This window comes from Ambystoma mexicanum, chromosome 6q (assembly GCF_040938575.1).
Source record: "Ambystoma mexicanum isolate Mex_15411 chromosome 6q, UKY_AmexF1_1, whole genome shotgun sequence".
NCBI lineage: Eukaryota > Metazoa > Chordata > Amphibia > Caudata > Ambystomatidae > Ambystoma > Ambystoma mexicanum.
Genome location: NC_090937.1, coordinates 1,533,473,056 through 1,533,545,144, shown reverse-complemented (window position 1 = coordinate 1,533,545,144; position 72,089 = coordinate 1,533,473,056). Strand labels below are relative to the sequence as shown.

The 72,089-nt window shown below is 45.0% G+C and overlaps 1 protein-coding gene across 1 annotated transcript; it reads left to right on the top strand.

Moving 5' to 3' along the window:
- The first annotated feature begins 58,127 nt into the window (after positions 1-58,127).
- LOC138515362 (olfactory receptor class A-like protein 1) lies at positions 58,128-59,087 on the top strand. Its single transcript, XM_069630234.1, has one exon. The coding sequence runs from the start codon at positions 58,128-58,130 to the stop codon at positions 59,085-59,087; it is 960 nt and encodes a 319-aa protein (XP_069486335.1).
- The last annotated feature ends 13,002 nt before the right edge of the window (positions 59,088-72,089 follow it).

Below are 72,089 nucleotides of genomic sequence, written 5' to 3'. Positions count from 1 at the left end.
CTTCTAATTGCCTGCATTTTGCTTGCTGTGGAATCTGCTGATGTCAATTAAAGAATTGTTCTGCACGATGTTGTAATTTTCACATCTACTCCTGCTCAGTCTTTGAAACCAATCTATAGACCAGCTGCAGATACTGTTCAGGTTAGCACAGCCAAAGCTAGCATTTATTTGCAATCATTTTAATTGGACAGCAGGCCAGTGAGGGAAAGACAGTTGCACTTGTCTTCAGGCTAGGAGGTTTAGTTGTGGCATTTAAAAATAGGAAATGATGTCAAAGCAAAGTTACCATAAGGAATGTATATTTAATGGTCTCTTTTTGCATGAATGTGTTATTTATCCCATGATACGAACTGTGCTCCACCACAAAAATATTGATCAGATGAGATTATATTTGTTTTCCAGCTAATGTTTTTGCTTTATTTTTCTTTGCTCATAACTATCAAATAAGGATAGCTAACAAATGTGTTGCACCAATTTCTAAGTGCTTCATCAGCACCCAACATTCGTTAAGCTGGTGTTCTGTAACAAACATGTCTCTGTTAGGGCATGTGTATCGAGGTGGCCACCACAGTGCCTCCTTGTAGTCCCACTGCTTCATGTCCATCTGTCCCATCACTGTGGTCACTGTACATTGCACCATATAACCCACTTCCCCTTCCTGCTCCTCTAACATAACCAACGCCGCTACACTAGAACTTGGTCAGGCCACACTACACATAAACACACCAAGAATCAATTCAATGTTCACGCCCCGTGGAGGCGGCATAGCCCTTATTGTCAAATCTAACTTATCTACCAGACTAGCTCCATCTAACAATACTAAATCCTGCAAAAGCCTTACAGCTAAATTAGTTATTAACAACTCTCAAACCCTCACCATCCACCTGATCAATAGACCTCCAGGCCCTATTGGTACCTTCGAGGAGGACATTTCCACCACTCTATCTCATAACGTAAAAAAATCATCACAGGTTATCCTTTTAGGGGACGTTAACCTGGGTTTCAACGACCAAAACGACCCACATGCAAGTAGAGTGGCTAACCTACTTTCTGAACTAGGCTTTTCACAAAGAGTACTTCACCCCACCCACAACAAAGGTAGAATACTCGATTGGGAGGCAGACCACAATTGCAACGCTTCCATCCTATCGATCTCCCACCAAATTTAGACAGACCACCACCTTATAACATTTGCTCTAGAAACTAACAGACCTATTCCTACCTTAGCCCAGCTAGCACCGTCCATCCCGACAAGGAATAAGAAAAACATCACCCCAGATAATCTACTCCCGCTCATCCTCCCTACACTTAATTCACTACCAGACAACTTGGACCCTAAACTCTAGTGAATGAGTATAACAAAATGATGTCCTCTGCACTGGACTCAATCGCACCACTGAAAATGAGACAAAGCAAACCCAAAGCCCACCTCAATTCCTGGTACACCCCCACCTGAAAACACTTTGCACCAAAAAAAGACAATGTGAGGTTGCATGGAACCTACAACCCTCTGAAGAAAATAAAAGCACTCTGAGGGATATATCTACCCTCTACAAAAAGGAAATACTGTTGGCTAAAAGGGAAACCTACAACGCTAGAATAGCCCAAGCCAACTTTAGCATGAAGGAACTCTTCATCATCCTAAAGGAAATAGAATCTCCCATCCCAGTGCGAGACAACTGTGTCAAAGGTAAACTATGGTGCACCAATATTCAGCATGCCCTAGCTAAGAAAGTGACAACTCTCCAATCCAAAATTGCCAAGAAAAAATCCTCACTTAGTCTGGATACTAATCCCAAAATAACTATCACCCCTCCTAAAAATAACACTGAAACTCCTTGCTTCAAGTTCTCCAAAGTATCTATTATTGAGACTGAACAAATCATACTGTCACTCAAACCATCAAATTGCTAGTGGGACCAATGTCCTGCCCAACTGATAAAGGACAGAGCCAGAGACTTGGCACCCTTTATCTCAAAACTCATTAACGCCCCATTCGCAACAGGGTCTATACCAAGTAACCTAAAAGAATCCTGGGTACTCCCACTGCTTAAAAAACAGATGCTAGAACCAGCCATACCCACGAATTACCGTCCAATAACTACCGTGCCATTCCTCCTAAAAATAATAGATAAAGTGGTGTATTCACAAATACCGAAACACCTAGAAACCAACAATTTGCTAGGAGTACGGCAGTCTGGCTTCCGTCCTCAGCACGGGACCGAAACAGGTGCAAATCGATGAGCTTAGGGATCAAGGAAAAACAGCCCTACTCCTCCTTCTGGACTGGCTGCATTCGACCTTGTTGACCACAAGGTCCTTTGTAGGCATTTGGATATGGCCGCGCACTTCTCTGAAGAAGCAACAGATTGGATCCAATCTTTCCTCAATAACAGGACCATGAGAGTCTTCTCCACCACTGCTGCAGCAGACTCCATCCCCATCACATGCGGTGTGCCCCAGGGATCTTGTGTTTCTCCTACACTCTACAACATCTTCAGGAAGCCCCTTTTCGATGATCTGGACCTTCTTGGTATCACCTACACTAATTATGCAGATGATACTCAGATTCTCCTACCACTTACTGGTGATTACGACAAGGATTTGACCTTGGTTAACAGGGTGTATCTCATCATCCAGGCATGTATGGCCACTCACGTACTATGCCTGAATGATGACAAAACCGAAATCATTATCCTTGGCACACCCTCCACCCTCAAAAAATTGGGCCCTAACTACTCCTCTTTTAACATTGATAATAACCAAATCACAACCGCTCATGTGGTAAAAACTCTGGGTTTCTACCTGGACTCTACCCTCTCTTTCAACAAGCAGGTCAACGCGATGGCTTCTGCCACCGCCTACACCTGTAAATTGATAAGAGCAGGCAAACCCTTCCTATCCAACAACAGTTGCATCACACTTGCGAGAGCGCTCCTGTTATCGAAGTTGGACTATTGCAACTCGCTCTACATTGGGGCCAATAAGGAAGTTATCAAAAGAATTCAAATCTTGCAGAACAATGCGCTTAGAGCAGCACTAGGTATTCCCAGGAGAGCCCACATCACCGAATTTAGAAGAGCCAATAACTGGCTTTCAACTCAGGAGAAAATCCAGTTAAAAGTAGCCTCACTTGTTTACAAATGTCTAAACAATGCCGCACCATGTTACCTTTCTACGAGATTCATGAGAATAAAACCAACAAGACTCACCAGATCCACTAACTCTAACAACATTTCTACACCCAGATTTAAACTGTCCAAAGTCGGTGGCTGTAGCTTTCAGGTCATTGCAGCTCAACTTTGGAACTCCCTACCATCCACCCTGCGGACAGTTTAACCATACCCCACTTTCCGACATAACCTCACAAGGTGGATCAAAGACGTAGACAAATAACAGGCCACCAATTGCCTGGACCTATCCCGCAATGTCCCTCCACCTTTTTATTTTTGCACACACCTACTTCCTAGCAGTTACTGCCTGCCTGAGTAGGATTGTAAATATGTGTACCATTATTCTTGCCTTCTGTGTATATTCTGTGTATATTTCTTGTTCCTTTATTTGCCATGTGTTTCAGTAACTAAGCTGTAAGTTGTCATATGAAATGCGCCGGTTACCCCTGGGTCTGGTGCGCAATACAAGTAATAAAAAAACAAAAAAAAACAAACCCCACCATCTCTCTGAGACCCTGGATTCACACCTAGAATGGACCACCCGCCACATAGCCCATAAAACATTCAACAACACACGACACAAGTACACACCAAGATAGTCAGACAGCAATAGCCACCGGAACTCTGGGTCCCTTATCTTTACTTTAATCGATTTATCGCCACAATCTAACCCGTGCAGACAACCACAACGCACCCAACATCACATGACACATTAACACCAGCAAAAACACTAGCACACACCCGAGGCACTGAGTCTTACCAATATGGTTACAATGCGTGGGCCTCCCATACCAATGCCCACATGCAAAACAACACTGGCAGACACCAGTTCCTCCTGGTTCTGAACCTATCCTCTCATTCTATCATCACTAACCCCACCCACCCCCTCTCTTGCAGAGCCACGCAAGCACCTGGATACTGCACGTGGGTGCTAGCAGTGCGCAGTATAAATCAACATAACATAACATAACATAAGATATTGCAACCTTGTGTAACATGCAGCACAGTACAACAGCAGGACACATCTTGTCTGGCTTGTGCTACCCATAGATAGTAGGTGCGGCTCTGTCACATTTCGGAACTCAGCAGTAGCATAGGGTTTGTGTCCAGTACATTTACAAGACAGGGTGAACTGTCAAGACCAGGCTCAATTTCTTTGAATTACAGGACTGGGTGATTCCACGAGGATGTGTCACAGTGCACTAAAATGAGCCAGTTGCACAGACATGCAAAGTCATCCTGAATGTCCTCGAGGAATGATTGCATGGTTGACATGTCCAGCCAGTAGGTATAGAGCGCTTACCAGTCACTCAAGTCATGGGGTGAAAGAATGGACGGTACATCTGCCCCTGCTACTGTGCATCCTGTTCTGCTGCTTGCTCGAGTGGGTGCTGGTCTGAGTACTGGGTTGGATACAGAGCTGTGTGCTGGCTGCAGGCTGCACTGCCTGCTAGGTTAACTGTTATGCTGCCTGTCTGTCCACTTACTGCTTCCGATATGCAGCTCACCAACATATTGTCACATTGTTCCCTTCCTGGCACTTATGGAGGAGATGGACGCTCTGTCATTAGAGTTACGTATGTTATCTCGGACTGTGACTTGTCCGTCTAGTTTGTTTTCAAGATGGCCACTGCCTGTCAGATCAAAACCATTCCGTCCCATGGATGTTGCGCAGTGCAACCTATTAACTTCCCTCCAGGGTAAGACGCTAGTCTTGGTACTCTCCCACTTGTTAGCCGCTCTCTCTCTCTCTTTCCTCCTGTCTTGTTCCTTCGGGGGGGCACAGAGCGCTGTAGCTTTTTCCTGGACTTTTCTCCTGCTCTTTCTCTGCCTGGCTGACACTCGCAGGTTGGTCACTTACTTAGGGCCTCATTACACGGATGGCGGTGAACCATGGCGCTATTAGTGCCATGGTTCATGCCGGTAAAATACCGGCACCCCCTTGATGGAAAGGGGAATTACCGCCCTATTCCAAGGTTGGCGGGGCGGTAATTCCCCCTTCCACCATTGCCCTTCCCCATTCCCATTTTTGCCCCATAGGGCTCTATGGGAATGGGGAAGGCGCTAATTACGGTACCGCAAATTGCGGTACCGTAATTAGCTCCCTGGTCCCTTTGCGGGTTGGATTTTTAACGCCTGCAAAAAGCAGGCGTTAAATTCCCCAACCCGCAAAGGGACCTCGTAGTAAGACAGTAAGGATTTACCGGTACCGGCAAAATACCGGTACCGGTAAACCCTTACCGCTATCCGTGTAATGAGGCCCTTAGTATCTCTCCTGTCGCTCTGGCGCGCCTCCAGCTAGAAGAACTTCCTGTTACTTCATATGCCCTGCGCCTTTGCTGCCTCCCTCCTCTGTTGAACTGGTGTTAAGCATCTTGTCCACGCAGACTTGCTGGAGTCCTCATTTCATGATAATTTCTAACAACTTCCATTTCAGCAAGCATGGTCTCTGGCCACATACTGGTCTTTCCTGAGAACCAGATCAAAACCCATAAACCATCTGTTCAATCTGCCCTTAAACAACCCGTGCACCAGGTTTATTACCCAGCCCCAAACTGACACTACCAGGTGGTCGGACTTTACTGCTGACTGGTTAATGACTCCCATGTACTTAAAAAGATGACATCTCCGCTACACAATAGAATCAAGTCATAAAACCTGGTTATGGCATGTTATCGCAGATGTCTGGATGCAATTGGCTGCCTTCCCCCAGCTTTCAAACCTCGATCAACCAGCTTCCCCGGTCACACAGAGTTTATCGCGACATCCCAGGTTTCTGCGTCCGACACAATCCCCCAGCTATGAGGGGATAAGTGGAATACAGATTTGAGTATTCGCTGTGTAGCTCCTTGTTCCCCAACTTGTCCCAAACACATCTCCCTCAAGACCCCCATGTATTTATGTCTGTGCATGTATGTTAAAGACTACTGCGTGCCATCACAGTGGCTTCTCTATCAACAAATCTCCTTTCTCACATGCGCATGTGAAACTCCTCATCTTTAGGAGCTGTGTGGCATGTCACTAACTCATTTTACTATTGCATCAGCAGATTTGACATTATGTTGCTACACCTGTGCAAATTAAAATGTATCAACTAAAGACAAAGTAACACTAATAGTAACACTCGTCCAATTCTCATTAACTGCACTATATACATGCTAAATCGCAACATCGCACCAAAATTGCTGTCACTCCAGTCAACAATATGGTGTGCGGAACGTGAACCCCTCTTTCCCACTGAGTCTTTTATTGACCACCCCAACATACAAAAGACTGGTGATGCTCCTTGCAATGTCCTTTTCGTTGATGTCACTTCTGTTGGTGAAATTCATATGCAAATCTGGAGGATTGCATGCATTTTTCCCCACAGAGCCTAGACAGAGCTCTAATAGATGTGTTTCCTGCATCTGTAATGGTCCTGCAGTTTTATTATTTTCTTATGTGTACGTATTAAAATGCCATCTGCCGGTAATGTTACCAATAAAGTTGATTGGGGTGGTGGCGCGCGCTAATGAGACCGTATGAAATTGCGCGCACTGCATTTAGGAGGAAGGTAGCAGGACTTTTTAGTGGCACTCTTGCAATGCTGGTTACTCCCCTGACCACTCTGATTGTTGCACTGATACATGCAGAATGTATGAAAGCATGCATAGAAAACAGGCATAGATTTTCGGCTAAAGCTAAGAGCATCAGCGAACAAAATAACGAAGAGGTATGGGTTTTTCTGAGTAAACACCAATTCCTAATTCTAAGATGCTTCGGTCTTCTTTTCTAGACCGTGCCTCTTTCTGAGTGGAGATTTGAGATGTCATGCTAGAAAAAGGTACACTTACTAGGCCAGAGAAATTTGGCAAATTTATCATTTTTATTTGTGTTATTTTTTCTTTTATTGTTTAAAGTGCAGACCTAGCTCGAGAGCAGCGGAGCGTTGTACAGAGTGTGTGTAGCTAGCATTTGGGCTGGCATCTTTAGTTTAGAAGGGGGGCAACGTGATAAACCATAGGACTCAGACCACAATAGGTCTTCCTCCTGCATGAATTTTCGCTTTACCAGATGCTTGTACCAGGCCCCCAATTGCTGCTTGGGGGCTTTAAGAGTATTCTTCCTCTGTGAGCAGCCAGCCCAGGGCATTCCACCGGGGCATCAACGCAAGGGCAATTTGTGTGTGACTTCTGTTTTGCCCCTGAACACCGTCAAAGGGCTCAGAGGCCCACTGTTAATAAGATTCCTGGGAGGACCGCCTCATCACCCAGTTGTGCTTCTTCATCCCCATCATGCTATGTTATGTTAAAGGTTCTTATACTGCGCACTGTCGCCACCTGTGTGGTTTCTAGGTGCTCTGGCGGATCTGTAAAGAAAAAGAGGGGGTTAGTTAGTAGGATTGAGTGGTAGGAAGGAGCTGTGATGTGCTGTTGGCAGCTTCAGTTCGGTTGACAGCGTTCGCTGAGCGTAGGTGTGTTTTTCCGTTGATAACCGCCATATGCTGTTGGCCGAGGCTATGTGTGGCTTGTTTTGCTGTTGTGGTGCAGTGAAGTGCTTGCGTTTTGTTGTGCTGTATAGTTCAGGGCTTGAGAGGTATGTGTAGAAAGGTGAGATATTTAGTATAATTTGTAAGTAGCCATACCCTATCATACACCCTCTTTTTTTCATTAACTATGGTCCATATACCTCTGCGTTGCACATTCCGGTGTGTTACAATTACCACTCCTATGTCATATACTATCACTCATTCACTGAACCTCATATTCCACATAATTCTTCTATCCAATACAACACATAGATCTACTATTACATAATATGCTCTTTTTCGTGCTCATCAATGCACGCTCAATATTCAGACATGGAGTCAACCTACTGCCTGCATCTGCGACACAGCGGTACCCATTTCAGCAACATCCATCCCCATATTCCACTCACTCATCCCAGATATCTGCTCTATATTACCTCAAACAGACACAAGCAAAACATTTGCTCGCCTTCATCCACAGGGCCGAAGCTTTCTTTTCCTCACTCAGTACCTCTTTTGAAAGGTTCTCAACCACACAGCAAATTGCCTCCCACTTACTCTGCAAGGCACCTGTGTGAAGCAAACATTTCTCAGGACCATAACGATGATAAGGGAAGATTTCAAGGGGCTCCCTACCACCGATAACTCACTTTACAGAAGAAAGAAAACACTCCCTACAAAGGCAAAATATAGAAATTGGTCATCTCAACCTTTTCCACTCTCATCTAAATAATATAAAAGGCCAGATGTATGTTTGTCCAATGCCATCATGCGCAATAGAGACTGCCCAAATGCACAGAATTCTCAGCTAGGGGGAGCTGCTCCTTTAGGATATACAGTGGGCCAATTTGAATAGCTACACCTGTTGTCACCGCTCAAGGGAATTGTAGGCTTAGGATCTATAGGGGTCTTTTGTGTTAATGAAAACCTGCACTTTGGCCCATGTACAGAGGCCCGTATGCTAGTGTTTCTATATTCCACACCGCTGATCTGGTCAAACCTCCATGCTATCTGCTTCAATATCAGAAACAAAAAAATACCAAAACCAGAGGCAATCAAAAACATAAAACTCAAGAACCTTCAAACGCATCCCAATTAGCCAGTCACTGCTAACACAAGACACAGTCACTTTCTTGGAGATGATAAACCCTCGGCTATGCAACATATTCCCAGTTCTCCCATATCAACATCACGCTTAGACCATATGCAGCATAAAATGAAGATGACTACAAAATGCATGAACAGCTAAATAAATGAAAGCTGTACCTATTTTCAAACTTTGTCTGTATTATCAATTGATGGGTTGAGTACTACTACACACTAAAGAAATTTAAATATGTGTTATATGACAGAACAAACTTTGGGTTTACAGCAATTAGAAAGTAGACCACGAAAATACAGTGGTCAGGACAATCCCCTTGTGTTTCACGCATAAAATGAAGAGACATTTTCAGACAGGAACAATGTAGGTGCAAAACCAAGAACGACAGACCTCCAGATGGCCACAAAGCAGTAAAAAAAACACACAAACACAAAATCGCCCGACTTCTACGTGAACACCATCACATAGGAAAACAACGGGAGAAAAGCCTTTTTCAAAATAACCTCATCTTCACTCCCACCTTCCATCACCCTACATTCAACACAGTTGCCAAATGATATTGAAATAACAAATAACCCCTTAAAGCAAATCAACTGCCAATGCCTCTATTTCCTCTGAGTTATACACAAAGAGCATCAATGAACTCACTGACCTTAAGTGCCCTCAACCTGCATCATCAACTTGTTCAACGCCGCCACTCATAACAAAATCTGTGCCCAGTCCTCTTCCATCAAGAGCATCTCTTCCACACCCTCCAGCACCATCCTACAAGCTGCTGATTCATCACTCAAAAAAGAGGCACTCTTAAAACCCACGTTCAAGTTGACAGATTCATTCAAGTTGACAGATTCTCCCCCGTCTGAAGAAACCTCAACTGGTCACACAGGTATTATTTCTGCTTAACTGGCAACAAAACCCCCTGGTGCAGGTGGCACGAGCACCTCCAGGAGTCAGACAACAGCATTTTCTTGCTGTGCACTATTTCACTAGAGCACTGTGCCATTTACAACTAGGATAGCCCCAGCACATTTGTAGTTCAGGAATTACCTCAAGATCCTACTCCTCAGGGAGTCCATAGGTAACCATAGGACTCAGAGCTCCTCCTCCCAGGGGAAACCTCACTGTGGGGCAGGACACCCCAGATCCACAACCATAACGTGTACCCTCTAGGCTCGATATATGTTTTTGTCGGGGTTGTGCTGGTCTACAGTGACCTCTGGTGGTTACCTTGGTTTTCTGTGTGTATTACTCTAACTCCTGGGCGCCCTACCCCTCATTTCATCTCCCCTCATTCCACACATTTATAAGTAAAGAATCTAATGATAATAAAAGGGCAGATGTAGGTTCGTCCAATGCAGTCATGTGCAGTAGAGACTGCCCACTTAGCCTGTTGTCACCGCTGGGGGGAGCTGTTGCCTTAGGAATTAATAGTCCCATGTACACAGGCTTTACCACTAGTTTCTTATAAAGCTCTCACTATTATTCCTCATATGCCCGTTTTTTATTATGTTTAACTATGTTGTAATCCATGTATAGTGGTAAATGTGCTTTATCATTCCCTATTTGGATCCATGTATTCTACATTTTCTTGTGAGAGAACCCCAAAACACTACTTGGAGGGGTTGGATTCCCTTGCACGGTGCAATATGAGGAATCTTTTATGTGTGTTTCCGGCGCCGCTATTATTATTATTCCAGGGTCACTGTTGGTTCTCAGTCCTCATCTGCCTTTGGTTGTAGCCCACAACCAATGTTGTAAACTGCTCCATTGCTCCTAGCTAGGGTTGAGCCTTAAAAACATGTATACAAATACACATAGGTTAAAATACTGGAAATAGAGATGGATGTGCTGCTTATGCATACGGCATCGCTCTTTGGTGTTTACCTTCTATTTATTGGCCAGCAATTGTCTAAGGAAGAAACAGGCTTCCAGATTTAGTCTCACAGACTGATGTGCACTTACAGGCAGTCTGTTATGTTACTTGGATCAGCATTGTTGCCACTTCTTCTTTAAGGCCGGGTAACCTCTCGGCCTCTCTTTCTTGAACCATTGGAGTGCCATGTACCTCACAAATTCCTCACCCCAGTGATTTGGATCAGTTCAAGGCTACCTTTCCCTAAAGCTGCATTGGCCCAGACATTCCTTCTACTGGGGACCACCATGTGACTCTGCTGCAATGGCGTATTGTTAAACGGGTAATGTTCCCCCAACAGGACAGCACTGGAGCACGTGGCTCCCTTCTTCCTGTTGGACCCTTTAAAGCTGTGTTCCCATGGTCCCCCATAGTCTAACCCTCCTGCGTTCCTTCTTTCCTGAGCATTTACCCAAGGCTGGGAGTTGATCGGAGTAAATATACATTCCTTCCTGTTTCCCTTCTTTTGCTGGGTCTTGCCATTAAGCTACTGTTGCCCTCCACCAGCCACTTCTGGGTCAGGGGAACATTCTCATGGATCAGCATATAACAGTCAAGCACCAAATCAGCAACCATTCAGGTCATCATCACCAGTGCACCCTAACTCACTGACAAGGAACCCTCATGCCTGCCTGTTCCCCTTGAACTGTCCGAGATATTTGCTATTGTCGATCCTCAGGTCCTCCTCGCTACACCATTGTCTCTTCAAACGAGGGAGTTAGTCATGCCAGCTAATTGAGATTTTTAGGTCTTCCCTCCTTCCCCTCCATCACATGAGGTAGAAATGCAACACACTTTAAAACATGTCACCTGAATAAACTACCCAAGACCCAGGGGGAAGCATATTCTGACATCATAAGAAGTAACTTTGTAATTCGCCCCGGCTATTAAACTGTGCAATGTATTGTGTTCGTGCTATGTTCGGTACTGGCAAAGGTATCACTACATAACATCCCCAAGAAAAATATGGCCGTACATATGGCCGTTTCGTTCTCCATAGGCGATATTTTTGTTGGGTATATTATGTGGGAGCGGGGATTGCGGGGGTGTCCCCCCGCACATAAAAAAATGATGCGGGGGTTGCGGGTGTGTCCCCCGCAGGGTCCATGTGTGAATTTCACTGCAAAAATATGGCAATATTTTTGCATCGCAATATTTTTGCAGCGGAATGAACACATGGAACCCTGGAAAACTATGTCCATGTGACTGGTTCAGTAGTAAGTACAATGCCACTTTAAAGATAGGATTGTGGTTATTAAAAAACAATTTAAATGGAAACATGCAATCACATTGTAATGGCATTGACCAAACAGAATGCTTGGAATGAGGGCTTTAACTGGCAATAGGGGCCTGCTGTTTACTCATTTGAGGAACGCGGTGTGAAAATGCACCACAAGTCAATCACAAACCTACAAACAAACATTTTCCATTTAGTACACTAGGTCAGGCAGTTTAATGTATCTTATTCGAAACTGAAGACAGCAGTTGGAGCTTTGTTCTCCCGTTGAGCGTGTTCTAATAAGTTCTTCCGTTGAGCGTTTTCTAATAGCATTAATGATCATTCCGCAATTATCCCATAATAGTGCCCAGTAGCATGCTGATTAATGTCATTTGAAGACAGGACGGAAGGTCGAAGCTGACTGTTCTCCAGTACCCAGCCAAACTGTGTCCATCACTTCTCTTAAACTGGCTGCAATCTGTAAACCGGCTTAACAAATTTGCTGGCTTAACAAATTGCTCTTTCCTGACCACTGTCCTATGACTTTCCGACAGCTGATTGCCATTCCATACCACTGGACCCTTCAGCGAAATATTCAAGGATTTAACCAACTATACTGCATGTGTGTCGCATTGGCACAACTTCATCCCCACTATCATCCTTGGTGTGTGCCTTCCATTCCATTTATTCCACTCCTCGTGACTTTGCCTGCGTGCCTAATACATACAGATGTATACAAACTGTAACCCATGCACTGAGTACTTACCATTGGTATCGTACAATCTAGTCGCTTAGGAGTGAACCTTTACCTATCAGCTTCTATGTTTCTCTCACAACTGTCAATCGGCTCTATATACACTGACCTAAACTGCAAAAACCCTTTTTTTGTCCCCATTTATCGAGGCATGTCCATGAAACTTATTTCATGAAAGCCCTTTCAGGAATGATTGACTTGTCTCTAACACACCTATCTGTAAACGTTTAATATCTCAAAGTGGTAAGGCACTGTGTTTCCCATTTACTGCGCACTCTGCCTTCATCCTCGCACACACTAGTCCCCAGTATGTCCTATACTTTCGCACCTATGTACTTATACCCAATAGCTGCCCCTTCACACGTTCTCTCGTCTCGGATGACATTGGTATGCTAAGTTCCCCTGCCGTGTACATCAACCTCTTTGTCGTTACTCTAACTTCCCTGCTTATACTTAGCATGTACCTGTTGCTGGTCCACATTTAACATATACCTACTTCCTAATTTTGTTTTAATATGTAACTGATGTAGTTCCTTATAATAGGCGAACGTCCCTTTTAATATGTAACTGATGTAGTTCCTTGTAATAGGCGAACGTCCCTTTTAATATGAAACTGATGTAGTTCCTTGTAATAGGCGAACGTCCCTTTTAATATGAAACTGATGTAGTTCCTTGTAATAGGCGAGTGTCCCTTGTTGCACACACCTGCTACCTGATCATGACTTAACATGTAATTGATGTAGTTCCTTGTAATAGGCGAGTGTCCCTTGTTGCACACACCTGCTACCTGATCATGACTTAACATGTAATTGATGTAGTTCCTTGTAATAGGCGAGTGTCCCTTGTTGCACACACCTGCTACCTGATCATGACTTAACATGTAATTGATGTAGTTCCTTGTAATAGGCGAGTGTCCCTTGTTGCACACACCTGCTACCTGATCATGACTTAACATGTAATTGATGTAGTTCCTTGGAATAGGCGAGTGTCCCTTGTTGCACACACCTGCTACCTGATCATGACTTAACATGTAATTGATGTAGTTCCTTGTAATAGGCGAGTGTCCCTTGTTGCACACACCTGCTACCTGATCATGACTTAACATGTAATTGATGTAGTTCCTTGTAATAGGCGAGTGTCCCTTGTTGCACACACCTGCTACCTGATCATGACTTAACATGTAATTGATGTAGTTCCTTGTAATAGGCGAGTGTCCCTTGTTGCACACACCTGCTTCCTGATCATGACTTAACATGTAATTGATATTGTTCCTTATAAGAGGGGAACTACCCATCTTGCAAACATCTGCTTCCTGATTTGACTTAAACATGTAATTGTTGTAGTTTCCTATAAGAGGCGAACGCCTATATTGCATATACCGACCACCTGAGTTTGACTTATCATGTAATTGATGCTGTTCCCTACAAGAGGCTAATGCCCTTATAAGCGTTCTATCTTACATTTTCCTATTATATGTTTCATTTGCACTTAATACATGTTCACCTACTGTTATTACTCCTTAATGTCTCCTTCACTGTTCGCCGCGTTATGTAACCAATTACGGCACTTTCTGTATCATGTCTCTAAATGAAGCACTGAGATGCCCCAGGGCTGTGTGTGCTATATAAATAATAAACCAAACCAAACAAAACCACGCCCGACCTCCCAAGGCTGTCTCACTTTCAGTCCTTTTCCACTGCTTGCCCCATGACACTAGAATGCTTTCTCCCCAGCCACCAAAGTCATCTCTTCTGTGTACCTCTGCAAAACAAGCCTCAAAAGAACCTGCTAGGGATTGAAGAAGCCTCGCTAACCACCCCATTTGCGTTTCCAAACGCAAGAGGATAACTCAGGGGCAACGTTCTCACCCTGGAAGCAAGACGACGCAGAGCGACACAGGTTCGATTCCCTGGTCCGCGCTTAGAAACCTTTGGGTATCAAGCGTGTTATAAATAACCTATCATATCATATCAAACTACCACCGAAACAGCCTCTCCTGCATTGATTGATTGACTGATTGATTTGTTATTTATTATGTGCCTATACACAAGTGTTTCAAGGTGCAACCTGGCAGGGAGGGGCAACAAATTCAAGGGGTTCGAGGCGCAACCAGACAAAGGAGGGGCAACAAAGGGAAGACAAGACAAATGATCTTACTAGGGACAGTGTCATTTAGATTGTGCAAGTGTGCAACACGAAGTGCAGTGTAGGCCTGGCTCCAGCAGGAGGGACAGGGGGGCCCGGCCTCTCAAAGCTACTCCCTGCCACCCCCTTGAAAGGAGGCCTTGAATGTGGGACCCAAGAGAGTGGGGGAGTTGGGGCGTGGGGGGTGCAGCATTTCACTCTAAACGTGCAGCAGGATCCTGAGAGATTGGCATTCTAAGAGGCTGCATTGCAGGAAACCTAAAATAAAAAAAAAAGTTGGTTTCTGTAATCTAAAGTATGCTTATTTTTTGTGAGACTATAGCGTTTTTTCACATCATGCTTAATAAAATGCTTAACTATATCAAACAATAAATGACACATGATGTTGCTTGCACAGAGATGACTGCAGGAGGTGCATCAATCCACTGGGGCACTTACAAATTGCAATTGGAAATATAATTATGCTACATTAACAACTTGTAAAAGTGAAAAAATAAGGTTGGTAGTAACATAAATGTAATTCTGGAGGGGAGAGGAGTAAAATCAAAAAGTGATAGATAGAAGGATTTCAATTAAACATTACCACTATCATTGCTCTGCGCAACATTCCATGCCATCGTTCTTTAGTATGTCTGTGCAAATGACTCTTGGTTCTGCCACCAAAGCTGCTGTTTAGTCTTAATTGCTTGGCCATGTACCCTATGCACTGGAACACAAGAAACCACAGGCATTTTAGGCATTGTGTTCTAGCAGTCTAACAATTTGGAGAGGGCTGCTCACATTTGTGTCAGAGCGAAGGCTGATTTGCAGACAATGGTATGAAAGGCTGGTATGGAAGGCTGACCAGAGCCATGCTGGTGGTTATGATTGATTCAGAGACTAACATCCATCCTTTTTTAGTTGTCCCTACTAAGTATAAGCAGTGGAACACAGATGGATGGATACAGGATGTGAGGAGAAACGCACATCCTATGGGCGCGTTTGGTCATTTACCCACCCAATGACTAGCCATGGCTATGTGAATGCCTATGGCATTACTCTCAACTACCTGCCCTGCACCGCCAAAACCTACCCTTTGGGAACTCTTTCAGCAAGCTCTATCACAAAGTAACACCAATCGTTGTGTTGTATAGGACCTGACAGTTTTATATCTAAGCATTCTTTTGAGTGTTTAATTACTTAATTGCGTCTGTTAATGAGCTCCTGGTGTGATGAAAAAAAAGTTGATTTTATTAGCAATATCTGTGTCAAAGCCTCTGTTCCTTGGACTGGAGTGCTGTCTAGAACAAACAATTGCAAAGCCAGCAGTGTTGACTTACCTATTGGTATTAGACAGATTTTTTCCAGGCAATGACATCATGTGCCCAGGTACACAGACAATTTCCCAGCTGTTCCCATCTAATGGCCTGGTGGTACCTTTATGGCAGTGCCTGGCAAATGCCTATCCATGCCTAATCTTTTTCTTAAAATTATCTAATGTGTAACTGTTGGGTAATCGGAAATTAAGGGGATGCAGAGCAAGTTGTGTGAAACAATGACCCGGTCATGCATTTCATTTCACATGTGTCTTATCAGATTTCTTGTAAATTATCATTGATTTCTATTCTGGAGCTTGTAAGCTTCCATTCAGGATGGGGCAAATAAAGCTACAATCATAGGGGGTCATACTGCATATCAAGCAGAGTGGAAAAAATGGCGCTAAAAGCATTTATCACCACTTTGTATGCACTGCAGGATTTTGTCTGATGTGGCATGCGAAGTTGGAGAGCAGATCAGACTGAACATGTTTGCCTGTTCTTACATGATCCCCTGCCGAATCCTATTGGATTCCACCAGCATGTATTTTTATGTTGGTGCAAAACCAATGGATTCCTATGGAATCCGCCTGATTTTTACACACTGGTAAAAGCAGGCAGATTCCAAAAGAAACCATTGTGGATGGCTCCCATAATCGTTAATTGTGGGAGGGATTTACACTTTTATAGACACGTAATGGAACAGTGAAGATCAAAGGCGATATTTACGACTGTTTTATGCTTCACTTTACCACTACTTGGTGGTAACAATTACAATTACATGGAGGCCTTTCACAAAAAACTGCAAACAGGAGTGGTGCAATTTAGGATTCAAAACAAAATGACTCCCTTACTCGTTTTCATCAACACGTTTGTTCAATGATGACATTGTCAGTGTGACTTTGTAAAGTAATTGTATAAAATGTGATATTAATTTTGGTATTCAAAACTAAACGTCAACACATATTTTATCAACTTGAGCTTGGAGGATGTGTGGTCAAGTATCTAAATTCCAAGCCTGTCTCAAATTCTGGTTTTACTGCTTAACTAAGGTGTGTGATTCTGGGCAAATCATTCAATCACACCGTCCCTTACCTGTCAATATTATGTGTCTCTACAAATGATTCAGATCACAGTATAAGCTATTTAAAAAAGCCTCACTAGTGGTTTAATAGATGGGCAGCGAATGTGTCAGGACCTGCTAGGAACACACACACTTTTCTTTAAAAATATCAGGCCACATTTATTGAACAAAATTGTGAAATTCAATAGCAAATCAAAGTAAACACATCAAATAAAAAACCATCATGGACAATTACATATTTTATAACCAGTATGTAAACAGTATGTACCAGGCAATGATGTGCAGGGAAATGGCAGGGGAGCAATGGCCTCTCCTCCCTGCCAAGCCCCACCAGGATCTATACCTGGAAGCTGGAAACCCCTCACCTGCACTGTCTGCCTCCAGATCCAAATCCCCCTCAAACCTGGCTCTCTCTCCTGCATACTAGCACTCCCTCATGCACTCAACTCAATTAAAGATTTCTTAAAAAATGCAATTAAAAAAAAAAATTGTACTTGGAAATGTCATTTTGTGAGAAACAAGATGCCCTATTCCTTGCTTCAGTATTCTGGAAGGGGGGGCTGTCTTTTACAAGATGGCGGGACGACAAGCACCTCCATTGGGGCCTGCTGGGAGTAGCCACAGTGTTCAGGGTGGCATTGTTGAGTGCCCACCGTCTGAGATGGAACATAGACTGGGGGCCTCGCTGCTCAGGCCTCGCAGAGGAGGATGAAGCATCACCCTTGATTCTCTCCAGCCAGGCCAAGAAAGACATTGTGGGTGTTTTTGGGGTAGGTCGGAGTGGAGGTAAATGGGAATGGTGTTCAGAGGGAGCTGATGGAAGGTGAATGGGGGTGAAAGGTGAAGGAGGAGTGAAGAAGTGGATATAATAGAAAGGAGAGAGCAGATGGCAAGGGAAGATAGGTAGATTGATGTTGCAACACTATTTTCTTGTTTCTCTTTTGCTGTGCAAATGCATTTTTGTCTGGATCTGGGAAGGCATTTTTTCTGGATCACGGATCTGGGAGATCTGGATTAATGCCAGCAACTTTGTTTAGAGTACTCATACACCCACACACAATGGAAATTGGGCCCCCCTGATCACTAGTCTGGCACACACAGATGTAAATTCCTGGAGCCGGGCCTGGTGCAGGGGAGAGCATACAGGGAGAAGTGCACCCAGATCAGCAGGGCTCTGAGTTAAGTGCAAGGAAGACAGGCACTACAGGGAGAAGCCCAGTGAGGTAGTGCAAGGTAAGCCAAGCGGCAGTGCAAGGTGGGCCAGACGGCAAGTGCAAGGGGGGGGCTAGTCACCCTGTAAGACTCAGGGCACCAAGCAGCCAGTCAGCAGACATAGGAAGGATCAAGGGTATGTTATCACGGGAGAGGGAGTGAGAGAGAGGAGGAGAAAAGGAAGGTCTTGAGGAGCTTCTGGAACTTAAGGAAAACCGGCTCAAAATGGAGAGAGAAAGGGATGCCATTCCAGAGAGAGGCACCTACAGAGGAGAGAGATCTACCTCCCACTCTAACTTCAGGGCTACTCCATGTAATTTATCAATATGTAAATACTTGCCTTAGCCTCTGAATGTCAAACATATTGTTATATTTCCCAGTCCATGTCCCCGATATGCGCTCCTACTCCTACCTCTTCACGACCCAGTATATGTCATTCAATCCAACAATGCTCTTAGGAAAAGGTACCTGTCTCTGTCTTTGCATACTTTAGAAGTAGTTTCTGTTCGAAAGACATGCTGTTCATCATGAAATACAAATATAGCCATCGCTGGGTTGATGAAGAATTAAATGTCTATTTTTAGAAACACAGCAGGCAGTATTTCAGAAAATTTGCATTTCACGTGTTCAAATGAAAAATAAGCAGTTCCATGAGTGTTTTGGGGATGGAAATAGGCTAGGTCCAGTTGCAGATCACACCACTACTGTACCATGCAAGAGAATGGTCAGCGGTAACCCTCCTGTGCATCATGTCTGAAAAAGGGGGAAGAAGGCGACTATCTGGGATGTCCATATTTGGACTTGCTCGGGGAGTCCGTCGTGCATACCTATTACCCTCAGATGAAGGGTTGCCCTGGTGCATCCATTCACGTAAGTGACAACATGCTTTCATCATGCAGGGGAGTTTTAACATGTTTACATCCACCTGTTGGATGGAAGTAAAGGTTGGCAGAAATCCCTGGTAGATGTATAACTCATAGTCATGCTGTATTAGTAACCGGGGTGAAGGCGCCAGCCAATAAGTGTTGAGGAACGCAAGCTGAATCTCACGATCCAAGCTGCGTTCAATCCTTTGGCCGGCACATCCCTTAGTTGCCCTACCATTTCACGATGCCCCAGTGGCCTCCCTTACCACCTGCCTCCTCCTAAATCATCCCATCCCCGCCTCTTGCACTTACCTTTTACAATAACCTCCGCTCCACTGTTTCTTTGGCTTCCACCTCCAGCCAGTCATAGAATTGGAATCTGTCATTTTCTACAACTGGCTTCACTGAAATCCACACTCAAGTCAAGGGACACATTTATTTTAAAGAAATGACTTGCTATGAGGCCTCAGGGTTCAGCCTTAGGGTGCCAATAGCATTCAAACCTGTGGACGCGGGCAGGATCATCTGCTCATGGTACAGCAGAACAGCCCTGTTGCTGGTATTATTATATTATTGCATGTAGTATTCTCCTGAACAGCACATGAGGTCAATACCTCATGAGCTATAATAATAGGGCAGGTGGTAAAAACAGACATTATTTGAATCTGGCATGTTTTAACATTAGTGCCTGACTCATAATGCATATCTTACTTGGAAATCATTTCTAAATGGTCCCAGTAACTCTCCCCGACCCTAATTCTACAATGTTCCCTTTGACAGGTAGCTAAGTTTGTGAAAGCTTGGGAATTTACTTTAGTGTATTTGTTTATGGCGCAACCAAAAAGGCCCGGAGGCATACGGGCGCCAAGGACAGGAGTCCTAAACACAGATGACAGTCAAAGGACTAAGGTCCAAACAGTTTTCACACCAAGAGACCCAGGGTACCTATCCAAAGAGATATGTTTTAAGTTTCTTCTTAAACATGTCACTGGATTCACAGCTTCTGAGTTCCAGAGTCAATGCATTCCATTTTCTGGGTACTGCTGCCCAAAACGCACATTTATTGACGAAGACAGAATTGTTGGCAGGCACTTCTAATAATTTGAGAGAATTGGATCTGAAATCTGTAGTGTAGAGGAGGTACCAAGCATGATTCACACTCCTACTGCTCATTTTGACGTGCCAGGAACATTCACGCCAAAATATTTGACATATGATGAACAAATAATCCAGCAGAGAGCCGCAGTGGGGCTCTGTCCTGTACCTATCAGAATAACAGCACCTGTTGAAGTACCGACACCTAGGAAAACCTGGACAGTAAGGTACCGATTGAGAAAACCATATCGACAAATGAGACAGAATGACGATTGTCAGAATGCAATACCTGAAGAAGCTAAAAAGATACTAAAGGAAGACGAATGGTGACGTCATAAGAACCCAAACTGACTCACATATAGAAGATATGCCGGCCTGTGAATGATGAAAAGAGACGAAACACCATGGATAAGTGACATCCTGAGCCTAAAGTGAAATAATTGATGTCAAGATGTCAGAAATGATGCCATATGCGTGATGAAGATATTCAGTTAGTTTAAACATGTAAATATGCACAGTAACCGCAAGAAGCACAGAAATCGTGAGGCTTGCTTATGCTTAGTAGTAAGATAGATTGCGGCAAGCGCCACCTATACATATCTACCTCAAAAGTAGCACTTTATATAAGTATACTTCCACTATGCACAAGAGCAGAATCAACCAAAGGTTACTAAAGGTCTCAAGAGGAGAGCTTTGCAGCAAACAAATTGAGAATTAAAGACGGAAATAAACTCAGACGAGGATAACCATGCCAAGAAGCCAAGGTCGTATCGGCTGAAATAGGCCAACAGTGGATACAATTAATGAGAAGAACATAGTATCCTGTTCAGAAAGGTCAAGATAAGCCACAGATGGCAGACGACAGGCAGAACTAAATCAAATACACGAAATTGCATGAAGAATAAGACGATTTCACTGTGTCAGAATAACGTGACTGAGCAAGCAGAAGGGATGAAACTTTCACACCTACGCATGGACCTTTGCGATGCCTAGATGCCTTTACTTTCCCAGACCGAGAAGCAGACTTGAGGCCTACACAAAGAAATAATTGACACATGACCACTGAGATGATGATTGATTGTAGCATTAATTGGAGGGAAGCTGGGGGTGCAGACGAACTCCCTGCACCTTGCCAGCTATTCTGCACGCTGCTAAGCAAGTGGAAAAGTAAGAGTGGGGTCGATGCCAACCCCATCATTGTGGACCGTGTAATCTAGGGTCCTATAGTTAGTAGAACCAATGAGACGTCATACTTTTGTTGATGTCTACAGTACCCATTTTGAAGGAAGGGCTTAGATGCCCCACCTGACATTGTTTATCCAATCCCCACTCCCTGTTACCATATACAGATATAATACTTAGATTAAAGTTACCTTCCTATAACCAATCAAGTTGCATGCTAAGTTTTAAGAGTTACACGTCAGTGATGACGAGTTTTCGGTATAAATACTATGTTTTTTCTGAAATGAATTGGAGTTGAAGCGAGAAGGAAGAACGAGCGATTGCTGATATTCATGAACGTTTTTTGTACTTGTCATTAAACAGACTCCCTTTGCCAAACTATTGAGTTGTCATTATTGATTTGATGCGAGAGTACAAATCTGCATCCCCATCCATCTCACGGGTGCTGCTACTCATCTTAAAGTGCTGTTTGGGGAAACCCCCAGTCCTATGGGCTGCTGGGGTTCCTACTGTACAGCAGTGACTCTCTTATCATGCAGATTATCTGCCACATAAGCCGGGAATTGATTGGATAGGCATTTGAAGGTAATCATGAGCAGGTAAAATTCAATTATTGCCTCGATGGGCATCCAGTGCAGACTTTTACTGGCCTCAGAGACATGATCACATTTCTTCATCCCCAGGATGGTCCTAACTCTGGTGTTCTCAATCATTTGCAGTATCACTATTTCTTTCTTCCCTATGCCTACCAGGAGACTGCCACAGTAGTCCATCTTGGAGCCAATGATGGCCCTTGCTACTGTTTCGCAGGATTTTTGGGAAAGATATGGTCTGATTTGGCACATATATAGTATGAAGAAGCAGATACAAGGCTACTAACTTGGCCATTCATTGTAAGACATTGGTCAAACATAACTCCCAACGTCTTTTATTTTATCTTTTGACTTAATTACACAGTCTCTTATCAGGAATTGTGCATAGTCCATGCTCAGCTTTTTCAATCTTCGACTGGGAACTATAATCATAAGTTCTGTCTTGTCGCAGTTGAGAGTCAAATCATTCTGACACATGCAACTATGAATCTGATCAAAGATCTCATTGATCTATTTATTTATTTTTTTATTTGTATGTAGTTTCAAAGAATCCTTTACAAATTAATACAAAAGATTAAAAGAAACAATTCACAAAAATAGCAGTTCAGTACATTTCATCACATTTGCTTTAAAACAGAAAGAAGAAAAGCAGGTTACGTTTACCATATGTTTTAAAACGATTCTGCATTTACCTCCTCATTATACCAATTTACATTCCAGTTTTAGGATACGAACAACCGCCAATTGCAGAGGAATTTTGTTATCAAACTGCATACATTTCCAGAGTAGATCTAGGTCAACCTTTGAGGCATCAAACACGAAACGATTAAAATATCGTTGCCTTTTCTGTAGCAACGCAGGACATTCGATTAAAAGGTGTCTTAGTGTCTCACTATGATCAGCTGTTCTGCAAAATCTACACACAACTACTGACTCATACACCTTAGTTCTAACTAACATAATTTCTCCCGTTAGGAGCACATTAAAACGAAATCTCATAAAAAAGTTTCTCCAAGCTTTCTGCGGAAATGAGTGGAGATACGGTTCAGGCAAGACCATGCACTTATAAAATGACTCCATATGACCGTACAATTTATATTGACTGAGTTTCTCGATTGTATCTGCCCAATCACAATTTCTTAGCAATAATTTAACTTTATATGGGTTAAGTAAAATAGAGCTTACTGTTGCCCCCACTTTCTCCAGTAGATTTTTGCATATTTCTACCAGTTTTCCCATAAAGACAGATTTAGTGGTGCCTTTGATCAAGAGGTTGGCCAGAACATTATATAAGGTGGGTCCATTGTTACTTACAGTATTTCGAAATAACATCAAACATTTCCATTCAATGATACTTTTTAGAGACTGTAACCCAAGTTCATATCTTATGGCTGATAAGGGCACACAGTTGGGAAGACATCATACCATTTTCTGCAGCAGAAACAATTCCTGTTTATTTAAGTCAATTTTACCATGGATAAATGGTAGTTCAATACCGTATGTGATTTTCGGAATAGTTTTGAGTTTATAGTATTTCAGGAGCGGTAAGCACGAAAAATCCCCAAACTTTTGATCTACTATTCGCATTTGTAGGGAGCATGTTTTTGCTTTCATCATGTAATGATTGAAGGTTAGCGTTCGCTCAGGTGTATCGTTTACAAACAGACCCAGATCGATAATACTGTGTTTGATTTCCAGCTTCTTCTTATCTAAGAACCAGTTTTTCTTACGATACTTTCTGTGCTGAGTGAAGCATACGACGCTTGATTTCAGAGCGTTCACCGCTAAACCATTTTCAGTCTTATATGTTAGAAAGGCAATTAGCAGACGCTGTAACCCCACCTGGGTCCTATCAAATAGTAGATAATCGTCCGCATACGAGCACCAACTCAATTTTTTGCCTTCCACAGCGGGTTGTACTAATGCAGCCATTTCCAGACATGGTCCTATGTCTGTGGTATACAAATTATATATGGTCGGTGCAAAAATGCATCCCTGCCTTAAGCCATTAAAGGTTTTTATTGCAGCAGAAAGAAGGCCATCATTATTTAGTCTGATCTGGACACTCGAACCTTCATGCAGATTAATTAATATCGCCAGAATCTCCAAGGGCATACCTAATAACTGCAACTTTGCCCAAAGATGTCAACGATTCCCGTGATCAAACGCTAGGGACAAGTCCATACTTGCCAGATATACTGGCAGAGAACCCTTTTTGCAGCCCATTTCTTGTAAGAGACGTATAAGAAGGCCGCCAGCCATTGTGCCACATTTTTTCCTGAAGCCAAATTGGTTAGAGCACAGGATCAGGTTTCCCGATATCTTCAATTTGCTGCAGTACCAGGCTGGCAAAGATTTTTGAGTCTGCATCTAAAAGTGCGATGGGTCTGTAGTTGGCCGGTAGCAATCTATCACAGTTCTTATATATGGGCACTATAAATGACATATTCCACGTTTGTGGGATAGATTTAGTGCACTCGACATCCTTGAACAAAATTTCCAGCGCCTTGGCCCATATATCTGGGTCCCCTTTCATTAGACTGTTGGATATGCCATTGGGGCCAGCAGCCCTCGAAGGGCTTGATAATGTGATTCTCCTCCTTATTTCCAAGGAGGAGAAATCACATTTCCATGTGAAACTTTTTAAAGATTATACCGTAAATGTGCCCTGTTCTCTCTTTGCGTACAAATTGGATATATGTTTCGCCCATACCTGTTCGTTTATTGGATTCAGGGTGCAGTCCTGGATCGGTGACAGCGATCTATTAACCAGTCGCCAAAATTGGCGAGCGAATTATGCGTCAAAGCAGCGAGCATGTCTTCGTTATCTGCTTGATACATTTTACACTTATGTCCCCGCAACCAGTTTTTATACTGTTGTTTCAGGTATCTCCCCCGTTCCTGTCTGGCAATGGGTGAGATTTGCAGAAGTTTTAATTTCCTTAGTAATCTGCGGAGTATAAGCCTGACTTGCCTAACAGTTGTGTCATATTTATGAGCGTGTAATTTGATTACATCTGTTTTCCCTGGCCTTTTTACCGAATTATCTACCAACTGTTTTAGCTGTAAACCAACATTTGCTTGCGAGAAACTTGCACAATTTTCTTCGTATGATGACCTGGAAAAAACATTTCTGAAAAGCGTGTTACATGCTTCAACATTTCCCTCATGCCAAATGATCCTATTCCCCCTTAAATTAGGAGCTAGATCCGTTGGCATATGGGCTTGAACGCCTAATCCTCTATCAACAGACAGATCAAGCTCTAGCATGCCATGGTCACTCATTGGCATTCTGCATATTTCAAAATGCACAATTGAGTTAGATAACAATTCCGAGGTGTAGATGTAATCAATCGCTGAAACCTTATCCCCCGAAATCCAAGTTAAATAGTCCACATCGCTCTTTAGCTGTTGATGCACAGATCTTAAGCCCCAGGATTTAAAAAACCAATTCCACACCTTAAAGTCGGATTTCCTGTCTGATGGACAAAAGGATGACATGCTCCTGCCCGAATGGTCTATTGTTACATTAGGAGGCACGATGTGGGGTCCTCTTATGTCAGACATCAGAGATTTCATGTTCGTGTTTAAATCACCCATGACCATTTATTTGACCCCTGGGAAACGCACCACACAATTCTCCACTGTTATCTCAATTTTTAGCAAAAGGGCATACAGATCATATCCAGGAGTCCAATAAACATTACATAATAGAATGTATGGCAGCACAAGATTGTTTCGTATTTCTAATAAAGTGCCCAAGGCAAAAGGAGCCTCTCTAAAGATTTCTTTTACCACCATCCCACAATTAAGCTTAATTGCGGTAATTATGCCCCCAGAAGGACGACCCACCAAACCTTTTGTGGCTAATAGATCTATACATTCAAAACCATCAAATTGTTCCATGGAAGTCTTCCAGGCCTCCTGGATGCGGATTATATGTTTGGACTTTAATTTAACTCAAAGGAAGATGAAAGGTAGGAATGCCTTCGTGAATTCCAACAGATTAATGAGAGGGTGTTCTCTGTTCCTAATAATGTTGTTTGAGTGATTGGAGTTTGGAGATCGAGTCTCGTAGGCTTAATGCCAACCATCTCCAACTTGTTTCCTGTTCCGGTGCACTCTCTAGTCCCCTTGTTTGAAAAGATCCTCCTGGATAAAGAGGCCTAGACATATCATTTATTTCACTTTCGGGAGGTTGCTTCAACCCATCACTAAAAATCAGTACGTCATAGCCCCTTCTATTAAATTGGTCTAATTCAGCTAATAGTTTATGAAAGACCAGCTGTGAGTGGAAGACAACCCTAACATGATCATAGCAGTAAGGGTGAATAAAGTCCACCCTCTTAATGTCAGGGCACGACAACTCCGCCAACGACGGTATGTCATTGATGAGAGTTAAGATTCTATCCCTATTCAGAGCAGGCTGTTTGCTGCAATCAAATAAAGGGTAGATTAGAATGCTAGGAAAATCCATATAGCACGGTTTCCTCCATACTACATCCCTCAAATCCGTCTCCATATAGTGTTTCGGCGATCTTAAATTAGACCCCCCTGACCCTGCATATGGGTTTGCCTCCAACTCCTGAACGTCCAGAGAGTCACGCGGGGCCTGAGCCCTCGGTGGAGCTGTCTGTGCGTGGATCGGCAAGGAGTGAGCATTTTGGGAGTCATGTGGCAAAACTGTTTCCCCCACGTTTCCATCTAGCGGGGATATAATAGCATGTTTCTCCACTGGAGTTTCCCCTATTTCCAAATTTAGTTTCTCCTTGTCCCGTTTAGGGTGTAGCATATCGTCGAGTGGGCTCCCCAAGTCAGGTGCTCTAGGCTTTAAATCAGTGCTTAGTCTAATCCTGAGCGCCGTTTTCACCGCTCTACTAATCATGAGGGCCAAGTCCTCATGCATCTTGGCGGGGGAGACTCCTGTCTCGATCTGAGGTGTCACCAATACTGGTTTCTGGGGAGCGTCTACTGGTATCTTATCTTCTTTGCCATCTGTCGATTTTGACAGAGCCTACGGAGCTAATTTCTGGAGACCCTCCAGTTCCTTTGTCCCGGGTAATCCCCATGACATATTTTCCCCTAAAGATGGAGGCCGATCCCTCGGCAAAAGGTCAACACCAATTTTAAATATTGGGGGTCCCTCTTGTCGGTTACCAGCCATTGCTAGCTGACTTTCCCCCCCCACAGCAGAATTCGATGTTATTGGGCTATCTTTGGGTTTGCAAAAGAGACCATATATTTCCTTCTGGGGCATAGTTATAGGGTCATTTACTCTCAACTTCCACTGTCCCTCAACTAGAGGGCAAGCTGAGGTCTTTGCATTAGCCGGATCTTCCTTATTATTCGAACTCCGTTTATGGGACATTTCTTCTGATAAGGAATTAGCGGGAGAGAAGTAAGTTTTGTTCTGATTACTGTGAGACTCGCTCTCGTCCAGATTTGCAATCAATACTTGATCCACTTCCTTCCTAATGAAGTTTCTCCAAGTATGTTTTGCAAATTTCTGCCTTTGATTGTTTGCATACGTACGGGAGCCTTTTTTATTGTTTTTCTTGGTTTTAGGAATGTTTTTCTTTTTTTGTTCGGTTATGCCCTTCTTACCCTCCCCTGTCACTTTAGTTTGTTGTCGGAAAGCAGACTCCGGTGAAGTCGGGGTGGAAGGCCGAGGTGAGGACACCTGCCCCCTCTGCCTCGATTCCCCAGTGTTAGCCTCTGAGTCATTTTCTGGGGGATTTGCCGTTACCATCCCCAGAGCAGGCAAACGCGTGGCCAATTTTATGGGGAGAGATTCCATTATGTCCGAGCTTATTTTAGACTGCGCTATTTGGCGCTCAGTTAGTATTCTGAGCTCCACAAAACCCCTTGAATGTATTTTTAATTCCTGTAAGATGTGTGTCAGAATATCAGCTATCATTACATTCGGTTCGTGCTCTAATTCCCTGTTTGCCGGTTCTTGTGAGGGGGAGATCTCATGTATGTGTTGAGACATATTTTGCAATTCTGTATCCACCGAGAAGAAATCTAATGGTGTGTCTAAGAAGGAGGATAGTGGGGCATTGCTTATGCTTTTCTCAGGAATGTTATCAAACAGGGAAGAACTAGATGCAACCTCCTGCTTGCTAGACACTTTTCCTCCCATTGATAACATGGAAGAATGGGCCATAGCCGCCCCTCCAGTAGCAGTGAATCGCTGGGTTCCGGAGGCGAGAGCGGCAGGGGCATGCTCATTGCCATGCGTAACGTATTCTTTACCGGCGTAAAAATCAAGGGGGCCGATAAAATATCGTCATACATTCTTACCCCTGGACCCTTCGCTGTCCTTATTCCTAGACCGTTCACAGAAGGCCGGTTGTACACATACTCAAAGCTATTACGTCGCCTCGACATTTTCGAGACTACAGAACTATTTAGCCTTCTACTTCCAGCCTCACTCCACACGGGGCTGTTCAAATCTGAGATTTGTCAATGGCTATATTTGTTTCCCAATACAAATACGGCCACATTCACACCCTGCCCAACCCTACGGTGTACTCAACTTGTGCAAGCAGCAAGGGTGCCAGCGTGTCGCTGCCTATCACCGCCTGACAGCCCAACAGGCGTAACAGGCAGGCACTTCTGGCGGGCACTTCCGCTCGGGCGCGCGCACTAGGGCGCGTGCGCCAATGGCTTTAACGCGGAAGCTGCGTTCACAAAGGGACGGACTCTGCAAGTGAGAGAACACAATCAATGACCAACGTCCATGAAAGTCCATGAAAGTCGATGAGAGACAGTATTAATCCCTCCCTTGCCGCGGCCCCACCTCTTGCCGGCCAATGAATGTAGAAAACAGCAGTCTGAGGCATCCACAGCACACGACTCCAACAGTCCTCCACAGTCTCCCAGGCGTAACAGGCAGGCACTTCTGGCACGCACTTCCCTTCGGGCTCATTGATCCGCTTGGTGTCCCCCGCGTAATCACCTGTCAGGGTAATAAGGCATTGGGTGTCATCTGCGTAGTTTGAAAAACATATCTTTTTCTTTTCAAGTAAGTTGAACAGGAGGGTTGTAAAGGTGTTATACAACATGGGCGAAATACAAGCACCCTGTCGAACACCATAATTCGTGTATCACACAAAACAGAATGGGGAACAATTGCTTTACTTAAGCCAATTCCTTTGTTATGCCGTTAATGCAACCTAAAACCTTATCCTGCGGGGGGCAAAATATTCTAGCCCTGCATGATGTTCCTAGCCCTAGCAAGCGCTGATGCACCGGCTACGCATTAGAACCAACAGGGAGCAAATCTCACCCTATGTTAATTTCCAGTGACACAAAACACACAATGCTTTTTTTCGTCAATTTTTTCATTTTACTATCATACAAAATTTGGCCATAACAGATTATTATTTTCGGCCTGCACCTTTGGGTCAAATAGGCAGGTCACGTGGGACTCTACGTCGGGAAAAATTTAATTGCCCTCCGTGAGGTGTGCCTAGTTGGCCCAATCGTCAATTTTAAAACATTTTAAGAAAAACCACATCACACACCACTCTTGTAAATGTGCGAGGGGAGCGTAACACATCTAAAACGAAAGGTCATAGAATCTATAGCATTGATTCTGACACAGTTTTGTTCTAAAAGAGCATCAGTCCACTTGTGTCACTCTAAGTGAGGTGACATCCATATGTCTGGTCGACCGGTTTCAATGATGTCTTTCGTGTATCATATTCTTCAGGACCCATTGTTTCTTCCATAGACCTAATCTGCAAACCCCGTAGGGGTAAAGTTGCGACATGTTCTGTGGAACAAAATGAGAGAAAGTCAGTTTGACTTCTCTCATAAACAGGATATAGGTAGGGCATTTCTTGTTTATTCTCAAATATAACGTGGAATCATTTATTTTCCAATGAGTTAAGCCAGTCAACTAGTGACATTAAAAAGAGGCTGTCTTCACCACACCCCACCACCATCAGATGTGTGACATCATATCCAGTGCTATAAAAGTCATACCTGTTTGTCTGTTGTATGTACAAACGCACGTTCGCTTCCAACAATAGTCACACGTTTCTGAAACTTCTTATTTGAAAAAGCCACCAACCTTGGTGCTAGATCTAAAAACATAAGGTGTCTTCTATTACATAAGTTATTTACATGCTCACCGGATCATGGATAACCTTATCCAAGGTATACCATCCACATGTTTTGATAATGATTAAACAATGAGTACAATTGACTCACCACTCGTCAATCTCTTTTTAACCCTGTGCACCTCTTTCGGTGTAATGTTCTTATGGGAAATGCCTTTTGGGGTGGTCCTGTAGATGGAAGAAGGACCCCCAGTCACATAGATGGTCCCGGACCGTGTGGCGTTTTTTATATACATCACTTCATTCAATCTTTTACACCTGCACCGTGGTTACATCCCCACGGTGCATCTGAAGCAATTAATGGGTTACTTCCCCACTATCAGTCCCCACCCGGGTCAGGGGATGCACCCGCATTGTGGATAAAATATCCCGCCTATCATTGCAAGGACCTCGTTTGGCGCCAGGTGTACGGTCTCTTATACGATATTGTATTGGCAAAACCGCCCTTTCAAAAATGCTCATTAGCGTTAAAGGTACGCTTAGGGAATAAAGCATGTGCCGCTCGCATTTGATAAGAACTTACGGGCTATTTTCATCTGGGCTGCTCTGCCTCTCCTGCTGCATTCACAGATTCGTTTACCTCGCGGAGGACGCCACTCAGCGTCTCCGCGTATTATGTAAACAAAACAGAAAGCCCACAACGTGCCGCCAGCCAATGGACGTCCGGAGATGGTTCGCGTGTTCCCGCGGCCATTTTGCATTGGGCAAAAACATGCGCCGGGGGACTACAGTGATATCCTATGGCGGCCATCATGGATTGGGCGAGTTACTCTCCCTCGCATATCATTTTTTTCTCAATATTGGCACAATTTATTTAGGCTATGGGAGACACTGGGGACGCATGGGAGGGAGGGGGGCCCAATCTTGATATTGAGGGGCCTTACGGTCCCTTTACTTTATCAAGGCTAACGCATTCCACTGGATTTCCTCATTTAGCCCATGTCTCACTAAATCCAGACGGAAAATCCACTGTTGCTCTTTTTTGAGGAGTATCTCATGAAAGTTGCCTCCTCTGCAGGGTGGCCTTATTTTTTCAAGGATGGTCCATTTAAAGTCCTCCTCTGTATGATGTTCCAGGTCAAAATGGGCAACAAGTGGAGCAGTCATTTTCTTTGTCCGTATGCATGATTTGTGTTCAATCAAACGCGTTTTTATTGGGCGGGTTGTCATCCCAATATATTTCAAATTGCACGGACAAGTGATCATGTATATCACCCCTCGGCTGTTACAATTTGTTAGGTGCCTCTGCGCCCACGGTGTCTTCCACCCTATGTCAATGGACAGACTTCTTGCGGTCTGGCTACACATACTGCACATTCCACACGGGGTGTGTCCGGCCGCAGCAGGTGCATCCCAAAGTGTGTTCCTATTTGTAGCGTGCTTTGATTGAGTCACAGTATGGACCAGACTATCCCTGATGTTCCTTCTTCGTTTTATCGCAAAGGTAGGCACCGCCAGTTCTGATTTACCAGTGTTCAGAATAGGCCATAGCTTCTTAATTTCTCTTTTCAAGGTGTTAAAGATAGGGGAATAGCTTAAAACTGCCGTAATCGTTGTCCCTTGAGTGCTTTTTACATGTTGTTGTAGAGTAATGGCACGTGGTATGTTCCTGGCCCGTTTTTGGGTATCCTTAACGATTTTCTTGGGGTACCCTCTCCACAGGAGTTGAGATTTCAACTCTCCCGATTGTTTGTGATAATCAGCGATTTTAGTGCAAGTCCGCCTATAGCGTAAAAATTGCCCAAATGGCAAGTTGTCTCGCAATGCACGTGGATGGTAACTTCCATAACTAAGTAGTGCGTTGCGATCAGTGGATTTTTTATATACCTTTGAGGTCAAGCCCCCATCTTCTGCTACCACATGGAGATCCAGAAAGTGTGTTTCTGATTTACTGCAGTCCAATGTGAACTTAAGGAATGCATTTTGTTCATTAATCCATCGGTGGAATTCGTGTAGTGATGTCTCACTACCCTCAAAGATGATGAAAATGTCATCAATATACCTCCGCCACAGTTTAATGTTATTCAGAAACGGATTAGTGGCAGAGTAAATATGTTCTTTTTCAAAATGATTTACATAGAGATTTGCCAAACTGGGGGCAAAAGTTGCCCCCATGGCTGTCCCGGAAATTTGTTGGTAAAATTGTTCATTATACAGAAAGAAATTCTTAGTTAATGCTATTTCTGTCAGGGCCGTAATGAATTCAATCTGGCCCCTCCCTAAATCGGCTTTCTGTGAACGATGTCTTCTTACCATTTCTATGGTCTCCAACTGCGGTATACTCGTATATAAAGATTCCACATCCATAGTTACTAACCACTGCTCTATGGTGTTGAAAGGTGTGCGATCAATGAGGACCAGCATATCTGTTGAATCCTTAACATACGAGACCATCTTCGGTATGTCATCCCGCAAAAAACAGTCTACATACTGTGACAGAGGTTCCAGGATGGATAGTATTCCTGACACAATGGGTCTCCCAGGGATGGGGATGACACCCTTATGTACTTTGGGCAAAGCATAAAAAGCCGGAATTCTTGGATGTGGCTGTGTGAGGAAAGCAGCCTCTTTGCTAGTAACCAGTTCTTCTACTAGTGCTTCTTCGACCAAGGGCGCAATTAGATTGCGAATTGCTTGCGTTGGGTCTCCTGGTAATTTTCGATAGCTTCTGCCATCTTTAAGGAGATTGTCAACCATGATCCCATAGTCTTCACGGTCCATAAGCACAATTCCACCGCCTTTATCGGCCGGTTTTATTATGATGGCATCGTTTTTAGCCAAATCATCCAATGCTGACAGCTGTTCTTTTGTGCAGTTGTTGTTAATAAATGGGAGACTACGTTCCAGTTCTTCCAACTTCTTCAAGAGAGCTTGTTCAAAGGTTACTGACTCAGGTGTGTTGCTATGGAATGGTGGAATGAACTTCGAAGGGGCTCGTAGTCCAGTATCCTCAGCCAATTTAGTTTCATCACTATCCGAAAAAAATTGTTTCAGCCGTATTTTCCGCATTAGCTGTGTTATCTCTATGCGGGTCTGAAAAGGATCATACCTTGCAGTTGGGACAAAGGACAGACCCTTCTGTAATATTTGTTCTTCTGCATTGGTTAATCGGTGTCGTGAGAAATTCATGGTTAGGGAAACGCTGGCTGCGGGAAATTCTGTCCCCTGTTCCGTGTTACCCTGGGTGAATACATCTGCCATCTGGGCCTGCCTCTGTTCCCCCCGCGTGTGCCTAAAAAATGGGGCACTTGTTGCGGTGGTTGGGGTTGGGGTTGTCCAGGGCCTCCACCATAATTTCCTTGGAAACCATGTGTATTAAAGTGTACTTGTTGTCTCGGTCGGCCTTGGCCTCTACCACCATGTCCCTGGGCACCATTGTTGGACCCATTACTTGAATTGTTGGAAGAGGCTGAACTGTTACTTCCCTGGTTCCTATATCCACCTGGCGGATATAGCAAATGGGCATTACATCTCGCCAATTTGGCTTCCAGTGTGTAATAATCCTCAGTTATGTAAGGATAAACTTTTGAATGTTCGAATGCTGCAAGATCCTTTTTCAGTTTAAGGATTTTCTTTGTCAAATTCATTTCCCTGAATTCTTTTAAAGTGACATCTAGGGCAGCTAGCTTGGTCTTAAAGGCCTCGATGTCAACTAGATCTTTAATTGCAGCGAGTTTTGTTTCCAATTCTTTTACCAAATTATCTGCGATAGATTTGGCAGTGTTGATTATCAATATGAGCCAATCACGCGTGCATTTGTTCGCAATGAAAGACCAGTCTTTCCGAAACTGCAAATGTTCAAGGAAGATCCGGGGTTCAATCCTAATAATCAATCCATTTGGTGCTGCATGTGCCCGAAGGTACTCGGTCATCAGGGCCCCATGTAATTCGGCCCTTATGATCTTTTTTCTGAGGATCTCAACCTCATTCCACTCGTCCAAATCAGAGTTTCTTTGTCCTGATACATTTAGCCCCAGCAGAGACAGATTAGCCAAAATTCCTTCCACCAAGTCCTCTGCATAAGCGAGGTAATTGGAATCTGCCATCATTAGTGTCTTGCTAATATTTATGGTTGACAATCTCCTTAAAGATGGCAGAAGCTATCGAAAGTTACCAGGAGACCCAACGCAAGCAATTCGCAATCTAATTGTGCCCTTGGTCGAAGAAGCACTAGTAGAAGAACTGGTTACTAGCAAAGAGGCTGCTTTCCTCACACAGCCACATCCAAGAATTCCGGCTTTTTATGCTTTGCCCAAAGTACATAAGGGTGTCATCCCCATCCCTGGGAGACCCATTGTGTCAGGAATACTATCCATCCTGGAACCTCTGTCACAGTATGTAGACTGTTTTTTGCGGGATGACATACCGAAGATGGTCTCGTATGTTAAGGATTCAACAGATATGCTGGTCCTCATTGATCGCACACCTTTCAACACAATAGAGCAGTGGTTAGTAACTATGGATGTGGAATCTTTATATACGAGTATATACCGCAGTTGGAGACCATAGAAATGGTAAGAAGACATCTTTCACAGAAAGCCGATTTAGGGAGGGGCCAGATTGAATTCATTACGGCCCTGACAGAAATAGCATTAACTAAGAATTTCTTTCTGTATAATGAACAATTTTACCAACAAATTTCCGGGACAGCCATGGGGGCAACTTTTGCCCCCAGTTTGGCAAATCTCTATGTAAATCATTTTGAAAAAGAACATATTTACTCTGCCACTAATCCGTTTCTGAATAACATTAAACTGTGGCGGAGGTATATTGATGACATTTTCATCATCTTTGAGGGTAGTGAGACATCACTACACGAATTCCACCGATGGATTAATGAACAAAATGCATTCCTTAAGTTCACATTGGACTGCAGTAAATCAGAAACACACTTTCTGGATCTCCATGTGGTAGCAGAAGATGGGGGCTTGACCTCAAAGGTATATAAAAAATCCACTGATCGCAACGCACTACTTAGTTATGGAAGTTACCATCCACGTGCATTGCGAGACAACTTGCCATTTGGGCAATTTTTACGCTATAGGCGGACTTGCACTAAAATCGCTGATTATCACAAACAATCGGGAGAGTTGAAATCTCAACTCCTGTGGAGAGGGTACCCCAAGAAAATCGTTAAGGATACCCAAAAACGGGCCAGGAACATACCACGTGCCATTACTCTACAACAACATGTAAAAAGCACTCAAGGGACAACGATTACGGCAGTTTTAAGCTATTCCCCTATCTTTAACACCTTGAAAAGAGAAATTAAGAAGCTATGGCCTATTCTGAACACTGGTAAATCAGAACTGGCGGTGCCTACCTTTGCGATAAAACGAAGAAGGAACATCAGGGATAGTCTGGTCCATACTGTGACTCAATCAAAGCACGCTACAAATAGGAACACACTTTGGGATGCACCTGCTGCGGCCGGACACACCCCGTGTGGAATGTGCAGTATGTGTAGCCAGACCGCAAGAAGTCTGTCCATTGACATAGGGTGGAAGACACCGTGGGCGCAGAGGCACCTAACAAATTGTAACAGCCGAGGGGTGATATACATGATCACTTGTCCGTGCAATTTGAAATATATTGGGATGACAACCCGCCCAATAAAAACGCGTTTGATTGAACACAAATCATGCATACGGACAAAGAAAATGACTGCTCCACTTGTTGCCCATTTTGACCTGGAACATCATACAGAGGAGGACTTTAAATGGACCATCCTTGAAAAAATAAGGCCACCCTGCAGAGGAGGCAACTTTCATGAGATACTCCTCAAAAAAGAGCAACAGTGGATTTTCCGTCTGGATTTAGTGAGACATGGGCTAAATGAGGAAATCCAGTGGAATGCGTTAGCCTTGATAAAGTAAAGGGACCGTAAGGCCCCTCGATATCAAGATTGGGCCCCCCTCCCTCCCATGCGTCCCCAGTGTCTCCCATAGCCTAAATAAATTGTGCCAATATTGAGAAAAAAATGATATGCGAGGGAGAGTAACTCGCCCAATCCATGATGGCCGCCATAGGATATCACTGTAGTCCCCCGGCGCATGTTTTTGCCCAATGCAAAATGGCCGCGGGAACACGCGAACCATCTCCGGACGTCCATTGGCTGGCGGCACGTTGTGGGCTTTCTGTTTTGTTTACATAATACGCGGAGACGCTGAGTGGCGTCCTCCGCGAGGTAAACGAATCTGTGAATGCAGCAGGAGAGGCAGAGCAGCCCAGATGAAAATAGCCCGTAAGTTCTTATCAAATGCGAGCGGCACATGCTTTATTCCCTAAGCGTACTTTTAACGCTAATGAGCATTTCTGAAAGGGCGGTTTTGCCAATACAATATCGTATAAGAGACCGTACACCTGGCGCCAAACGAGGTCCTTGCAATGATAGGCGGGATATTTTATCCACAATGCGGGTGCATCCCCTGACCCGGGTGGGGACTGATAGTGGGGAAGTAACCCATTAATTGCTTCAGATGCACCGTGGGGATGTAACCACGGTGCAGGTGTAAAAGATTGAATGAAGTGATGTATATAAAAAACGCCACACGGTCCGGGACCATCTATGTGACTGGGGGTCCTTCTTCCATCTACAGGACCACCCCAAAAGGCATTTCCCATAAGAACATTACACCGAAAGAGGTGCACAGGGTTAAAAAGAGATTGACGAGTGGTGAGTCAATTGTACTCATTGTTTAATCATTATCAAAACATGTGGATGGTATACCTTGGATAAGGTTATCCATGATCCGGTGAGCATGTAAATAACTTATGTAATAGAAGACACCTTATGTTTTTAGATCTAGCACCAAGGTTGGTGGCTTTTTCAAATAAGAAGTTTCAGAAACGTGTGACTATTGTTGGAAGCGAACGTGCGTTTGTACATACAACAGACAAACAGGTATGACTTTTATAGCACTGGATATGATGTCACACATCTGATGGTGGTGGGGTGTGGTGAAGACAGCCTCTTTTTAATGTCACTAGTTGACTGGCTTAACTCATTGGAAAATAAATGATTCCACGTTATATTTGAGAATAAACAAGAAATGCCCTACCTATATCCTGTTTATGAGAGAAGTCAAACTGACTTTCTCTCATTTTGTTCCACAGAACATGTCGCAACTTTAGTCCTACGGGGTTTGCAGATTGGGTCTATGGAAGAAACAATGGGTCCTGAAGAATATGATACACGAAAGACATCATTGAAACCGGTCGACCAGACATATGGATGTCACCTCACTTAGAGTGACACAAGTGGACTGATGCTCTTTTAGAACAAAATTGTGTCAGAATCAATGCTATAGATTCTATGACCTTTCGTTTTAGATGTGTTACGCTCCCCTCGCACATTTACAAGAGTGGTGCGTGATGTGGTTTTTCTTAAAATGTTTTAAAATTGACGATTGGGCCAACTAGGCACACCTCACGGAGGGCAATTAAATTTTTCCCGACGTAGAGTCCCACGTGACCTGCCTATTTGACCCAAAGGTGCAGGCCGAAAATAATAATCTGTTATGGCCAAATTTTGTATGATAGTAAATTGAAAAAATTGACGAAAAAAAGCATTGTGTGTTTTGTGTCACTGGAAATTAATATAGGGTGAGATTTGCTCCCTGTTGGTTCTAATGCGTAGCCGGTGCATCAGCGCTTGCTAGGGCTAGGAACATCATGCAGGGCTAGAATATTTTGCCCCCCGCAGGATAAGGTTTTAGGTTGCATTAACGGCATAACAAAGGAATTGGCTTAAGTAAAGCAATTGTTCCCCATTCTGTTTTGTGTGATACAAGTTTACTAGATAACAGAAAGGACACATACCCGTTGTTAGAGGTAATGTGAATCATAGTGATATCCCTGTGTGGTAGAAGAACACCATAATTCAACAGGGTAGGTTGGCCTTCTGCCATGTTGCTGCATACCCTAATAGTTCTATGTCCCAGAAAGGAGCCAATCCAGGCTAGAGCTTCGTCACTAAAATCGGCAACTGCACAAAGTCTTCAAAGGAGCAATGGGTGATCCACCAAATCAAATGCTGCAGACAGATCTAAGGCCATTAACACCGAATTCTGACCTTCATTAATCCTTCTCAACATATTGGATTTATGATCCAAAAACCCTGACTCCGTACTAAAGCCCGGACAAAAGGCTGATTGATATGTATTAAGGATGGAATTGCCTACTAAGTGAGCTAGCACTTGTTAGTAGGTGACCCTATCTAAAATCTTGAGAGGGGAAGGAGAATTTGTAATAGGCCTATAGTCACTAGTTTGGTCAAGGAGTTAACAAGAGAAACTGAGCCTGATTTCATAGCAGAGGATTGCCCTGAACTCTACTACTGAAACCGGTCTAAAGTTGAAAATAGGTGATTCAGATTCAGGCAATCCTATTTGCCTCTGTATCCCCTAAAGAGGCATTGAAATGTTTTTTTTATTTTTACATTTCAGAAGGTGTGTCCAACTCAGAATTATAGGACAGAATAACATCATCGTGATGCGGTGGAGTCTTTTTTAAGATCTTCTGTTAGTCAATAGTGCTTTAAATTTTTTCAAGCTTCTCTAGCATAGCTTTTTGAATTGCGGTGCACTAATCTAGATATCTTATAATACTGTCCATTTAACCAGTATTTGGATCTCGAGTTCTTTCAAAATTCTAAAATTTTCTCTAGATTCTTGTCGTACTTTGCCAATTCTATCATTTTAAATCGTTTTTTTTTCAATGTGATGATTCCAATTCTATATTTTTTAGCTGAGGCAGTATACCTTTGTTTGTCAGAGATACTTTGAGAAGATTTCCAAAAATAGGAATCTTTCCTTTTCTGCTTTCTAGGGAGCCTGAGTTCATCCGAGAACCAAACATTATTCGGTCTGGCCCAAACCTTTCTGGCTTTGACAGGTGCCAAACGTTTGGTTATGTCCTCCAATGCACCCAAAAAGTGGTTGGTCATCTCCTCTGTGGTGTCCAGCCGTGGGATTAGATTATTGGTTAAAATCACTGTCTCCTTAATTATATCCGGGCCTAATTTCTTCAAGCTTCTGGAGCTAGCCCAAATGTGCTTAACAATATTATTTCTCAGTGGTGGCAATGAAGTGATGGTAAATTCCACAAAGAAATGATCCAACCCGGGCACATGGTCCTATTCAAATTAGTAAAAGGCACATTATAGGCTGCTACCCAATCAAGAATATGCCCTCGAATATGGGTAAGTTTATCCCCAGATTGTAAAAAGCACACTCTCGCTAAATAATTTTAAGTTCCATGGCATCGGAATGTGATTGATCCCGTTTCCACAAGTTAGTTAAAATATCCCAGAATTATCAATTTGGTCGTATTTTTGAATTTAAGAAGGATACAGCTCTGTGACTCCTGTATAAAGCTTGGCATAGCTATGGAGGCGGGGGGGGGGGGGGGGTGGAGACAGGCAATAAAGGAGGAGCAAGTTTATAGTTGTTGAGGGATCTGTCCTTACTTTGAGCCACAGAATTTCACAGTCATTAATGTCCATTTTATCTAATTCCCAGATATGTAAAGATTTTTTAGGAATTAATGCTACCCCTCCCCCACGTTTACCTCCCTGTTTGCATAGCGAATAGTGTAATCAGTTGGGGTAACCAAAAGGATAGAGGGGCCAGCTGCGTCATGCAGCCATGTTTTTGTAAGAGCGCAAATATCTATGTTTTTGTCATGTTTATGACCAAGTGATAAGATACAATAGCACACCTCCATTACTTTGACCATAAAAAAGAGCCACCCTATTGACAAAGGGCATATAAGTGTGCACTTAATAGAAGCCCACATTCAAAGTGCTGTGCTCATTTGCATCCCCTTTGCGCAAAGTAAAGACATTCCTGTGCATTTCCACGCACATCCCAAGTTACCAAAACGGGATGTGCATTAAAATGCACAGAAAAGAAATACAGCGCTTCTTTGGAACATTTCTGAACTTGTTATGCATAGACCACTGCAATCCTATTTGCCTCTGTATCCCCTAAAGAGGCATTGAAATGCTTTTTTATTTTTACAACATTTCAGAATAACAGGCTCTATGGATGCTCCCGATACTAATCTCCCAATTCCATTGGATGCCACTGGCTAGCTCATTATGTACTAAGAAAACTCAGACAACTTGGTATCAGCTCTCCCTCCTTTGGCAAGTCAAGCCCTTCCTCCCTCCGGACAACTTTAGATCCACCATTAAAGCACTGGTCCTGTCCCACCCAGATGCGGGCAATACGTCATCAACCCATGTTCCCCCGAGAAGTATCCTAAACACGGCTGCACACCTCATCAAGGGCAAACACAGATACAACCATATCACCCCGGCCCACATCGACCTTCACTGGCTTCCACTGCATGCACGAATCACCTTCAAGTCTTGCTGCATCCTCTATAAGGCAGTCACCCTCAAGTCATCCAGCTACAATGCAGAGAAACTCAGCATCTCCAGAGGACAGCGCACCACCAGAAGCCAGGACATGTGTATAATTGAAATCCACCTCTACAAAAAGGAAAGGACCAGAAAACAAGCCTTCTCTGCCTATGACCCAAGACTATGGAACCTCCTCCCTGTCAGCATCAGACTCACCCCCACACTCCTACAATTTAGAAAATAACTCAAGATCCACCTCTTCAGGGAGTCTCTCCACCTCAACACCACGTTGCCCCTTGCTTCTCCTGGCTTCCTAGATGCCGCTCAACCCTCTGATCCGCATCACCACTTACAGCTGTACCCCTCCTCTGTGGCCTTCTGCATCCTACCCCCCGATGTAAATTTGTTCTGTTGTCACCACAAAAAAGCACTCCATTATGCATCTGCACTGTTGTACACCTCTGTAAAGTGCTCCGTTGTGTATCTGTACTGTTGTACACCTCTGTAAAGCGCTCTACTTGTGTATCTGTACTGATGTACACCTCTGTAAAGGGTTCTGTTGCTTCTTGAAGCTAGGTCCGCACTCAATAAATACCATAATAATGATAATAATCATGTGTGCTAATGCTCTGCCTCTAGAAGGGTGCACACCTTTTTAAATAGGTTCACCTGCACATTCCTGAAAATAACAGAACTATAGAAGCATTGTTTGTGTTCAGCAATGTAATTGCGAACATCCACAGAACATAGTAAACAAAGAATGCATTTAAATTAAATACACCCAGATGCCTGAACTGGACCTTCTAGCCCTTTAAAATGAGCTAGAAATACCCTTGAGATAGATGGGGATGCAGAATTGTATTCAGACATCAATAATCGAAACAACTCAGGTAGTTGGCAAAAGGATAACTGTTTTAATATCAATTATCTAAAACAGGGAGTATAACGGACATCAGCAGACGTCTCTCATAATGATCTCAAAACTTTTCATAATAAATCACACTTTTATAGTAAATCTTTGTCATTAATTACATTAACCTGCGTATCACTTAAGTCATCCTACGTGGCAAAACTTATAAATCTATGGGTGAATGTGATAGGGTCTAAACGTATCATCTAGGTATACGATCCATACTCATCTGGGCAGTGAAATAAAGTGATAGGCTTCTTAACATCAGGTGGGGTGACTAAACCCTTCCCTGGAATATATCACTATGAACGTCACTAAATATATGACGTCCAATTGGCTACACAACTATAGGACCCTTGATCATGCGGTCCCCTATCATTGGCTACTTTATAACCTCCGTCAGTACCCTCCCAACCTACGTTAGCAGCCCGCAGGCTGAGCGTCCAGGTGCAGATAAGCTAGTCTTAACCATAGCTTCCCACCAATTAGCATGACCATCCATCAACACCTCAGTGGTCTGCTGTCAATTAGGGCTTTGAAACTGTCCTTGGAAATGTTCCTTCTACTGAAAAATTCAGGGGAGTGAAGGCACACTCTGCCCTCGTGTGTAGGTGTGACCATCATGCTCGTCCGACTTCTCCTCCCCACATGACTGAAGACCACCAAATTGAGCTTGTAGTATATTGAAATACCATTTTCCAATAGACCTCTGACGTCTTCTTGTTCTCGTCCATGCCTTCTGAACAGGAAGCTTTGTTCTTTCACACGATTTGTATACGTCAGCTCACCCCAGTCTGATAAGGCCTTGGGTTTTTGGCTCATCCAACCTTGCCTTTCTGAGTATTCACCTGTAATTCACTTGTTTTTCTGACTACTAAAGAAAAGGAAAACATGCTGGGCAGATACCAGTTATCCTATGTGCCTTCGAACAACTGTGCAAGGTTTGAAATGATGGGCCAATAATTCGCTAGAAGCCTCGCCGAATGCGTGAAGAGAATGACACGTTTTTAAGGGGAAGAATTGGGCCGGTGCATTGGGGGCCCAGGCTCACCCTCTATTTCCCAGGTCCAACCTGTGACATTAAATACAGGGGAGGGATGAGTGTGGAGTGGGAAACCGATCAGTTACTTGGAATACTGATCACAGTGAGCCTTATAAGTGAACACACTTAATACCCTGGAAGAGGACCCCAAACGGTTGTCTGTCTGATTAAAAAAAAGTCACTGCATATTTTTTTACAAAACATAGATAAGACATTGTGGTATTTTATATTGCACTGCTGAGGTGCTGAGCCTCCTGTCTGGCTGTGTGTGATAACATAGGTCTAAATGGATCAATTGATCCTGTAATCCATTCTGTGTTTACTCAAGTACACACAGTGTGTGCATTCAGCGTAGCACAACTTATTTTACATTGTCACCTTTCTTTGGTGAATACACTGGACACATGCAATACCACACATTTGAAATTCATTTAGATACGTTGAGTGCCACATTGGTTCAAAAGATATCTCAGTGTGTCAAGCATGTGTGACAGAGATCTGTTCTTATATTTGTTTTTATATGACAGATCACAGTTCCAAATCCCAGCAGGGTAGACTTTGGGCTTCATCATAAGTCGGGTGGGAATACGGCAGAATTACATTACCACTGTGGTGTCCGGCGGAATTACTGCTGTATTACTGTAGAGGAGAAGCTATATGCCTCTGCAGGAAACCCTGCCCCCCTACCTCCCATATCCCTGAAGGAATATGAGAAGGAGCAAAGAAAAGAAGCCAGTGACGTCACAAAACGTATGAACAATGTCTTGGGATACAGACTGAAGAGAATGTATGGATCCTAAAGAAACTAATGACAAAGTAAAGGATCGAGTGAACTCTCAAAAATAAAGGAAGAAGATTACGCATGCACAATGTGCTGTAGAAAATCAACCATTCAATAAATGTACAGAGGCTGAAATGCAAGGTAGACTAAGGCTATATGTAGTGAATAGAACACAGGCATTGTATAGAAGCTGGACATCAGTGTCATAAATTTAGTAAGCCAGGACACATGAAATGGGAAGGGAAAGCTGTGTTGCAGCAAGAATAAGCTGAATCGTGGAGCTGCAAGACGCGGCTGGCTGGCCTGGAGTGAAGACTGAAGCAACCAAGGTCAGCTATCTATTCTGGAAATTAGCTAACATGCGAAGGATGAATCATCCCTTGTTAAGGTGCAAAGAAGGAACACCAAGAGTGGCAAGTTTAATTCATTTACAGCATTTAAAAGCTGCTCAATGGACCAAATTGTGTTCTGCTGTCACGTGAGCTAGGGATGAAAATAGAGTTCGTACTTGGAGTTCCAGAACACGATAGTGAGTGCTCTCACTCCCATGTTTTCTAAAGACAAGGATACTTTGCAAGGCCAAGTTCAAAGACAATCTTCATGGCTGAAGGCATGTGCGATGAGAGATGCTGGGCTAATTGGGTGTGGCAATAGTGTCATTCCCTATCTATTTGCACCTGGGTCTGGGCTTTTGTGCTGCTAAGTATATAACAAAGGACCGTATGTTTTGAAAATCAATGAGAAACTGTGTATCTAATATTTCTGAAGATTACATGTTTTAGAGGTAGGCATGTGTTGTCCACCTGATAGTGGGCAGCCAATCACAATTCTAGTTACTATAGAAAGTACATTTAGAAGTTTCCCCTTAAGAAAAGCCCGACCCTTGGTAGTTTTTTCATTATTGCCACGTAGTATAACGTCACCTCTGACGTATTTTTGATATAAAAGCTATAATTTGTGTGTAGATCGCTGGGAGAAATTGCTCGTACGTCCGTTGATGTAAATTGTAACTCTGTGTTTTAGATAATTGTTAATAAAACAGTGTTTTGCTATCTTCCTGATATGGTTCGATTATTTGGACTCAGAATTTATCTGTGTGATTCCATCCATTACATATGCACATTCCAAAAGGGTGCTAAGCTCATTACAACTTGGCAGGAGCATGGCCGCACCACTGGCAGTAATGGCAATTCCGTCAGGTGGCATTAGTACCGTAAATGAGGAGCCAATGGTAATTCAGCCTGGAATTGGTGAAATTACTGTTACCATCATACAATCAGCATTAATAATCATTTGACAGTGACTTTTTTCAGTTATTTGTGAATGTTTGTTTGATTCATTCACACTGTTGCAAATGCCTCTAGTCTCAAAGCCCCCATAGCTCTCAAGTTAGCAATCAAATCTACAAAAACAACATCTTCTTCCCTTTTTTGTAGCATTTCAAATGCTCATTACAGTGTACACAACACGGTGAATGCACTTGTTAAACAATGACTACAAGCATGTACCCTTATGATCCAGTTTCTTTTGTTGTGTGTCTTTGATGTTGAGTAAAAACCTTTAGAGGAAAATATGTTCTGGGCACATAATACTTTGTACTAGAACAATGGAAGTGGGCCTTTAATTGTCTTTTAACTAGTTAAAAGTATCCAGTGGCCAGGAGTAGTTCAAACTTTGGCCTGGGCTGGGGAAGCATAGGGAGGAAAACATACATATAAAATAAGTATATCTACTTTGATTGCTGGGGGTCCCTCCTAAAGCCTGACACACACAGAGGGGCACACATAGAAAAGGGCACTTATATATGTCCCAAAAAGAAAAATAGAAAGGGATGCAAATAAAGAGGAAGAAAGACGATGTGACAGATAGGGATGCAAATAGTGAGGGAAAGATAAGGACACACATGAGGACAAGAGATGTCATGTTATGTCATGTTATGTTACTAGAATGTATACTGTATGACTGTATGATATTCCATTGAAATGGCGAGTGGCTCATGATTTTAGCAATGACTGTTTGTTTAAGTAAAGAATGTTATTGTTGTAGACACTTGCTTAAACGCTCCTTTTATTTTGGTGATTATTCCGATGTTTCCACTTTGGTCCTGCCTGAGTAGAGCCTGCACTCAGTCCATGCTACCAACGACAAAGGCGGTATACTATCTGATTTGATCTGACTTGGCACCTCTGAGCCAAGTTTTGGCACAGGTTTGGGCATATCACATAGAAGAGTTTGTCTCCTCCTTGTCTTTCCTCGAGCCAGAATATAAGTTTGCCACACCGTCCGACAGTGGAGACTCACGGAGCATGTGAACGTGAAAGGTGTTGATGGATTGGTGCCTGAATACAATGTATCAGTCCAGGGACCTATGGTGGGGCTCCTACTGGGGACTTAGTAGAAGTCCACTCAGAGTTGCATATCAATGCCAAGGCAGCCAATGGTAAGGCGGATTTGATGGAACACAGGATGGATACAGTTAGGTGGAAAGTACAAGCAGTACTTTGGGTAGGCGGAAAACGATAAGTGTATTGAATGAAATGTATTATAGGAGTAAAATACTAGTGAGCCGTGACCACATTTGCCTTAAGATTTCAAGAGAAGGGAAAGCCACACAAAGGTGAGCAAAGAATGACATATTAAGGTAATCTTGTGAATCAGTGAAATGACTCTGTGGTAATGGGCTAAAGGAGGCAAATTAGGCATCAGAATCGATTAAGCCTCTTATTTCTGGCTGCGTATGGCACACAGACTGTTTGTACATCTAAGAGACTACAATTCTAGTGTGTGACTAGATCAACAACACACTATTGCACAGTTTGCTTCTAATCGGAGCATGTGAAGTAGGGTACCATTCTTGAGTGATCCTCCTAAAATCAATCAATTGATTTTCATCCTGATTCTAGAGATTTGGCATAATTTGCCGCCTTTCTAGAAGCGTTCAAATGCATGATGTTCACTCACCATGAAGCCTTTCGGATTTTGAATGTTTTGGAATACAACATCATCTTTCATAACTGACTAGGATTCATAAGGCTGATGGGAGTTGAAGTCCAGAACATCTGGAGAGCCACATGAAGAGTAACCATTGTTGGGAAGGAGGGGCAATCCTCCCGGACCCCGTCCCAGCCCCCCAAGCGCTTTTGAAATGAAACAGAGGTCCGGGAAGGTACATTAGGGGCTAGGACAGGTAACCAGGGGGTGATGTTAGGAGCCATAATGCAGGGACGGGGGTGTGCTTCTTGCTCCAGCACACATGGTGAACCAAGCGCCATTTTGAATAGTTGCAGTTATATTGGAATCAAGGCTTAGTTTTGCGCAGAAGCCAAGGCCGCAGGTCCAAGTCACACACATAGAAATAAAGTATATGCAGGCAGTAATGGATTGTAGCTTGGGAACCAGTGAGGAAGGCCAGAGTTGCAGAGATCCACAGAACCTTCATTGTCTCATGTTGCCAACATTTTCTATCCCAGAAGGAATGCGCCCTGCAAGGCCACAAGGGGGTTGAGAGGTCACTCTGCAAAGCGATCCCACGAGAAGGGGGGCACGAGATTCCAACCCTTCATGTCCCAGCTCGAATTAATAGCACATGAAAGCCCCAGCCTCAAGACCCCCAGCATTCCAAGGTACCAGTCAGGCTCAGACCGCCAGCCATAAAACTGTTAAACCCCCAATCGATCAGAAAAGATCTGAAAACAGGGATCAGTCGCCTTCACCATAGGTCACGTGATTTGTGCTGCGAGGGGCCGAGAGGGATAAAACAACATAGCTAAAACGAGGGTGGGGAACTTTTGTTGGGTGCCAAGGTGTCTGGAACTGAGCAGTAGTTTGTTAGAGGCGATGGCCTAGAAGTGACCTCTTAGCCCATGTCTGCAGTACCAGGTGCACATCAGGTTAAGATAGAGCTTGTATAGTTTTTTTCCTCACATAGGTGCCAATCAGTGGTAGCTTCACGCCCAATGATGCGAGAGGAAAAACCCATGTGGATGAAGATGCACAGAATGGGCTGAGACCAATGGCTTAGCATCCCTTATGGAGCAAGTAGCCTATGCGTGGGGTCTCGGCCAACCAGCCATGAGGGTTTGCACAGTAGGTAATTTATGTCACTGATGATGCTGTATGCCTTCATAAAGTCTTGTTCGTACTCATTTTGCCAGAAAGTTATATGGCAGCAGAGTCTTTGCGGGTGCATTTCTATTTTTGTAGAAATACATTTTGGTTTTTCCTTTTCCTTTTACTTTATAACATTTATATCGTGCACAATTGACCTGGTGGCATGAGGGCACGTACAATACATACAACATAAACAATAAAAAACATAAAAGGAAACAAAAAATAGTGTGTAAGATACACCCAGGGAGAGAATAAGAATAATTGCCATGAGAAATGGCAATGACCTGAAAGGGTCATTTAGGCATGATGAAAAGACTAGAACCCATCAAGCAGGGAACATCAGAGTATCAAATTACAGATTGAGGATCCTCTGGGCAGATATTTACAAAGTTTTAGAAACGAGGGTAAGGTACTGGCCCCACAACCACTAGGACACAATCACTATTTGGTTCCGAGCACCAGTCACTCAGGTTAATCCTGGGTAGAATCTTCAGGTCAGACAGTCTAACACCAGGCCCTGTTCTCTGTCGCAGCCATACAAGCATCTTATTACGCAGTGCTTCTATGGGCTCTTTTCCCTCAACCCTCTGAATATTAGTGATGACAAAGTTCCTTTGGTCCATAATAAATGCTTGAGTACTCAGGTCATTGATTTTTGGCATTTGTGTCTTTCTAAAATGCATGCTACGTGACGTCACCTCTTGAGTTTAGCATTCACCGCTACGATTTGTTTAGCAGGTTTTTGAACGGTTTCAAATCTTTTTGAGGTAGAGATAAAGGTATTTCCTGTACTAGAACTTTGGTAGCAACATTAGGGATTTTGGCTATGTCATAAGTAGCAGATGTTAACCTAATGGGCACTGAAAGGCCCTCCCTAGAGAGTCCAGTTTGTGAAGCTTGGCCCGCCGTCTCTCTTTGTATGTTAACTTGGCAGGCGTTGTCAGACTTTGCAGGTTGTACCAGAGCGACTGGGCTATGTTGCACGCCTGTCTGAGACGCAATGGTCACTCTAGGTGGACGTAACTCCGACACAAAGTCGTTCAATTAGCCTACCAGTAAGCAAAGGTCAAAGAAACTGTTACATAAGAGAAGCTCTTTAGAGATACTCGCCTTGAGGTGCGCCCATTGAAAAAGAATGGAATGATCTGGTTGGGAGAGGTTGGGCCTAACACCCCATTGTAAAACAGAGGGTGATGATATTGTATGATCTATATCTGAGGAGTGAATTCACAGCTTTGGAAAAGGTTGGAGCTGTAACATCAGTGATACCACTTCTTTGTATGCAATCTGAAATTACAAGACCTGTGGGTCTGGACTTTGGGGATAGACAATCCAGATCATTGATTAAGCATTTTCAAGGGGAGTCTGAAGCCTTAGTCCTGTCCACATCAAGGATAAAGGTGCTGTCTTTCAGTCTCTGTCTCCTACAAGAACTGAGAGCAAGGACCTCGGAGACACAATCCTTGCAAGGGGTGTGCTGGGCTTTTTTCCCTAGTGGTTTGTATTTTTTTCTGGTGTGAGCTTTGAAGGGCTTCACTACATTTTTGGTGACTCCGACATGATCCTAGTGAGCCTGCGAAGATGGAGGCTTTTAGGCCGCATCTCTGGAGTGGCCGCGTCCACCTACAGTGACCATTCCGAAAAACACAATCCACAGTGGTGTACAGGAGCTGTTTTCACTGAATTCCTGTCTGCTCTTTGAAGCAGGGCACGGCTCCTAGGAGAGTGCAGGCCATTGGTGCGACCCCATGAGGGCAGAAGCTCGGGTGAACACACAAACGTACATGCAACTCTTGCGTGCAACAAAAGGGGTAAGAGTTTGTAGAGAAGTGAAGTGTGTGCGTGTGTGGCTGGAAGAGTGTGAAAAAGTCCACATGGTGGGTTTTGTATTTTTGTGATAATATTGTTAAGGAGATTACAAGGAGAAAAAAAGGAATGTGGGAACCTCTCTGAGTAAGGAGAGACGGTGGTTCCATTGTTTACTGTGATAAGGAGGGTAGATGCTCTGTATAACTAGAGGGCTCTGCTTCCTGTGTCCAATATATTATCGGCAGGGAAAAGAGAAACAGTAGTGGTTGTTGTTTTATCTCATTATTTTAGTTTTTTGTTTTAGTATACTGAATTTTTATTGTGAGCTCAGTGGAGACCCAGGAAGGGCAAGTGAGAATAGTGTGAGTGTGCGGTGTGAGAAGGGTTGGAGCGAGTGAAGGAGGGAGGGCATGAACAGAGGGCAACCAGGAGGTGGGAATAGAGGACTAGTAGTGACGATTATATCAACACTTTGTTTGACGTACAACTAAACGTTTCTGTTGAATATACCATTGTTAACATGGGGAAAATGACTCTGCTGGAATATATGTATAATGCATATAGAGAAGTACCACAAGAAGTGGTTGGTAGAGACCCAAAGGGGAATGCCCCGCCCCTGTCCAGAGCATGTATCTAATAATAGAGAGATATTAGAACGAATGAGTATGTTTCTAACCACTACGTATAAGGTGAAATGACTGCAGAAGCGAAAAGCGATCTTAGACCGGTGGAAAATGGTGGAGGATGTGGAGGATACCACCAAGTGCATGCCCTGATGTGAAGGTAGTGCCACCCCAACTGAAGTAACAACAATAGCGCCAGTGGAGGCGCCACCGCCCATGCCTAGAAAGGGGCTCTAGCCACTCACTGTCGGCCCCACAAGAGGCTATACCAATCCAACATATGTGCTCCCATATTGACGAACCTCAAATAGCATTACACAGCAGGAGACCAAAACACAGGAGGAGTTGGAGGGGGCATGGGAGACAATGCAAGCTGAGTTAACCTGGTTGAGAGCAGTAAAAGAAGGGGAGAGTAAATAAGGGTGTGGGTTGGACGAGTGGAGGGCTAGGAACATCTTGTTCAGATTGGACAGCACCACCATTAAGGATGTGCGTGTCGAGAAGCATGGGAGTAAAGATCGAGAGGCAGAAAGTGCAGGTTAGGTCAGAAAGGGAAGTGAATCACGAGGGACAAGAAGGAAACTTGGAAAGCGTTGAAGAATTTGAGGACAAGGGGAGTGAGGCGCAAGGGGCACGCAAGGACTAGGCAAGCAAATGCTGTTACTACACAGGGGACCTGGTAGGGCGAATTATGTGCTGTGGGTGCAGATGGATAAAAATAATCTGATCAAGGCACTCCCGTCCCTTACTGCCGAGGCTGGGAAGTGGATATACACCTTCGAGAAGCAGACATCAGGGGCTCCTTGTATTTTTGAAAGGAACTTGGGGTTGGTCGCCCTAGGTTACCTGGGGGCAACCAGACGTGGACTCCCTGCTCACTGTGCTTAGAGAGGCTCAGCTTCACCTCACTGATGATGCCCAACAAGGCTGAAACACGTGTATGGGGTTGCTGATGGTACTCTTGTTCAGAAAGGAATTGCCATAGCATTTCGGTGCTGGACTGCCCTTGTGGGCGGGACAAAGACTGATATGCAAATGGATATTTCCCATCTGTGAAGGTACAGTGAGCAAAAAGCAATGGCTGCGAACTCTCAATGTGGTTAATAACCACTGAACAGGTTATCATACCTTGTTCTTTCGAGAGAGGGGCGCCTGCTACCTTTTTTGTATTTTTGAAAGGAACTTGGGGTTGGTCGCCCTAGGTTACCTGGGGGCAACCAGACGTGGACTCCCTGCTCACTGTGCTTAGAGAGGCTCAGCTTCACCTCACTGATGATGCCCAACAAGGCTAAAACACGTGTATGGGTTGCTGATGGTACTCTTGTTCAGAAAGGAATTGCCATAGTATTTCGGTGCTGGACTGCCCTTGTGGGCGGGACAAAGACTGATATGCAAATGGATATTTCCCATCTGTGAAGGTACAGTGAGCAAAAAGCAATGGCTGCGAACTCTCAATGTGGTTAATAACCACTGAACAGGTTATCATGCCTTGTTCTTTCGAGAGGGGGGCGCCTGCTACCTTTTTTGTATTTTTGAAAGGAACTTGGGGTTGGTTGCCCTAGGTTACCTGGGGGCAACCAGACGTGGACTCCCTGCTCACTGTGCGTAGAGAGGCTCAGCTTCACCTCACTGATGATGCCCAAAAAGGCTGAAACACGTGTATGGGGTTGCTGATGGTACTCTTGTTCAGAGAGGAATTGCCATAGCATTTCGGTGCTGGACTGCCCTTGTGGGCGGGACAAAGACTGATATGCAAATGGCTATTTCCCATCTGTGAAGGTACAGTGAGCAAAAAGCAATGGCTGCGAACTCTCAATGTGGTTAATAACCACTGAACAGGTTATCATGCCTTGTTCTTTCGAGAGAGGGGCGCCTGCTACCTTTTTTGTATACTTGTCGCAATTGTGGGGGACCAGGCCGGGGACCTGTGGGTCAAGGCAGGGTAACCTAGAGTAAAATTAGATGATGGTGTGCACAATGCAGCACCTTTTAATAACATTAGTGCACAAGTGTGGGATGCACTGTGACAGGCATACCCCAACACACCTGATATACAGTCTATAATGCAGTATACTATGGGAACGACGAAGATGCTGCTCAATACATTTTAAAAGTGCAGGAGAGGTGGTGAGCGGAGACGTGTGACCAGTGGGACCAATCAGTTCCTCTTTTTTATTTCATTATCAAAAGGTTGTTGCCCAAGGAAGTTCAGAAGGTGCTTGACAAGATAGTGGGCATAGAGGCAAAAGGGGTGGCCCGAGATTCAAACTATAATAATACACCATTGCTAAAGGATTACATAACGGAAATGGCACAGTGGTTGTAGGCGGATTAAGCAAAACTAGTACAGAAAAAGGTATCTAAAATAGCAGTGGAAGGGGTGTCGACATCAAACACTGAGACAAATTCAGCGGAGCAGGCTGAAGCTTGTGCACATTTATGGATAGCAGCGTTTTGGCCAGGTGGATTACAGGGGCAGTGGGATGGTAGACCCCACATCAGTATCCTGAGTGGCATCATGGAGGTCAGCAATGGGGAAGAGGAGGCTTCCAAGGGAACAGAGCAGGTGGATTCAATGATGGGACCTAGAGGTGGCATGGCACCGTCTCAGTGCTGGAGCTGCGGCAAATGGGGACATTTCACAAGAAAATGCAGAAGCAGGTAGGGGGAAGGGTATAACGCATATCGTCAACATACCCCAACATTACTGCAGCCACCCAGGTTCACCTCCATACCTTGTGAAATACATCAGGCCTGCACCCAGTTGCCCCCAAGCACCTCACACATGCAGGCCCAAGCACTGACTAGTGTGCAACTACAAGCGGCCCAGCAGAATGCTTTATATGGAGATCAGTTGCCCACACCCAATTCAGTGCTGAATGGGACAGTAGCACCCTACCAACAGTTCAGTGTCATGGGTGGAAACCCCTTCACGTTTCCAAGTACCAAAACTTATCCTTATTAGGACAGCCCACAGAAAGCTCTTGCATGTCCAATCCAGTCCATGACTACCCACCCTGACGAGGAACCCTTGGTGGGTGCTGAGATATGTAGTAAGCTATTCCTCTTTATGGTCGATCCAGTTGCCACTAAATCATGCATCAGTGAAGGAGACTTCCCACTATCATGTGAAACCTGCGACAGACCAGGATTCTCTGGGGCTGTCACCACAGTTCCCTACGCAGAATAGGTAGCTATCAAAATAGGAGGGAAAGTGGTGTGTGCACCCTTACTATACTCAGAGGCCTCCCCCATTAATCTGTTGGGACGGGATTTGTTGAACAAGCTGAACATGACCATTTCCTTTACAGACCGTGGTATGAGCCACCCCGGGTATGTGTGCCTGAAGGGCAATGGTCATTATTTAGGCCCGAGGATGGGAGATGGTGGTCCGCTTTATCCCCATAGACCCAGACATGTTTGTCTATGGAATAATGGTGTTGCTTTATGTGGTGCCCCAGAATGGCAAGGCGTGTTGGCGGGTACCAACAGATTTCATTTTCTGACCCGTGAAAACCCCAGAGCTTGTGGCAGGCATGGTATTGTACCTAGATTTTCAGGGCTTGGTTGTGTTGGCTAAAAGAATTATTGTGGTTGGGATAGATACACATATGGGTGCTAGTGGCAGAGAGTGCTGTGTATTGAACCAACTGTGCCCCTCAAGGACAGACGCAGAGTTGTTTGAGGACAGGGATGACGGTATAGAAACTGTGTTGGTAATTTGTACTTCCTCCGATATTATGGTACAATACCGAAAGGTACAATGTTCTTTGATGGCCATTGTCACCCTGCCCCTATTTACTCAGAGTGACTTAGAGCAGGTACCAGAAGGGTTATGGACAACCAGCACCCACAATGTAATGCTTTTGCAGGGAGTGACGCTGGATAGGATAGCACTAAAGCCAGGTGCAGTGCTGCCCCGAGTTAAATGGTATTTCCCAAATTGATCGAAAAGATGTGAACGAATGATAGATTTGATGGAATTTCGGTCTCTACCATTAGTTTGAATTTCTTCGATCAATTTGAAGACACAAATACCGAACACGAAGAGCAGAGGTTGCGGGGGTGTCCCCCAGTCTCCATGTTCAGTATCTTCGGCCTCTGGGTTTGCAGGGTTGTCCACTGCATCCTTAAGATTGGCAGCGGGGGACAAAAATAGCTTGGGCCCCTGTTTTCAATGAACAGTCAAAACAGGGGCCCGAGAATTTTTTTCAAAACGTTGGCTGGCAGACAACCGTATTCCAGTTAAACAGTATCTGCTGTCCAAATAAGCAGAGGAGGGCATACAGGACACCATTGTGGCACTCCTTAAACAGGGGATAATAGTGCCCTCTTCCTACCCATGTAAAACAGTGATCTATCTGAACAAAAAGGCAAAAGGAGGTAGTTGGAGGATAATTCAGGACCTTCCTCCTCTAAACGTCATTGTCCTGGCAGAACTTCCTGTAGTTCCAAACCCTGCAACGATACTATGCAGCATGTATAGGTTCACGGCTAAACAGCCATGTAGGTTTACACAGTATGTAATTCACGTCACTGATGATGCTTTACTTTACAAATTTATAACGCGCTCCTCAGAAACCAGAGGCATGTGGGCACGACAACGACTAACAATCAAACATAGAAACATGCAACTCAGTTTATGGGAAACTGTGGGGCATGGTTATCATAGAGGCAGCTAGCAGGTTAGTATGCTGTATGCCTTCACAAAGTGGTGTTCGTACTGATTTTGCCAGAACGTTCTGTGTTTTAGGACGGCATCCCCTTTCGTATCATGATATGGAAGGCAGATGTGCAGGAGTTTGCTTTTCTGTGTAATACATATAAGGTAGGAATGATGTTGCAGATTGTTTACTTTATCAGCCAGCACCATGTGAGGGTAAGGTGTCCAGAATTGGCCAAACTGTGTGGGTGACATGCATCTGGGTGGTAGTGGGTGGTAAAAAGAGTGACAAGATAGCAGTATATATAATCGGAGGGCGTGTTGAATTCATAGAAGATGGAGAAATGTGGACAGATTGGTGCAAGGTTACTGCCCTTGGTGATTAGTCAGCCTCTGTTGGGTAAAGAAACTGAACAGGTAGCCAGAGGCGGCATACGATGTGTAACTAGTGAGGGCTCGCATTCCCTGTGGGATCAGAGCTGGGTTGTATAGGGTTGTCCTACTTGTATAACCGCACAAATGAGCTAAATACAATGGTATGGAACATTACCAAAGTAGCTTCTCAGCAGTTGCAGAAATGCAATTCATTGCCTCTTAGTATTTTGAGGCGGCACTCCATGTCATGTAAAAATAATCCTCATAATCGTCATGTGCGATTTTCCTTGGCCCCCAAAGCAGAATTAAGGTTTTATTTTGCTCAGATGTTATATGATTGAGTTTGCCAAACTCCACTCTACAAGGAGCCCATTTTGGTGGGCCCTGAAATTAAGAAAGTGCAAGCAAAGGCTTTTAGACTCCAGTTGCCGGAGGTCAAAATACCTCACCATTCAGATTAAATACAGAGAACCCATGGTTGGATCTATTCACTGTGCTGGCTATACAAGCCCCGGCATGCCCCAGCCAATGAATTCTTCATCCAGGCTGAAGATCCTGCTGTACCTCGTGTTAAAGGCAATGGCTGATTGTACTTTGCGTGACTTAATTTTGATGGGAATAACTCAGGAAGGTAATATGTCATGTTATGTTGTGTTATGTTGTGCTATTTTAAAGGATATTTATACCATGCACTGTCACACCGGAGTGGTCCCCTGCCGCTCTGGCAGATCTGAAAAGCAAGAGGGTAGGGTAAGTTAGTAGGACTGAGTGGGAAAAAGCACAAGAGAACTGTGATGTGCTGTGGGCAGCTTCAGTTCGTTTTACACAGTTTGCTGAGCGTAGGTGTGATTTTTTCGGTCAGTAGTTGTCATGTGCTCTTGTGCAGGGCTATGTGTGTTTTTTTTTAGTGTTGCGGTGTAGTGAAGTGTGTGCGGTTTGTTGTGCAATATAGGCATAGTTGCATTTTATTTAGAGTTTGAGAGGGATGAGTTTTTAGTGAGTTGGTTAGTGGTGGCGCTCCATCGTACCTCCTCCACTTTGGCCACCTGTGGTATGCGTCCTTGCAAGTGTCGCGTATTGTGGTGTGCTGGGGGAGGCGTCTCCCTCGTATATGCTATGTATGGTTGTGGGTTTTCTGCAGGGCTATTTAGTGGTGATGCAATATACTAATTGTCTCAGCAAACACTGAGACAAATTCAGCGGAGTATGCAGCAGCTCGTGCACACATACGGATAGCAGCGTTTTGGCCAGGTGGAGGACAGGGGCAGTGGGGTGGTAGACCCCTCAATCAGTATCCTGAGTGGCATCACGGAGGTCAGCAATGGGGAAGGGAAGGCCGAGGTGGGTTCAATGATGGGACCTATAGGTGGCATGCAATCGTCTCAGTGCTGGAGCTGCGGCAAATGGGGACATTTCGCACGAAAATGCAGAAGCAGGCAGGGGGCGGGGTATCACGCATATAGTAAACATACCCCTCACATTACCTCAGCCACCCAGGTTCACCTCCATACCTTGCAAATTCAAACACTCTAGACATCAGTGTTTGAATTCATGGTCATGGGTATAAACTCGGGAGATCCCACCAGCCCTTCCTCCTACGAGCGCTGTTACATTTATTAGCCCTGCAGCACCAAGATGCTCTCCTGAGTGTATATGTGCTATAAACATACACCTATTATGCGATGACTCGTCCAATTTAATAGGAAAATAGCTCCATGTGTCATCACTCCATCATTTTGAAACTGAAGGCCTCTTACTCGCGTATGATCCCCAAGATACAGGCAGATGTTTTTGTTCTGATGGGGAAGAAACCTAAGCAATGGACCAGCAATGTATTTAGTTTGCGGCCACGTTCAACGTAATACCAGCAGCTGCTCCTCCTTTCAAACGAACTTGATATTTAATAAATTACTTTTCCCAAAACAGTTCTCTACACCAATTCTTTGTGTTTTTTTCTTCTTTTCCTAACATTGCCATATGGCGCCAACTCAGCCCTTGATCTCATTGGGCCTCATTACGACCCTGGTGGAATGGGTTTAACAGTGCTGGTAAAGGTGCCGGCGCCGTTCAACCCATTCCGCCCTATTATGAAGTTCCCTTCCGGGACCCGCACTGGACGTCTGGTCAGAGCAGACGTCATTTGCAGGTCCCGCGAGGGGACCAGGGAGCTCCCTCCCCATTACCGTTGAGCCCTACGGGGGCTCTAATGGGAATTGGGAAGGGTACATTGAATGAGGAATTACCGGGTCCTCCAAGGTTGGAATGGCCCGGTAATTCCTCATTCAAGTAACCCAGACCTAGACCCGAGTTTGGAGGCAGCCATGCCCTTATTAAGGAAATGGCTGCCTCCAAACTCGTAATGAGGCCCATTGAGTCTTTTTCAATGGGATTTCCCCATTGAAAAATGCTTTAGGAAATCATGCCCTTTGACTCTTTCGTCTTCATTACCCATAGATTTCAATCGTTTACTCTTTCTCCCTATTTTTTTTTCCTAAGGTGACCAGCAGATAAGAGATATTTTCCAGCAATTGTTCAGTAAGTTTTTGTTTAATAGGGGTTGTTACCTGATCATTATAAAAAATTATTTGCCGAGTTGTCGCCATCTCATTTCACTGCAACACTCTGTAGAATGTTTCTTCTTTTCTTGGTTGACATCACCCAATGCTGACTGCATTAGAATACATGTATGAAACAATGAAAGAGCTCTCAGCATTGAATCTTTTTTTAAAAGTCAGTCAGCTGAAACCAATACTTGCGCCATGTTGCAATAGTCTTGCCTGCTCAGGTTTGGTAAAAGGGGGCAGATATTTCGAAAAATGCTCCTATGTACTCAGCTCATTGCAAGACAGATTGTGCAGTAGAGTGAAGGCTGAGTCATCAACATTTCCTATTTCATATTACTCATGCTTTGGGCTACGTTAGAGCATCCTATCTTGTTGGCACAAGGTTGCCATGGCTAAGCAAATAAATGAAGCGCGCTCACTTTACTGCACGGCATGAGGTGATAAAAGGTCTGTGCATTGGTCACAAGCATCTTCGGCAGCAGCTAGCACAGCAAAACAATAGCTCCGTCTGATTAGGCACAATTAAAAGCAGAATAAAACCGTAATGAGATGGTGGCACAGGAGAGACGCACAAAGGGCGGGAGAAGCGGAGCGGATGTATTAGCCGTTCAAAATGCTGTCAAGTTCTCCGGGAATCGCTTCTATCATCATTTACTGTTCTGCCCTCTTTGGAACTACAGGCAACTTGATCATCCTCTTCGCCTTCATCAGCAATGCCATCAAGCGCAAAAGGATTCCGCCTCTGGACCGGATCATCGTGAACATGGCCTTTGTCAACCTGCTGCTTTGTTGCTACAAGGAGATCCCCGGGCTGCTCCTTATCTTCCACACTCGGGTGTTCGAGGAGCTGGGATGCCAGATTCTCCTCTACAGCTACCACATGCTGCGGCTGGTCAGCATCTGGTCAGTGGAGAACTTGAGCCTCCTTCACCTGATCAAGATCAGGAGGCCCAATCACCCATGGTCCAAGTTCATCCACCGGCACCAGGGTCTGTACGTCAACTGGACCCTGGCCGGATGCTGGATTTTCAGCATTGTGCTGCATCTCCCTTATCTTCAGTACAACAACGCTGTGGATAAGAGCAACATCACCATCGTCTACTTGACCAGCGGCAACTGCTTGGGCAAGTCGGCAAATTTCATTATTAAGTTCATTACGTACACATCGGTCACCATGGATTTTATATTGATACTCATTGTGATTGTTCTGAATGGGTTCACCATCAACCTGATATGCAAGCACCGGAGGCAGGTGCAGAGCACGCAAACTACTGGCAGCCCCTGGAACAAGCATTCTGCCCAGGCTACCAAAATTCTGCTCTCCCTGCTCTTGATCTATGTTGTTTGCTGGATTTCCAGTGACATTATCTGGATTGCCATCATCTCGGGGTTCATACAGGGGGATATGGAAAGTAGCTTGCTCAACGCCACATACGGCATCCTGTCGTCCATCTATTACTCAGTGAGTGCTTGTATCATGGTATTTGGCTACAGGAAAGTGAAAGAGTATCTTGGAGAGGCCGGCTGCTGCCAACAAGGTCGGAAGACTGTAGCAGTGATCAATATCCCGTAGGATCACAACATGACTATAGCCAATGAATTATTTAACGGCCATTGAGCAAGCCTCAGCACCTACAGGACTCAAAGTTTTAAAGGCTCAGCACTGGTTTGTAGAATCAGTCAACTTCAGGAGGGCGGGACGGCTCAAGTGCTCGACTTTTGCCTCAGGGTCAACGGTTCAAACTGGTGCTTTGTCGCATTGATCAAAAATTCAGCCTCCTCCTGTGTCTTGCTCACTTGTGTATGTGGTGAGTTGGACGGTCTCAACCCAGTCCTTAGTGGATATGTGACATTTTTACACAAACAACATACTGGAAACCTTTGATAACATTCTACCCGAAGCGGACAAGGGTTTGAGAGACTAAGGAGGTGGAATGCAATTCGCTCCTGTGCAAGAATTATTCAGCCATTGTAGGACTGCAGCCTGTGTGAACCTTGATACAGTTTCCCACGCTCTCATAGGTTATGTCATGTTATATTATCCAATATTTATACTGCGCCCATGCCCACCGTAGTGGTCTTAGGGCTTCTGGCCTTATGCGAAAGGTGCATATTGTGACCTTTTCAGGGTGTTACCAGACTGTAGTCTGTGGAAAAGAAGTGGGGGGCTGGGGAGGAGAGAATAGTAAAGAGAAATTAGACAACAGAATGACCAAAATCAGAGAGAAAAAACAATTGAGATGAATGGGAGGATATGTGGTTGTCGAAGGAGGGATGCATGTTAGTTATTAACTATAAGTTATGATACGTTATTGGGAAGCAGGAGCGTACATATCAGCACTTTGTGTTTTGAGGTCGAGTCTGGCACTGTACATTCACAGAATCACCCAGAAAGAAATCACTTTTCAGTGTGAACCGAGCAAAAAATGCATTGTATCTTTACGTCATCAGCAGATATCCTTCGACTGTTGAGTGGTGTAAGTGATGGCATGGTGCGTAGGGTAAAAGAGTTATCCGCGCTCACCTCTCAGTCTGCAGGCGACTGCTTCATCAGAAAAAGAACATCATTATTGTTCGCAATTGTGTATCTTTGTATCAGTCCACATAGCGTGCATAAAACACGCCTGCAATGTTCCGAGGCGGGCACTATTGAGTAACCTGTCACCTTTGAGTAGCACAACATTAGCTCACCAAATTCCCAAACAAGGCCACTATTCACTCTCTTTATTGTGGGTGTTCTGCAGACTCATCACCAGTCTGTGTGATACTGAATCAATTTAAATAAAGCAAGAAGAGCTTCATTACAAGATTGGTGGTACTTCAGTTGCAAATGCACAGAAATACTGTCCTACAGATTTACCACTACTGCTACTTTGTCCTGCGAATATACAAAGGAATTACAAGTGGTGATAGGCAACGTACGCCCCCATTTTTTGGAGTCCATAGGACTCTGCTGAGATTTCGGAACAATTTCTGCCAGCAGTAATTGCGCCTGTGGTAATTCTGTAGATTTGGCATTTTTGGGTGGTGAGGTGGTTCGATTTACCAACAGAATTTTGCTGGAAGAAAATCCTCCAAATTACCACCAAATTTGTAGTATGGCGGTGCGGTAATGCGGCGGTAACTGACTTACAACTTCATTATCACCTTTTTTCACACAGCGACATACTCGTAATGAGGCTCCAAGAGTTTTTTCCAACTCCTACTACTTTCCAATTGCTAAGGTTGAATTGAATACATTCGATCAGTCAAGCGTCTCTTTGATTTAGCCTGTTTAAAATCACAAACTAAAGTGGTAATGATTATAAAATAGCACGGCAATGATCATTATTATATTTATTGTTCAAGAAAAGTTCATATGAATAAATGCAACAAAAATGTACAGATCTCAAGAAAGACAAAACTGTTTCATGCATGCCCTGTATGCAGGTCAGTAAGAGACATTCACGTCCAAATTTGTTTTATTCATGGAGAGCACTGCAAGAAAAGGTATCTCAGTGAGTTGTTTGCCGCTGATGAGATGTGTGTTCGATACACAGGCGGGAAAAATCTGACTTTCATCCTTCCGGGTTTTAGGTGATTGATGAAATGAGTGACATTGAGTTAGGTCATCATACCGTCTCTATGTAAGCGCCAATGGAAAATTCAGCTTGATCAAGATCATTTTTTGACCGTATATGTGCTTTTATGTTTCACGTGTGGAAAACTAGGGACCTCATTTTTACAGGAACAAGTTTAGAAGAGAAGTGTTTAAAAGGATAGAGTGTATCGCCTTAATTTGCATATTCAATCTGTTATGAAATCTATGTTATGTATAGTTCTGCTTAATCTGAGAACTCCACACACATCGTAGTAATGGACTGCACCATACATGTCAGGTCCACCTGCGGATTTGCTTTGTATGGAAAACCCAATCGACCTCTGTCCGCCCATGGCCCTTGCAGATCATTAACTGAACTAAAAAAAATAATAATAATAATAAAGGAAAGAAAATTGAGTAGTGTGTTGCTACACCTCTATTTGAAAAAGCATGACAGCACCACCTGGAACAGTCACTGCCAAAGGAGAAAGTCATGACGTAGGTGCATTTCATTATTTATTTATTTTATTGAATTGTATAGCCATTTTATCCGAAGTACTTATTAAACATGTTTTGCAGTAGCAGTCCAAAAGTATCAAACCGATTTAAATGTTTACAAAAATACCAGAAAATAGGCAAATATAGGCAAACCTTCACTGCACCACCCTTCAACTATATTGCATGGTGTTTACTTACACGTGCAAGTCATTGAATGTGTAAAGTTCAAAGACAGCAACAGAAAGCTATAATCCCTGCTTCAAATTCCGCTTCCAAATAATGTTTACTAGATTCAGTGGCTTTGAAAAATGTTTTGCGATATTTACTGAACCGCTAGGCGGACAATTCATGTTGATGGGCTCTGCATTTTGGACCAGAGTAATGCTGTCTAATGCGCTCTGTTGACTTGAACGGACATTTCTATTAACTAGTAGAAATTCTCTTTTCTTTTCCCTTTGGTGTACACAGTCCAATGTCCAGAAACAGATGTAGCATTTCTGCTGTGCATCCCTACTCCGCCTTCAAATGCCTCCTATTGTTCTGCCTGCGTGAGCTTTTCATGCATTCCTATCAAATCTGCTTGCATTTAGCACCTGCTGAGAGCAGGCAGGTCCCAGAGGTATTCATTGTAAATGCAGTCTGCAAAGTGTCATTTCTAGGAGCCATTTGCATCATTTATACAAAGGCGAGGAAACTGAATAAAGAATGGGGAATAGCATGCATGGGCTAAAGATGTCAGTTTCAAGCATGCAATTTGCACTTTTTACAAAACGACCCCCTTCTGGCTTTGCAAGTGTGAGCGTCTCCAAGGTCTCTTGGGTTTTTTCGGCTGGATAATGTTCTGTACAGCAAGCACCCATCACCTGCTCTAATCCACTTTTCAATAGATTGGAGAAAGCCGGCAGTTCTCTGGTTTTCCTAATTGTTGTGACTTTGCACTGGTTTCTGAGATGGCCGACACTCCTTAGTCAGGGCATGGTAGGATAGTAGCCACAGCAACAGCTGCCTTCATCTTTCCAAAGCCCTGTACACATTCCCGAGGTCTCTGGGCGTTTTGTGTGTTGTGCCTTTACACTGTCTTCTTTGGCTGTTATTTGGGGTGACCAGACGTCCTGGTTTTGCCCGGGCTGTCCCGGTATTTGGTGCTCTGTCCCCCTTTCTCTAGATTATGTTCCTATTGGAAACTGCAGTGGTACCGGTTTTTCAAGTAGGTCTTTATAGCTGGGAGGCAGGAAAGCGCAATCTCGCACAGAAGAAATGCTGCATTTTCTAACTCAGGATATTGATAGTTTGTGATGAATTAATTATAATATATATTACTTTGAACAGTAACACTTAAACTCCCTTCTCCTCCCAATGGTACTGAAGTGTACTGCCTTTACACTTTCAAGAGATAGTCCTACTTTTATGTTAGATTGTTTTTACAAACACACTGCGCACACACACAGATGAAATTGAAGTTGGTGTATATTTAATCCGCACAAACGGTAGCCTGACACGTGTTTCGAGCAACATGCTCTTCGCTGAGGTTGTTAATGGGGTACCCTTTGAATTGGAAACAGGGGTATGTGATCAGTATAGAAGCAAAAAATATATAGGACTGCGGGCTCCACTTAAGATGCTGTTGCAAGAACAAATTGAAAGCGAGTTCGCACTGAGACAGCGTCTCCGCTGTGTATGAGGACAGGAGCCGGACGAGAGCTCCAACACCAAGCAGCCAGTACTTGAAACGACTCAGCACACAAAACTGAGAGTGCGCTCCACACAGAAACAGCCAAAGCCTCAAATCCCGCTCATACACCGTCTAAATTGGTATATTTGTCTTGCAATTTACAGAGCTTTTTTTATTAGGATTTTGACCAATGAAAAGATCAGAGCCGAAATTCCATTACTTACTCAAAGGTTTTCTTGCTGAATCACTTTTGCAGATTATTTCAGATATACATTTGTTGTCATTCTTTTGTTCCCAAAATTGCTCTTTGCTTTTATGCAAATCGCCATGCCGGGGTTCCATGAAGACTCAGGGTGCTGCGTGGCCAGGAGCCATGCACCTTGGCCTCGCACCCTACCTCCAAACCCTAGCCTAGGCTCAGACTGGCCTATAAGCCAATAGGGCAATGCCCGAACAGTGATCGAAGTGAGCGGGAACGGTCAGGAACGGTGTTCCACTACTTTTATTTGTTTCTGTTTACCATTCCTCTACTTTTTACGACCATATTCACCATTCTATACAGAGGGTTTGTCCATTCATGTCTTTGTGCAAGTGTAAAGTTGCACTATACTTCCGCCTACCCTCTGTCTTGCCGAGACCACCGTTCAACCACTTTTGTCGGTACACATCTACCACTGTGCCTGACCAAAGAATGCAAAATGCTAGTGTGGGCCAGTTTTTTGGGTCATAGTGGGCCAACTTTTTGGGCAGTGTGGGCCAGTTATTTCACTATACTGTACGGCTAGTAGTTTAGACCATTGTTGCTGAATAAATGCTGTTTAAATTGCACAATTTTCATTTCATTTTATCAACGCCCCACTCCCGCATAAAATTCAAACAATCTGTCGCAAAAATAACTTAATTACCATTTGCAACTATGGCCCACTTTTTCATTGGTGCCCGAGATAATTGCATGCCCTAATCCGACCCTGCCCAAGCCCCCACCCCACAAGAAGGAGGGTAATCCCAGAGTAAATGTTTTTCATTTCCAGCACTGCCTACAGTTTGTCAGACAATTTGGAAAATGCTCTTTGGACCAGTTTAGCTGCTTAGGTAATACAGAACGGAGCAAACAGGTTTGGTCCCAACCTATATTATTTAAATATGTTTGCTTTCGGGTAAACCCAAACCAGGTTGTTTTTTCCGTGTTTTCTGCATAAAATAAAAACAAATCTGTTTGCTGCATACCTTCTCATGTCACACTGCATAGTAAACAAATCAGTGTACTTCATTTCTTCCTTAATTAAAGCACGTTTAGATAATAAAGACTTGAGCAACACCCGTGTTTTTCAGCTGCCTTCTTTGCTAGGGGGCAAGGACCCACTTTGGGTTGTTTCCCAAGCAGGTAGAGCCAGAGGGATAAAGTCCTCGCCATCTTTAGCAGGTTATCACACATTGTTAGTTATTCTGTACATTATGCACTTTAAGTTTCCACTTGTCATGCATCAGAAGGCCATCCAGTTATGTTTTTGTTCTTTTAAGTTCTGGGATTTGTAGTTGTTTTTTTTTTCTTTCCCATTTTATATTTATGAAAACTACAAGTCCCAGAATTCCAATTAAACAGCACTGAATGCAGGCCTCAACTCGTCCCTGTGTACATTTCAGCCGTCTACTCGTAGGTCTTCTGCTTGAGCGAAAACACACCTCACTGGTCTCAATTAGAGGCAAAGGCAGGATTTGCTGGCAAATACATGGGTGAGGGCTCCTCTTTACTGTGCTGTATCCAATACAGTGTCACTGCTTTTTGGCCTAAGGGGGCTCACATTCAGAGAAGAATGGAGACCCTCCCGGAACATATCAGGTATTCCAAAAGAGCACTATTTGACCCCAGAGAGGCCACTCTGGGCCGATAATCGATGCTCATTGTTAACCAACACATTTTATCCATTGCAGCAGGATGAAAGGATGGGGGTCCTACCAGTAGTCGAGCCTGTGACCCTGAAAACATGGATCCATAGTACTGTTGTTTTTCAAATTGTTTCATGATTTATTTGTACCCATACGCGTATGCCAAAGGTATGTTAAAAGCACCACATCTGCGGGTGTTTTAGTTTGTGTTGACTTCACATACTCCCTTAATAACATGCCTAATCTGTATTGGTAAGAGTGTAAACTAAAGAAGTTACTTCTTTGATTATTTCCACGTGAACCGCATTTTTTTTAGTCCATTCAAGAACCTATTTTGGGCACATAGTTTTCATTATGAAATACAGCCGGTGGAAAATGACAGCTGGCGAGGCCCCTCCTGCGCCAGCTGGAACGCTCGGTTGTTCTGCAGCGATGTAAAACGTCTGATAGCGTTAATGATGGCCCAATGAACACACTGTTCTGCGTTACTAGCAGCTAAACCAATACTTTGCTGGATAAACAATATTGCTGGCCATAAAAAAGTCAGAGGCATGGGCAGACTTAGTTCCTGCGGCACTAAACCATGCCGCCTCCATGCTCTGCTCGCTTTCTCCGCCCGGCGTATTCTCTCCATATCGTCACCTCTTTCTCACCTCTCCCGGTGCCTGGCTGTTTTCAACGCTTGCCGCCCCTGTTCCTCAATGGCGTGCCTCATTTCCTTCAAGCCGGCGTGTCTGGGTTAAGCTGCACTACTAGCCAGTGCCAGTTGAACAGTAGTGTGCAGGAGGATCCTTGTTGATGCCGGCCATAGCAAGGGGTCAGTGAAATCCTCAGCTTCATCTCATTGCATTCAGGCACTGTTGGGGGTCGCCGGCCATGTCCATCCGGCAGACGACCCCCGGGGTGCTGCTTCCTCACAGCACCCAAACAGGCCCAGCGCCTGTGGGAGCTTGGGGCCTGCCATGTCCATCCGGCAGGCCCCGCGGCGCTATGGGACACCAGCGCCATCGGGGTGGGGGCACAGCCTGCCATGGTCCTGACCATGCGGACCTCGGCCACCGTCCTGGCACGAGAGTCCCATGGCAACAGGGCCTGCAGGCCTGTACCTCCCACAGGTAGGCCTGCGGCCTACATCTGTAATGAGACACGGACTCAGACCAACCTTCCACGGAGTCTGCAGCCGTTCTGTCTCACGTGCCTGCAGGGGCTCCTTTTATTAGCTTGGGCCATGACGCAGTCATGGCCCATCTTAAAGGGGCAATACACGTGAGGACAAACACATCCCCTTAAAGGGGCAACACACCCAGGCGGGTCCCACGTAACACTCCTCCTTTTTCATAATGAACAAACAAACAGTGCTGAAACATCCAGGCATCCCGCCTGTTACAAAACACTAACATGCTTGTTGGTTTAGAACTTGTGGAGTGGGCAAATGATGAGATTTGCCACCGCCACATACTCAGCTTGCTCACACCACTAAAGACCTAACATATTAACCCATTTCTAAACACACTCCACAGGTGACATTCGTTGCAGGTAAGCTGCTAGAGGAACATCGGCAGTTCTACCACAGTTTACAAAACCCTTTATTAACCTGGGGCTCGAAACGATAACCTACACAAACAAACACCATGGTTGTCTACCGGTATTGCATGCACACCTCGCAACTGTGGGAGCACAGCCTCACCCAATTATTCTCGCCTGAGACCCCTTAAAGCATGTAGTTACTATGCAGGTTCACAGCATCAAACACAAGATTACTGAGTCCTCTTTAAACAACAGCGGGGCAGCAGGAAACCAGTCCATCTCCCATCAGTGTCCGTTCAGGAGTCACTTCCCAAGTTCAGGTCCATCGATGGTATAGTTCACAGCCGGCAAAGCCGCACCTAGCAGGTACCAGGGGCCACATCGGCATAGTCACTTGATGTTCAGAGCAGAGTAGCGCGCCGCGGGTCACAGGGCATCCAGGCTGCTCCGTGTGCTGTTGATTTATTACGGAGCGACATGGCATCACTCACCCCTTTTTTGTCGGCGATGCTCCCCCGATCTGGCACACCTCTTTCCTCCAGGGGCACAGAGGGGCGCACAAGCACTCATCATGAGCTGCAACCCATTTCTCGACTAATGCCCTGATTCTTAGTTTTATGGTCCAAGGCTGCCTGGTCACTTGGTCACACCCAAGGTGTCGACTGAACTCAGGGGTCCAGCAGGTATCCTCCCCACAGCCTGTCGAGCTTGTCCCTTCGATGGCATAGTATGCAGGGTGTCATTAATGACAGGCAGCCAGATTGTCCTCCGTGGCAGTCAGTCAGTGCCACTAAGATGATAGGCCGGGTGGATTATGTTCCGACGTCACTGTTCGGGGATATGATCACCTCTATGTTGTCGGGCATTCCTTCCGACCGATGTAGCAGGGTACCGGGTCTTGTTCTGCTGCCAACGATGCATCCCCTGCAGCACCTCATGGACGGTGCCGTTAGTGCGGTGTACAGTGCACACAATGTCCAACGTCGTAGCTGGGGCCTTAGTATACGAGGGTGGACGCCCCGCTATCAAGGTGGTGTGGACCCCATGGGGGCTGGTGCTGTCGCTCTGCTTTGTGTCTGGTGCACTCACCGCCTGGGATTTTTTTCCAATGGAGCGCCCTTTCGATGCAAAGAGCTCCAACGGGAAGCATGCATTCTCTTCTCTCCTGCTCCTTCCAGAGCACCGTGGCTTCTCGACAGCAGCAGCCCAGAATCTTCATTGTGGCACGTTGGGCAACGTGGCCCTCTCCGGGTATTGCCTCTCGTGTGTGTCTGGCAGTAGACAGAGGCACGGGTACTGCTGTAGCCGATCTTTGTAGGTGTGCTCCGACCATAAGGGAGACACAACCCCCTGCCTGGGCAGCGCAGGAACATTGCTGACGTGGAGAGGAGAACTCTGGGCTAGTAATCTCACAGCATGTCACTGCCTCCTGGCCCGGGATCCCACTGAGGCCTCTGATGGCACAGCTCCAACACAAGATTGCTTGGTTGTTCTCCTCGCCAATCACTGCGGGGGCCATGTTCGCACTTTCGCCTCCCCGACCCTGTAGAGCTGCTGGGATTTACATCTATCTGTGGCCCCGGATCTTGAAGGGAGCGGGTTCTTTCTTGTGCCGCTCGGATCCAGAGCTTTCTCACCTCCAGCCTGACCCGGGCTGACACGGAGTATCAGGCACCTTTCAGTTCTGACATAGAGCGCATCAAACTGTACCTCTGGGCGGCGTGGAATTGCCCTGCCAGCAGCCTGAACGTTTAGTGAACCGCAGGTGTTTGCTTCTTTTTATGTCTCACCGCCTGGAACGGTTGGGGGTGGTTACTCTGCCCAGGGCACCTCGCGGCAGGCTGGCTGAGGTGGGACAGGTGGGCGCTCCACAGCGGCACTCAGTCTCACTGCTTCGGCTGGGTGCAGTCTATATTTCCCACTGGACGTTCTTATTTCTGTCCCTTCTTTTTCTCTTGGCATAGCGCCGCGGGACGGGGCGTGGGCTAGATCCCCCCCCTTTAGGCCGCACGAGCACCCTCCTTTCAGAGGGCCGCGGCCTTTGGCGGGGCAATGCGTCTCTCCTCACGGGCGGATGTTTGTTCCCTGCCCGCAGCTGCACTATTTCCACAGCAGGGTTTGCGGGCAGGCTGCCCCCTGGCCACACGAGGACCCCCATACAGAGGGCCGCAGCCAGGGAGGAGCCACCATCAGGGATCTTCTTCCCCCTTGCGGCGGGCCCAGCATCAGCTCGTGCGGCTGATGCCGCTTTCCTTTGTTGCCGACTTTTTTTTTTTCTCTGGGCCCGGTTGATGTTGGGCCCACCTCAGCTGTTTTGTACGTGGGAGATGCCGCCGCTTCGTGCGGGGGGGCAGCCTCTCCCTGCCACGGCCAGGGGGTCCGCCCGGCATCTTAAAGCGGCTGACGCCGCTCGCCGTTCGGGGCCGCCTCTTCTCTCTTCGGGACTGTGAGGTGGGGCAGCTCACGTGGCCACCGCCGCACATCCCCCTCCACACGGGGTGGAGGCAGGAGCTCCTCCTCCCAGGGCCACCTCTCATGGTTATGGGACAGTGTCGCGTCTCCCTGTCCCCCTCGGGAGACGGGCCGGCAGCTCGCCGTCCTTTGTCCTTGCGGGCCCCGTTGTTGCTGGGCCCCGCCTCCGCCTCTTTTTTTTTTTTTTATTTTATTTTTTTTTTTATTTTCCTCTGCAGCGCGTCCCACCACAGCCCCCTAGGTGGGGGTGGGGCAGCGCCTTCACCTCGCAGCGGATACGCCGCCGGCATGGCCGCTCCCGTGGGGGATGGGCCGCTCCCCTTTGTTGCGGCCGGAGGCCGCCAAACATCGTATTGCGGCTCCGGCCGCCAGCACTTCTCGGGGCTTCCCCCCTTCCGCCCTCGTTGGTTCTCCACACAGGGGGGGGCAGGCAGCAATCACCGCAGCTGGCGCCTCTCCTTTCCGTGGGAGGTGGGGGCAGCTTCCTCCCTTCACGCGGGCCCTGACAGCGTCGGGCCCGCCTCACCTCCACTTCTTCTGGGCTCGCGGGCCCGTTCTCCTCGTCGCCATTGTTGGGGGTCGCCGGCCATGTCCATCCGGCAGACGACCCCCGGGGTGCTGCTTCCTCACAGCACCCAAACAGGCCCAGCGCCTGTGGGAGCTTGGGGCCTGCCATGTCCATCCGGCAGGCCCCGCAGCGCTATGGGACACCAGCGCCATCGGGGTGGGGGCACAGCCTGCCATGGTCCTGACCATGCGGACCTCGGCCACCGTCCTGGCACGAGAGTCCCATAGCAACAGGGCCTGCAGGCCTGTACCTCCGACAGGTAGGCCTGCGGCCTACATCTGTAATGAGACACGGACTCAGACCAACCTTCCACGGAGTCTCACGTGCCTGCAGGGGCTCCTTTTATTAGCTTGGGCCATGACGCAGTCATGGCCCATCTTAAAGGGGCAATACACGTGAGGACAAACACATCCCCTTAAAGGGGCAACACACCCAGGCGGGTCCCACGTAACAGGCACCAGAAGGGTTCAAAAGGAGGTCACAAATAAGCCAATCATGACAGTCCATTTGTTTCTTGTAGGTGCTTATCTAAATAGCTGCGTTGGGACACCATCATTGGTACATAAACCAGACACCTTTCTCCCATACCTCCAGCCATGTTTCCGCTACTCAGATCCCCCATCGCCCTCTGTGGTGCACCCAGGACAGTAGGCCTTCTTAAGGGTGGCTGGCCTGCATTTATCCCAAGCCATCTTGAGGAGCCGGAGCCGCCAGGTCGTCGTCTGGAGCCTGCTGCTGGTTCTGCCATCGTCAGGAGCCTCCTGCTGGAGCTGCCAACGTCTGGATTCTGGAGCCGCCGACCTCACCGACACCGTCACTATCACTATTTGTAAGTGGTAAGCACTTTTCTTTTAATTCACTTTTTACTGTTCTGCTCCTATGCTTTTATTTAAAAAAGAAACCGCTCCAGAATGGTTTCGTATTAAAATAAAAGTGTAGGAAAAAGTTGAAACTTGCACTTTCAGTGCACTGCACTGAAAGTTTCCCTAAACAGCAGGCACAGGTGTTTTGGGGTTTGTATTGTGTGTGGGAGAGCAGGGTGTCGATGGGGTTTGTGAGGAGCGGTGCAGGCCAGTAGGGAACATAGTTCCACTACTTCTTTTCGTACACTTCGACCACTGATTGCTGGATGTTTTAAGTTCTGACAATACAAAAAATGTTAGCCAAGCAGTCCAACTGGATGCAATAAAAGGAGCACTGTTAAGTAGTTTGGTTTATTACCTTCTGCTAAACTTTCAGTAAACAATTCTGATAAAACATCTTCTGCAAAGAGACATTGTTTTCTGTCTTCCCAGGTATTGTCATCAAATGCCCACGTTCTCACAGCACACGAGATATGGACAGTGTATGCTATGCTAAGTACTCAAATCATAAGGCTCCCTCCCCTCTCTGCCATACACACACAACCACACACTCTCTCTGGCGGATCAGGGTGCCGGAGCAACACGATTTTCCCTCAGGTTCCCCTGGAGTTGTGGTGTGGCCCGAGTCCGGAGGCCACAGGCATTAATGCCCCCTTCCATGTATTACACACCCATGGACACATTATGGCAAAACGAGACCAAAAACAGACCTGAAACGGCCAGGCCTAAAATAGATGTGACATACAAGAATGGCTAAGCCTATAAAATAATGTGCACTAGGTGTGCAGTCATCAGTCAATGGTCGACTGCTCTGCACCCAGAGAGTCACCAGGCGCTGCTCTCACTTTTCGGGAACCATTGCACCAAGATGCCACCCAGGATTGAGTGGTGGAGGATCCTCCTACAGGACTATGACTACACCATCATCCATAGACCAGCGGGAGACCGCAACCCAGCAGACTACATCACACGACACCCGAGAGAGAATCAGACAACAAGAGAGGGAAATTTAGAATATATCAGCTATGTCACAGCGAATGCTCTGCCCCCTTCACTCACCCTGGAGACAGTGGCCAGCGAGTCCATCAAACGACCCATCTGTGGCCCTAGCAATCCAACTCAAAAACAAAAACAAATGGCGGGACTGCCGCAGACAGGATGAAACGCATCCCGATGTGAATCGGATGGAACTGGACCAACTAGCAAAAGTACATAGAGAACTAGCGGTGATGGACAATGCACTCTTACTCAGAGGATGCCGACTAGTAATACCACCCATGCTAAGACAATCTGTCATCCACACTGCACATGAGGGACAGAGGGGGCTGAGAAAACAAGGAAATAGCTACAGCGACATGTGTGGTTCCCATACATGGACACATGCTGTGATAGTGCCTACCCTGCCAGTGCACCACATAAGCAGAACCCCCACTGCCGATACAACATACCGAATCGCAGAAAGACAATGGGACTGCGTGGCAATTGACTTCTATGGACCCATGGGCACA

What these genes read in the sequence shown, in the direction of transcription:
- LOC138515362 (XM_069630234.1), top strand. Translation starts at nt 58,128, where the DNA reads ATGCTGTCAAGTTCTCCGGGAATCGCTTCTATCATCATTTACTGTTCT.